The sequence below is a fragment of the Helianthus annuus genome, chromosome 7 (genome assembly GCF_002127325.2).
Source record: "Helianthus annuus cultivar XRQ/B chromosome 7, HanXRQr2.0-SUNRISE, whole genome shotgun sequence".
Taxonomy (NCBI): domain Eukaryota; kingdom Viridiplantae; phylum Streptophyta; class Magnoliopsida; order Asterales; family Asteraceae; genus Helianthus; species Helianthus annuus.
The window spans coordinates 93,736,405-93,808,493 of record NC_035439.2 but is presented as its reverse complement, the minus strand read 5'-3'; the positions used below and the strand labels follow the sequence as shown (position 1 = coordinate 93,808,493).

The following is a 72,089-nucleotide window of genomic DNA, read 5'->3' as shown; positions in this document are numbered from 1 at the left end:
TATATATACCCCAACACAGGTTGTCTGTCCGAAGGATCATGTAGACTGATCGAAGGATCAGATTTACTACTCGAAAGATGATCTGTCGATCATACAACTATCGAAGGATCCACATATACCTCGAAGGATGGCATATCCTTCGAGGTTCAACTGCATCCATCGAATGTTATCTTTCGAGCTCATCGAAGGATATAAACAATCCTTCGATGACATCCTTCGACACAACAACCTTATAAACCATGTGTTAACTGTTTGGCCAAGTCAAACCAGGAGGATGGTTGACTTGGTCAAACTTACAAGACAAACATAGGACATCGTTATATCGTGACGAAATACAGACAAAGTACAGACATAAGTGCACCAACAGTGGGCTCATTGAGTTTGTTTTTTTATGTGAAGAGGAAGGAGAATGAAATGGTATGTTGTTTTTCTTCTCTAAATGAATTTATATTTTGAGTAAATTTCACTTTTTGTCCTTTATGTATTATCTGAATTTTGAAACGTGCCATTTTAAAGTTTTAATTTCAGTTTATGTCCTTAAATCACATGTTTTATATCACTTTAAATCCTTTACACCAAACTGAGTTAAATTACTCAGTTAGGTTTATTTAAGGCAAGGGCAAAATGGTATTTTATAAATAAATGCATCAGATCCCCTTATCTTCTTCAATTTATAAGAAACCTGAAGGGGTATGGTCCCAGATCTCGCGTCAGCATCGACCGCGAGTGACCATTACCCTTATCAAAATCCCCACTAGCTAACAACCTACTTATGTCTGTGCGGGAACGCATCGACACAGTGGTTTATCCAATATGTCCAGTGATGGAGGAGCACTTACCTGGAATATGAGAACGGTATAGCGATGCGGCTGGCACCGCATCTGGTGTATGAAAACGGAAGTATTCACAGCGATGCGGCCTGGCACCACATCCAGTGAACACTTCTATCAATATAGAGAAGCTGGATAACAGCAGCAGTCTCCACAGACGACGATGCGGCATGGCACCGCATCTCGCGTATTTCTTGATCAAAGAGTAAGACGCGGGAACGTCTACAGTTACTGCAAACAGCGATGTGGCTTGCACCGCACCCTGTCTACTCATCAAGTGGGACTGACACCACAGAGCAAGTAGCACCAATGGCAGCCGCCTGTCAGGACTACGTAAGCAGCAGACTGACGTGGCGTCGCCTCCCCGGCCGACATGTCTGACACACCTGCAAAGGTGCAGCATGCCGTCAGTCTATCCATCCACCTCCTCCTTCACTCCTCGGCTATAAATACCAACCCCAAACCAGGTTTGAGGTATCTCTTGACAATTCTCTCACTACTACTACTATCATACTTTGCTTCCCAAGCAGACTACTGATTCTCACACCGGAGAGTGGTAACAAGGAGCACCCCCCACCCCATCCTCCTTGTTACGAGTCACGGTTTGTTTCCTTGTGCAGGAGATCGACCCACCGATGATCCAGCCAGCGATCCTCGAGAGGAAGGGATTAACCCTTCTTGACGAGACCAGTGAGTTAACCCTGCCCGGTTAACCATTGTTTCATCAAAACCCTAGCACACAACCCAAATCCCCTGCCTTATCCCCTTCAAGTCTGACAGCCGGACTCGATTCTCCGGCGATGTCCGGCGCCGATCTCTGGCCGGCCACACACTCACCCAACCCCTCATTCATATCAAACCCTAACCTCTCATCTCCTCTTCCCTAAATCACATACATAGCACACCGATCTTTAGAGAGAAAGTCACATGAAAGAGAGTGGCAGAGAGAGAAAGTCGCGTGAGAGAGAAAGAGAGACGGATGGCCGGCCACCACCATGAACGACGGAGTCTTGGTGGTTAGCGGCGGCGACTTGGTACTATTTTGGCTGTGATGTGACCTCGGGTGTGGCTGGAGTGGTGGCAGCGACATGACCTGGCGGCAATAGTGGTTCGAGCAACGACAATGGCAGATCTGGTGATGGTGAGAGTATGAACGAACTTTGACGACTAACTTTGGCAACTCACGAACTCCGGTAAGCCTCTATGAAACTCCTGTGGTAGATCTAGGTTTGGATACTTCGATTTCTTAGATTCGTAACGTTTGAGGTGGTTATGGTGGCATTCACAGGTGGCAGTGGTGGTTACCGGTGGCGGAGATGATCTCCAACCACCGACAGAGTGGGTTATTGGTGTTAGTTGTTTTAGGGTAGGAAAGAGTGGCAGAGAGGGAAAGTCGCGTGAGAGAGAGAGATAGATGGCCGGCTACCACCATGAACGACGGAGCCTCGGTGGTTAGTGGCGGCGAATTGGTACTATTTTGGCTGTGATGTGACCTCGGGTGTGGCTGGAGTGGTGGCAGCGACATGGAGGCTCAGCCGTTACCTGACGGCAACAGTGGTTCGAGCAACGACAATAGCATATCTGGTGACGGTGAGAGTATGAACGAACTTTGACGACTAACTTTGGCAACTCACGAACTCCGGTAAGCCTCTATGAATCTCCTGTGGTAGATCTAGGTTTGGATACTTCGGTTTCTTAGATTCATAATGTTTGAGGTGGTTATGGTGGCATTCACAGGTGGCAGTGGTGGTTACCGATGGCGGAGATGATCTCCAACCACCGACAGAGTGGGTTATTGGTGTTAGTTGTTTTAGGGTAGGAAACTAAGCTTGTAGAGTCAGATAAGTAGTAATATGATTTTCGATGGAGAGTTTATCGTTCCACTTTCAGTTCGGACACGCGGAACGAAGCAGGTAGGAGGAATTTTGATATTTTGTTTGATGAGGTAGTACTGGTTGTGAACATGTTATGTGATGATGATGAGCTTGATGATAATTGTGCATTTATTTAGAGAGAGAATGGGGATCTGATGCATTTATTTATGAAATACCAATAATACCCTTACATTAAAAAACCTGAATAATTTAACTCAGTTTGGTGCAAATGACTTAAAGTGATATAAAACATGTGATTTAAGGACATAAAATAAAATTAAAATTTTTAAAGGGCACGTTTCAAAATTCAAGATAATACATAAAGGACAAATTGATGAAATTTACTCTTATATTTTTGTCTTGGTTTTGAAAGCTATCTATTTCCTTAGGTTTATTTTTATTCTACGATTTCTTATTGATCATACATATAGACTCAGAATATAGTCTAGCGGTGGAACAACCAAAGTGGTAATTATGACAGGTTATCAAACAGATGAGTTGATTTGGGTTAAAAGAATTGCTCATGGTATGAACCCATTTTGATAGTATTATTTCTAAAACAAAGGCCCATGTTGATCGGAGTCCGTTTTGACTGCAATCGCAATTGAAGAATATTTATAATATAATTATTATACAAAATAAATTTATTTTATATATTTAGATAACAAGAACTAGTTTAAAATGTCAGAATTAATAGTTTGATTTTAATTCACGGAAAAAGTTATGTATAATTCTTAGTTTGCTTAGTGTAACACAAATGTGGCTGTAGTTTAGTGGTAAGAATTCCACGTTGTGGCCGTGGAGACCTGGGCTCGAATCCCAGCAGCCACATATTTTTTGATAATTTCTACATCTCTCACGAACTTTTGAATATTTACAGTTAGGTATACATTGTTGGAACAATCTTTTTTACATTATTTTTTTCGGACAGTGATGTTTTATTTTTGATAATTTCTACATCTCTCACGAACTTTTGAATATTTACAGTTAGGTATACATTGTTGGAACAATCTTTTTTACATTATTTTTTTCGGACAGTGATGTTTTATTTATCTAAACGTGTTGTAATGATCTTGTTTTATTTACAACGAGTTCAACTTGTAATTATATTTTACTTTTTATTATAATTTTAAATAAGCGGGGTTGTATTTTTACATTGTTTTACAAAGGCTGATTTACCTCTAGTTGAGGAGTTGCCCGTAAAACCCCTCAAATTTATCTCCGAAGTGCAAATATGTTTTTGTTCTCCCCGTTTTATGTATATGATACCCTGAGCAAATATTAGGATACCCTTAGAGTACTTGAGAGAAGATTAGCATGAAACTAAACTGGAATTTCCATGTCGTGGGCAAGTAGCAGCCATGGGCTGTGTAAAAATATGAAGAAGATGAGGTAGCGGCTCTCTGAAAAACATGAAGAAGAAGAAAACCTAAAGGACACTGGGCTTTTTTTAAGAACTATAAAGCCCATTTATTTAAGGCTCCTTCTATACACACACTTCTATAATCTTAGAGTTAATTGTCAAAATCGTCCCTGAGGTTTGGGCACCTTTGCCATTCGTCCAAAATGACCTTTTTGTACCATTTTGCCCCCCCCCCCCCCCCCCCCCCGTTTGGCATTTTTTGTCATTTTCATCCAAATGACTAACTTAGTTAAAAAACACTGTTTAATGAGGGGTATGTTTGAAATTTTACATTTATAAATAGGGGTATTTTGGTCTTTTGGCTTTATCATTTTATATATTATATAAAAATGTATATCTGATTATTTATTTCCATTTATATATTATAGTTAAACCAGAAAAATCTGATCATCATGCTTTGTATAAATGTTCATCATCGCAGACAGTACTTCTCCACCCAATTATCTCCGACAACTACCACCGCCATCGCAAACAGTACTTCTCCACCCAACTTATCTCTGACGACTCTGCAGGGGTCATCATACTGTCCGGGTTGGGTCAGTTGTTCTGTTCGGGTGTGGATCTGACTTCTGGTAAAGATGTGTTCAAGGGAGACGTGAAGGAGGTAGAAACTGACCTAATTGCTCAGATGGAGCGGTGTTACGTTTGCTTCAGTTTCATTTATCATGCTGATTTTGTTTTAGAAACCTTAGAATTCATTTTAGTTGAGTCGAGTATGGCTCAATGCATTTTGGATTTGTTCAAGAATTGAGCCAAATCAAGGATATGTCAACAGTTTGTTTACGGGAAATTGAAGAAAAATTGAATTGTTGTTATTTTGTTGAATGAATTTTGATAGAACTGGGTGGGGTTTCAGATCCGACAATGGTGGTTATGGCTGGTGTGGTAGGGTTTCAAATTTGGCAATGGTGGTAATGGTTAGTGAGGTGGTGGTGGTGGTGGTGGAGGTGCATGTGTAGGTAGGGTGACTAGGGATGAAGGTGTAACAACCTCGCAAATTTCCATTCCTAAAAGGCACACTAAGAAACACTAATTGAAACCCCCAAGTAGTACGCTGCAACCCAAAATTTGAAAAACAGATGAAACCAGCAACAGGGCCCCCTAAAACTCAAGGGGCGGGGATCCCCTAATTCATTTTACCTCACAAAAACCATTGATAATAACCCGTGTTACTAACAGTCCTCCTTGGATGCTCCTACACTCATAAGCAATTCAGTTAGAGAGTGGAATCCAAGCCATCGTAGTCTTGGGTTGTCTCATTTTAACAAAATAAGAAACCTCTCGATATGCCAAATCTTTTCCCAAATTAATTTCTTTTACAACCATTGGTTTAACTTGCCAAACCTGTGTTGGTTTAAAAATTTTGTTTGTAAAAGATTTAAAGTTTGAAATAATTTTATGTTTAAGACCCAGAGGGAAAGATTGAGGTTTTGATGCGTTGGTCCTTTTCATCTTTGAATCCTGTGAAACCGACTTTGCCATGGGGAGCCCCGATCTTATCTGTTAAGAAGAAAGACGGGTCAATGCGAATGTGCATTGATTACCATGAACTAAATAATGTCACGATTAAAAATCGGTACCCATTACCGAGAATTGATGACTTATTTGATCAGTTGCAAGGAGCTCGATTTTTCTCTAAAATCGATTTACGATCAGGATATCATCAATTAAAGGTACAGGAAGAGGACATTCCTAAGACCGCTTTCAGAACAAGGTATAGCCATTATGAATTTACTGTCATGCCATTTGGTTTAACCAATGCCCCCGCCGCATTTATGGACATGATGAACCGAATATGTAAGCCATATTTGGATAAATTCATAATTGTCTTTATAGATGATATTCTCATTTACTCTAAGAGCAAAGAAGAACATGCAAGGCATCTGCACGCACTTCTAAGTCTATTAAGAAAAGAAAGCTTTATGAAAAGTTTTCGAAGTGTGAATTTTGGTTAGAAGAAGTGCAATTTCTTGGCATTTAGTCAATCATGAATGAATTCATGTGGATCGTACAAAGATTGAGGCAATTACCAAATGGAAAACCCCTGAATCACCAACCGAGGTTAGAAGTTTCTTAGGATTGGCCGGTTATTACAGGAAATTTATCCGAGATTTTTCTAGAATAGTCATTCCCTTAACTAAGCTAACCTGTAGATCTGTTAAGTTTGAATGGGGACCAAAACAAGAAGAAGCCTTTAGAATTCTTAAGCAAAGATTAACCAACACACCCATAATAGCGTTACCAGAAGGAACTGAAGACCTTGTAGTCTATTGTGAAGCTTCTAAGTTAGGTTATGGATGTGTGTTGATGCAACGTCAGAAGGTTATAGCCTATGCATCTAGACAACTTAAGAATCATGAAAAGAATTATTCAACCCATGATTTGGAATTAGAAGCCATAATTTTTGCCCTTAAGATTTGGAGACATTACCTTTACGGTAGTAAGTTTACCATTTTCACCGATCACAAGAGTTTAAGGTATGTTTTCGGGCAAAAGGAGTTAAACATGAGACAGAGACGCTGGATGGAAATTCTTAATGGTTACGATTGTAATATCCAGTATCATGCAGGAAAGGCTAACGTAGTAGCCGATGCTTTAAGTCGAAAGTATCATGAAAAGCCAAAAATAGTGCGTTCTCTTAAATTAAATTTACAAGTAGATTTAAATGACCAAATTAGAGGAGCCCAGGAATCAGTAATCAAGGATGATACTGAGAAGTTGAAAGGAATGATTAAGGAATTAGAACAAGGAACAGATGGAATATGGAGATTTCATAAGAAAAGGATATGGATACCCAAATTAGGAAACCTACGCCACCGTATATTAGAAGAAGCCCATAAGTCTAAGTATACGATGCATCCAGGAAGTGATAAGATGTATCAAGACTTAAGAAAGAATTTTTGGTGGATAGAAATGAAGAAGGATATAGCAGCTTATGTTTCTAAGTGTTTAACCTGTTCACAAGTGAAAGCTGAACATCAGAAACCCTTAGGTTTGTTGCAGCAGTTAGAAATGCCAGTATGGAAATGGGAATTGATAACAATGGATTTTGTTACCAAACTACCCAAAACAAGAAAATGTAATGATACAATCTGGGTGATTGTAGACAGATTAACCAAGTCAGTTCATTTCCTATCGATGAAGGAAACTCTCAGTATGGAACAGTTAGCTAAGTTATATGTAAATGAAATAGTTTCATTACATGAAATTCCTTTATCAAATGTTTCTATAGAGATAGCCGTTTTACCTCTCATTTTTGGACAAGTTTCCAAAAAGCAATGGGAACCAAGTTAAATCTAAGCACAACTTATCATCCTCAAACGGACGGACAAAGCGAAAGGACAATTCAGACAATGGAAGATATGCTTAGAGCTTGTGTAATTGATTTCGGAGGTAATTGGGACGATCACTTACCATTGATAGAATTTTCTTACAATAACAGCTATCACACAAGTATCAATGCTGCACCATTCGAAGCACTTTATGGACGGAAGTGCCGAAATCCAGTCTGTTGGGCAGAAATTGGAGAAAAACAATTATCTGGACCTGAGATAGTACAAGAAACAACCGACAAGATTGTGGAAGTCAAGGAAAGACTAAAAGCAGCACGTGATCGACAAAAGAGTTATGCTAATAACAGGCGAAAGCCGTTGGAATTTCATGTAGGCGACAAGGTGTTATTGAAAGTTTCTCCTTGGAAAGGAGTAGTCCGATTCATCAAAAGGAGAAAGCTAAGCCCCAGGTATATTGGACCTTTTGATATTATTAGAAAAATAGGACCTGTAGCTTATCAGCTACAACTGCCAGAGGAAATGGCAGGAATACATGATGTATTTCATGTATCTAATCTCAAGAAATGCTTAGCCAATGAATCATTAGTAGTATCTCTTAAGGATATAGAGGTAAATGAAAAGCTTAAGTTTGTAGAAAAGCCTCTACAGAATGAAGACAGAAAAGTCAAGAATCTCAAACACAAGAGATTGGTTCTGGTCAAAGTGAAATGGGACTCCAAGAGAGGACCATAATACACTTGGGAGCTTGAATCAGAGATGCAAAGGAAATATGCACACCTATTCCAGTAGACCTCGAGGATGAGTTCTAAACAAGGTGGGGAGGATATAACAACCCTCCCAAATTATTTCTGACACCTCTAATATGTTTAGAATATCCCTACACGTCTTAAAATACACCCCGTATACAAAACCAGGCCCTAAATACCTTATATAATTAAAAAATTAAATTAAAACAAAATCCTGGTGTCGCTCGTTGGCCGCGACAGCTTGAAGCTAGGGCGCACCCGGTGCCGCCACGTTGCACGACACCCGGATAGCCTACACGTGTGACTAATCAAAGCTAGAGCCTAGACCCCTTATGTCGTGGGCCGCATAAGACCACCCCTGAGCTTACGCGGGGCGCGAGAGACTAGCGGATCAAAACTATAAATAGAGGCCATCATCTTTCATTTCCGATCGCTCACAACTTTCTTTCTCTCTCAATTTCTCTATAGTAGGCACTATACCCGGGCATAATACCCCCTAATTAACGAAGTTCTGCCTCGTTGTAAGTATCATAACCCTCGGTTACGTATTAGATACGCTGCCCGATTGATCTAGGATTCCGTAACGGCTGTCGAGGTTCTGCCCGACGTAGTCGTTGGAGTTCTGTCTCGGGGAGGGTATTACTAATGTAAATATTGGGTTATTATACTAACGCGTGTGCATTGTGTAATTAATAGATAATCACCAGGAAATCACAAATGAAAACCCTAAGATAACAATGTGAGTAATCTCCTTTTTGCAAACTGTTTTTACAAAACCTCAAATAATTTATATTATATTAAACAGTGATTGAGTATTTGTATTCTACAATTATCGTCGGTATGTTGGGGTTTTGTATACAAAATTTGTTACTACACTGTGAGTAGTAACATGACCACAAGTCGGGTTGACAGTACCGTGGGTGGTAATTAAAGTATAAAATAAACAAATGTAATTGTGTGACCGCCCTCAATGCTGTAAACGGTTTTACCTATCTTGATTAAATTGGGATTCACTCACCAGTATTTCCCACTGACAAAATGTTTTAAACGCGTTTTAGGTAACAAAATGTGAAAGGCAAATAGAAGCCAGCTGGACAGCACTGAAGGTTTGGAAAAGTGGCTATAAAAGTTACCTAAATAAAGAGATGTTTTATTTAAATAAAATAGGGTTTATCCCTATAAAAATGTGTGTACTGGAAACTTGGGAATTTCCCATGTATTTAATATTATAAAAGTGTGGTATTTTACTCTGATAAAATATTTCCTAACTACGGTCCTGATGTAAATTCCGCTGCCAAACTGATAAACACCGATACCACTAAAACTAGCCGTGGCCGCCCGTTCCCAGGTAGACAGGGGACGGGGGTTGCGACATACGCATGCCCTAACTCTCAGTTCAAAAATCACATCCCCTGTTCTATGATCTGAAACCTTTATTACTTCCCTCTGACTCCAATCGAATCAAAGCTTGGTCATGTTCCTGCATCCTCTGTTCTACGGTCTGAATCAAAGCTTCGTTGTGGTTTTGCATCCTCTGTTCTACGGTCATTGTTCGAGTTATCATTTTTGATGAAAATTTTCAAAATCAAAGATGAATTTAAACAAAATTCGATAAAATTTACCGAACAATGGCCAATTTGAACATAAACGAAGAGAAAATTGAAACGAATTGGACGAAATTGATCAATCTCAGGCTAATTGAAACGAACACTAATCACGCATGTTGTATCAACAAATTACACATGTTATTTTTTGTCACATACTGGTCTTAAGGGCTATTATATTTTACACTTTCTATATATATATATATATATATATATATATATATATATATATATATATATATATATATATATATATATATGGAGAGGATCATGACAAAACTATATATAAATGAGAAAACTAGAAAACTAACTAAAATCCACTAAAAAGGAGGGGGAGGGAGACTTTTAATGAAGGAGGTGGGACTTTTAATGAAGGAGGGGTAAAATTGGAAAAAAATATATAACTTTTCAAACATTTCCCATTTCTCCATACGTTATCATTTTAAAACAAAAATGGCACCATAAGATCACAAATTTTCTTATCTTTCATTCAAGTATATTCGAGCATATTTTTTATGACATAAAAAAAGATTTATGGTGTCGTCTTGTTTTCAACACTATTATTATAGTAGTGCACATGTGTAATATAACATGTACTACAATTGCATTACATGCTTAAAATTAGCTTCTTGAGTCTAGTTTAGCTTTTAGGGTTAGTTTTTTTGGAGGTTTAGGATTAGGATTAGGTTTTTGGGGGTGTGTGTGTGTGGGGGGGGGGGTTAGGTTTTTGGGGGGGGGGGGGGGGTGGGGTGGGGGGTTTAGGTTTTTTTCGGGTTTATGTTTAGGGTTTAGTTTTAAGTTTTTGGGGGGTGGGGGGTTTAGGTTTTTGGGGGGTGGGGGGGGTTAGGCTTTTTGTGGGATGGTGAATTTAGGTTTTTAGGGGGGGGGTGGGGTGGGGGGTTTAGGTTTTTTTCGGGTTTATGTTTAGGGTTTAGTTTTAGGTTTTTGGGGGGTGGGGGGGGGGGCGGGTAGGCTTTTGGTGGGAGGGTGAATTTAGGTTTTTGGGGGGTGGGGGTGGGGGGGGGGGGGTTTAGGTTTTTGGGGGGTGTCGGTGGGGGGTGGGTTAAGTGGTTTAGGCTTTCCGTATTAGTGCACATGTGCAGTACAACAAAAATTTTTTTTTTTTTGAAATTTTTTTCCATACATAAAAAGTAGCGATTTTTCATTAAAAAATTGTAAAAAAAAAATTTGGTATTTTTTTAAGGTTTTTTTAGTTAGTTTTTTGGTTTTCTCATTTAAACTAGTTTTCTCATGATCCATCCCCTATATATATATATATATATATATATATATATATATGGGGATGGGTTAAAATGAGAGCTACTACGAGTTGTGAGAACCGTGAGAACTTTTTGATCCCGCGCGAGTTGGGCCAAATTTTTTTGCACAAACGTAGATGAAAACATTATAAACACATCTGTAAAAAAAGTAAAAAAAAATTGTCAAGTCGTTAGTTTTGACCGATGCAAGTTTTTTTACGCCCTGATAAAAAAATAGTTATCAAATGTAAAATTTTACAACAACGCGTAAAAAAAACTTGCATCAGTCAAAACTAACGCCTCGACAATTTTTTTTACTTTTTTTTTACAGGTGTATTTATAATGTTTTCATCTACGTTTGTGCAAAAAAAAAAAATTTGGCCCAACTCGCGCGGGATCAGTAAGTTCTCACGGTTCTCACAACTCGTGGTGGTTTTCATACGCCAAAAATCACAGTTCTCACGGGATCAGGAGAAAATGCCCTAAATTGTGAGAACGGTGAGAACACATCCCGGCCCAACACGTGGCGCACGATATAATTAGGGCGGAAGGGCTTTTTGGTCATTTTATCTTCCGCTTTTCCAATTCCGCTTTTCACAATACTGCTTCTTTTTTGGCGTTTAAGATTTTTTGACGTTAACCAAATTTCAATAATTACCTGGCGTTTTAATGGTCTCATTGTATTAATCTTTTTGTTTCAGATAGATAATATTTTTGGCTTTATGGCGTTTCCGAATCGTCGGCCATTGGAACCCCAAGAGGCCAGAATATCTCTCTGAATGGCTTCATCTATACTAAGTATGGCCAGGACTTTTTTAGGATGATGGCCTATTGTTTGTTCTTAGATTTCAATGGCGTTTTTAGACAAGATGGACCATTTTTCTATTATTGTTTATATATTTTTGGCGTTTTACAAGCGGAAAATTATATTACAACCACAGGGGAAAAAATAGCAGCGAAAAAAATAAATTAAAAATCCTAATCGGATCTCTATTCACAATCTTCACTGTCATCAGTCTCTATCTTCTTTAATACTACAAGAACTATCACCAAATATATGGCGTTTTTATGTAAAATTTAACAAACCCATCGGTCTGATTATTTTGTTTGTTTGTTTGTTGAAGTGGCTTTTGTTGATGTTGGGGGACATAGATCGATGTCGTGTGGGTGGGTTTTTCGCTTTGCTCTTCATCTTTATAATCCTCCCACTCTTCAGTGTCATTGATCTCTTCTCCTCATCCAAACCTTCTTCAAGAACAAAGAAAACAAAATGACATATGACTGTCATCAACATCTTTTTCTTGAAGATTTGTCCATCTCATGCAGCAAAATCTTTACTGAGTTACTCCCCTCACCTAACAATCCATTCAGTGAAACTTCACGCAGAACAATACTGAATATGCAATAAAGCATGTTAGCCATCTTTGATTTTTTTTTTTTTTTAAATTTTGACGTTTTACAGTGAGTGGTATTTTAGGAACATTGGCGTTTGTTTTTTTGGTGTGATCAAATGGAAGTTGCTGAGAGATATCATTTTATAGGATGTCTTTGGCGGGTAGTTTAGGCGGAGTATTATTATAATAAAGTATTCGTCGTTTCAGTTTACTATTTGTAATTACTGTTTTTGATAAGCTTTATCTCTGAAGTCTGTAACACGTCCCATCTTTCAAGTTTGGCGTTTTATTTTTTAATATAATAAATGTTGTTTTGTACCTTGTATTTTATACTTTTTTTTTTTGAGATTTTTATAATACTTGTCCAAAGTAATTTTATTATAGTTTGGGAGTTTTTGGGGCGTTTTATGGCATGATGACGTTTTCACAAGTATTTGTTTGTGTGGCGTTTTTATTATATATGGCGTTGTTATATATAACAATCAACTGAAAAAGAAAATAAAAAAAATATATAAACAATTGATCTTCCAAATCTTCACTGTCACCAGTCTCTTTCTTCTGTTGAAACATTTTAACTGGCTCTTTCGACTTTTGTATGATTCATTTTGTTTTTTTGTTTTTGAAGTAGCTTTTTTGTCGTTGTTTGGAAGCACAAATGACATGAGTTTTTTGTTTGAAGTTCATCTTTATCTTCAATCTCTTCATGCCATTATAATATTCATCAAGAACAAAGCACAGAAAATGACATAAGTCTGACATCAGCCTCTTTTTCTTGAAGATTTGTCCATCTCATGAAACAAAATGTTATTGAGTTACACCCCCTCAGCTAAGAATGCATTCTACGAACTTCGCGTAGAACAATATTGAATATACAAGAAACGATGTTTGCCATTTTGGCGTTTTACTGAGTAAATAGTGTATCTAAAAGAAACGTCGATTTGGAATCTTTGATGTGTGAGTTTTTTTTGCGTTTTCTAAGATGATTGGTATATAGTAAAATATGGCGTTTTTGAGTTTGGTGTGTTTGATGTTTTGGGTTTTTTGGCGTTTCTAAGATGAATGGTATATAGTAGTAAATATGGTGTTTTGGGTTTGGTGTGTTTAATGGAACGTCTGAGATGTTGTATATATAGGATGTTTTTGGCGGGATTTTATTATAATAAATGTAGTAATTAAGTCCCGTCGTTTCAGTTACTGTTTGTTCAGCTTTATCATTTAAAAACGAATTTTGGCGTTTTATATCTAATGACGTTTAGATTAGGATGATGTGTGTGATGCGTGTTAGTGTATATATGTTTTTAGATATATATTTAAGCCCTTTTTACACTTTTAGCCAAGTTTTAAATTTATAAAACACGATATTTACTAACACTAAACACACATATGGGCAAGTGCACCCATCGTGGACGTAGTATAGTGTTGGTAAGATACCGAGGTCGTCCAAGGACACAAGAGCTTTTAATACCGGTTTATCCTCAACGTCTAATCAAATCAAAAAGGTTAGAAAAATGTTTTAAACTAAGAAAAATAAAAACTAACTAAAATGCTGAAAATAAAATAAAAATAAAAACAGATAGACAAGATGAATCACTTGGATCCGACACGTGTATTAGTATAACTTTTGATTATTTTCGCACTTTTGCACTTGTTTAAGAGATTATCTTAGTTATTGTAGTAGGCCCATCTTTTGAAGGCGACGTTACCCTCAACCCAGTAGTTTGAGTCAGCAAGGATACAATCCTAAAGGGTCGGATTATTGAAAGATAATGAATTAAGTTATTAATGCAAATTGTGGTAGGCCCCGCTTTTGGCGGTGACGTTACCCTCGGCTAAGTAGTCTGAGTCAGCAGGGATACAGTCCTAAATAGCCGGGTTATAGTATTAATAGTAGTTAACTTATGAGGGGGTCAAAGAGTTTGGATCCCCCGCCATCCAATACCTATGGGCATTGAAGGAGATCCTACTAAATTTGACCCAGGTCCCAAGCAGGACCTCTAAACGCTGAACAAGGGCAAGACCCTTACCAAACCGTTCCCTTAACCCCCGACCAGGTAGCCAACATACCTCCATATAGACCATGGAGATATGAATGGTGAAAATCTTTTATTTTATATAGACAGTAAAATAACGCCAAGACACCATGGACAAACGATAAGGAAAGATCACCTTCAACATAAGTAACTAGTTATTAAAGTCATTAATACAAAACCAAATAAAAAGTGCAAAAGATTAAAAATAAAAAGTATTATACTAAACACTTGTCTTCACCAAGTGATGTAAGAGACTTAGGCAAACATGGCCTTGATTGTCAAGAACTCTTACGATCAATCTTGGATCCCGAGACGACTCACACACTCTATGATGGACAATGGATGATGGTGGTGGATGATGGTGTTATGGTGGTGGTGGGTGGTGGATGAAGTGTGAGAGAGGTGGTGTGCCAAGGGATGAGAGAGAATGAAGCCAAGCTCCTCTATTTATAGGCTGAACAGAAGGCTGGACACGGCCCCGTGTCCGCTGGACACGGCCCCGTGCCCGCCTGACACTCTCTCTCCTCATTAATTGTAATTGCGAATTACAATTAATGCGCCTGCTGTACTTTCACCACGCCCCCGTGCTCGCTGGACACGGCCCCGTGGTGGGCAATGGAAGCTTCTACTGGTTTGTCTTTTCTGCTGCTTCCTGGGCACGCCCCCGTGTTCGCTGGACACGGGGCGTGTTCAGACTCTGTTTCCTTCTTTTTGCCTTGGGAGGTGCCGTTGAGGGTCCGGGCAGTCCACTTTTGTTCCTTTTCTTGTATTTATGGTAGAATTAGTGGTCTTTTTGCTTCTTTTGTGATTTTGAGCTCATTTCATCCTGAAAATACAAAAGGAAGACAAAAACACTCTTTTTCCAACATTAGTACTTAAAAAGGGTTAGTTTTATGCCTTAATTGATGTGTTTTACATGTTGCATTTTACACACATCAGTGTGCTATTTGGGTTAAGGCGGGATTTTAATGGCTTTTTATTCATGAGTTTGGCGTTTTGTGTAGAGAAGTCAAAAGACTTTTTTTTACCCTGAATGAAGCGCGCCACACTAATAAAAGTGATGTTATTTACGAAAACGCCACCGTGTCATCTAGTCCATAGATTGTTTTGATCTGACGATCCATAACCGTTCTCTCCGTTCTCACACTTTTCACTGTTTTCACTAAATCCTTACCCTATATATATATAGGGTATAGTTATTGTAAAAAGGGTGTGTTTTGTGAGAAGGGTAGGAAGGAATCTACACCCTTTGATCTATAATCTAATGGTTGAGATTATAATGGCAAAATTGTAAATAGTGCTTAACATTCAAATAATTAATTTTCTATATTAAGGGTATAAAGGTAAATTTAATATTTTTAAATTCAAAAACCCACATGCAATGCACATGCAAGTTCCTCTCGTCTTTTTTAAACGTCAATAATTTTTTATACATAATTTTTTTTTTCAAAATAAATTACACCATAATAACGAGTGTTTTTTTGTCTTTAATATGCGTACCATATTGCTATACTTATATAGAGAAAAAATTTACGTTTCGATTGTATGTTTTAGTCCATGGTGTTTTGTCTATGTTGTTTTAATTGTATAGTGATTCAAGGTGTTGTGTTTTATAGAAAAACACCATGAACGTATTGCGAATACCATTTACATTCAATTTTGTTTTCTATGATATTTTATTTTACAAGACACCATAATCTGTTTTGAATTCCTAAAATAAAACACCATAGAAAACAAGACTGAAAGATTGAATTTAAATGATATTTGCAATGTTATGGTGTTTTATATACGTTCATGGTGCTTTACTGTAAAACACAACGCCTTGAATTATTATACAATTAAAACAACATAGAGAAAACACCATGGACTAAAACATCCGACTGAAACGTAATTTTTTTTATATAAGTATAGCAATATGGTGCTTATATTAAAGATAAAAACACTCGTTATTATGGTTTATTTTTTTAAAAGTTACGTATAAAAAGTTATTGACGTTTAAAAACGGCGGGGGAAACTTGCATGTGCAGTGCATGTGAGTTTTTGAATTTTATCTTTAATTAAATTTTTTATTAAATTACTTATTTGCCCCTATCCTAGTAAATTAAATAATGTTCTTTTTTATCCTTCTCATAAATTTATCTTTTTTACATGATCATAAACCTATATATATATATATGTATTGAGACAAAGAATGTCAATATTATTACTATACTTATTAATTTAGATGGACTAGTACTACTTTGTTATAAAATATAGTTTGTTTAATTTTCAATCTTACATTTTATACTTTTAATCATATACGTTTTTATGTTATAACTTTTCATTTAATTTGATTTTTGTTTGATAAATTACTTTTCTTAACTTTAATAAAATTAAATAGGCAGACGAGTTTATTTTCTTTTTGTTACAAAACAGAACTCCATTTATAATAATTTTAGCTTACATAAACTATAACGATTACTGGTATGACGTAACAAATTAAAATTTCCGTCCATTGCATCTCACGAAGGAATCTCACTTGCTCTTAAAAAGACTACAATTTTATCTAAATATTAATAAAAGACTCAATATAATGTCACATGGCATTTTCTTACATAATCTCTCATTTTTTATCATCTAATGTCACATCGCATTCTCTCCCACAATATTTTATTTTTATTTATATCTTATTTAATAGATTAATAAAATTTAATCAAATTCATCTCCCTCAATTTAAATTTTAAAAATTAAATTATCTATATCTTTTATCCTTTCTATTATTATCGAAATTATTTTTTAGAAAATTAATTATCTTTGTATTTTATCCTTTTTTATAAGTATCGAAATTATATTCCATGATATTGATTAATGTTCGTTTGTTTTTTATTACAATTATCTTTTCCATTTAAGAAGTGTTGTATTTCTTTTGGACATAACTTTATTATATACTATTTTCCTATTTTTAGCATAGCAGTACACGGTTAAAATTTTTATAGGTTTTCATATCTGTTTACATCTTATCAATACAAAATAAATAATACACATTTACACCGTAACAAAATTTACATACAAGTTTTCTATTCTTTTAGAAAAACAAATCTTAATTTTAATACACGATTTTAAAGAATGTAAAGTTTCAACATCATATTATCCCTAAAAAATTGTCTCTAATCAAAATTGATTTTTTTTTGTTTTCTAAATCATGTTAATATCAGATAAGGACAATATTGCTTCTTTTAAAATCGTTACTTTAATATCCGCTCCTACTTCAAATAAATTTTAATTTATAATTTATAATTTATAATGATAATGATGTTTTTCTATTAAAACTTACTAAAAAACAATTAAATTCTATTATATTTATAATAGTAATAAGAGTAAATTGCTTTTTGAGTCCCGGTATTTTAGTAGTTTTAACCACTTGAGTCTAAAATCAAAAAGTTTAATGTCCTGAGACCCTAGCCAATTATTTTATAACGTTTTGAGTCAAATTTTGTTCATTTTATAACGGTTTGAGTCCAGTTTGTTAAAAAAATTGTACTCAAAATGTTAAAATTTGGACTCAAATGTTATAAAAAGTACGTCTAGGGACTTAGGGCGTTAAACATTTTGATTTTTGACTCAAATATTTAAAAAAAACAAAGGACTCAAATAGTAATTTACTCTAGTAATAATAATGATAACATTGAATTAAGTTGCCGAAAATGCAGAATCTACGGATTCTTAAGTATTATGATAGATAACATGATATGTTTGAAACAAACTTTGAGTTACTATGGAGAATAAGCAAATGAAAACCCAAATATGAGTTTAAATATTTTTCTTATTTAACTATATTACATGATTTAACAGTTTAATCTATTTATTAAAAAAGATTTATGTTTATCAATATAGCTAGAGAGTTTATTAATATAGCCTAACAACTTTTTAAATTCTACATGAGACAAGATAGGTTAATTTGTATTTTAAAATAAGGAAAAATAAACTTATGTGTTATAAAAATATGTTTTGGATGTAAAAATAATTACAAACATTCCTAAAGAATTGATGATTAAACACTTTAGAAGCAGATTGGGTATTAATTGCTATGAGCAAAAGATTGTAAGTTTTTGAGATAATTATCATGTACATCTACCTATCTAATTGTGTTATACAAATAAACAATTTTCATTATTGATGGAGAGTGTGAAACATGGGTGCTAAAGTGCTTATCTTACGTGATTTAGTTCCTTTTACGTGATTATATGCTTGGAATATGTTTATTGCGAGTGTTTGTGTTATTGCAGGTAAAACGCGTAATTCGGTGAAGTTAAAGTGTTTAAAGATGAAGCGGAACATGTGAGATTGATAAATGCAGCAAACGGAAGTCTTCTGTTGTGTTTCGGGCCGAAATGTAGGTGTTAAAGTCAAGAAACAAAGAACATTGAAGTTCAAGGGGCTATATGGTATAATTAATGGGAAGATCAATGTAGTAGCTATGCAAGAAAAAGGTAAGAGAAAGAAGTCTAGGGGGTGCAAGTGTTAAGATGTGAAACTTGGTATGTGAGTAAAACAGGAGTTGAGAACTCGTCGTGGGTTACGGTTTGTTAACCGTAACTTACGGTTGATAGAGTATGAATAAGAATGTTTCCAGCAGATTGCATATGGGGTTTACGGTTGACTCTTGTGACTTACGGTTGACAAGAAATAATATTATATGTTGAACCCTAACTTACGGTTCGATAATCGTAAGCTACGATGCGAATCACAGGGGTGCGTGTGTTTGTTTGAGGATTATTAAAGGGTGAAAACCCTAATTTCAGAAGATACTTCTTTTCTTCCGAATGTTGGCAGAAAAAGTGATAGCTTTTAGCTCTCAACTCACCACAACATCATCATCATTCCTCATCGATTACCGAATCATCATGCAATCCACTCTCTATCACGCTTTTGAAGATTGTTCGTGCTTCATGAGCGGCTAAACCTCCTGTGATCATCTCCGGGACTAGGGTTGTGTTTGAAACATTGGGTTTACGTATATTTATGACTTGTTGGATTGAGATTTGATTAATCATTCGGTTAGTCTTTCTTATTGTCGCTTATTTCGATTAAACGATTGTTTGATTATCGTAAACATTTATGTTCATCAATTATTTGGTTTTTGTCATCAACAATTGGGATTAAATTCTAAGTTGTCATTGTTCTTAAACCTTTAATCATTGAGCTTGTTTATGTTTATGAAATCTAGGATTGATAATTAATTGGATTACTATTCATTTGCTTCAATCTTTCGGTTTCGATCGTGGATCATTGCAATCAAATATATTATCTATTAGTTATTTATCAAAACAAGTATTTGGCAAATCATGTCTATATGATTTCCAATTGGTAGTAATTAAGTTACCCGATTTTTTACATAACCTGAAACCCGGAGACTGGTCCCTTTTCTTAAAAGTGTTTACAACTACATTAATTACATTTGTTTTCATAATCATTCTCATAATTTGTAAAAAGCAATTAGTTTAGAAATAGATAATCATCACAAGCAATGAGCTTTTACACTTTCCACTGATTCCCCATGGATTCGACACCCTACTTGCCCTATACTAGTAAAAGGTGAATAGGACACTTTTAACTATATTTTTGACCGACCTTACGACATCGATCAATTATTCAAATCATGTAATACATGGGACTGTAATCTAGTGGATTATGATCAAATACAAATGCTCTTAAAAATAAGAAGTGTACAAATGCTCCTAAAAATAAACTCACTACAAAAAAAAAAAAAAAAAAAAAAAACTCAACACCCACGACCACCCAAAAACCTAAACCTCCCACCCCCACCCATCACCCACAAAAAAAGGAAAAAAAATTGCCGAGAGGGGGGCGGGGGTGGTTGGGGGTTTAGGTTTTTGGGTGGTGGGGATGGAAAAACCTATATTTTTTTTGTTTGTTTTTTTTTTTTGGTTGGGGGGGGGGTTGGTAATGTATAGGTTTTTTCTTTTTTTTTTTTCCTTTTTTTTGCAGGGGGGGGGGGTTAGGTTTTTGGGTGGTGGTGGGGTGGGATGGGGGTGAGTGTTTAGGTTTTGGGCAGGGCCGGCCCTAGAGGCGGGCAGGGAAGACCACCGGCCAGAGCCCGTGATTTCGTAGGGCACGTATTTTTTTTAAAAAGATCCGATATTATATATGTAAAAAAATTAATAGGGTGTAGCCAAACAAATACTAACATAACATAGACCCACTTACAAAAAAAAAAAATGGTTTAGATTAGTTAGCCCATTAGGATTAGATTAGTGAGCCCAATACCCAAATGATTTAAAAAACTAATAAAAAACAATTAGTCCATGTTGGGCGGCAACTAGTGCCCTGTGGATATTGAAATGCTGTATAGCAGGAGAGTGTTTTGTCAACTGCATTGTTTATCGAATGCTATATTTTTGTCAATAGTTCACGGTTGTATGAAAAACTAGTTTAAATTATTTATTTCGTTAAGGCCTGGGGGCACGTTTTTTGAGCTTAAACAGGGTACAGGAATTCTTAGGGCCGGCCTTGGGTTTGGGTAGTGATGTAGTGAGTTTAGGTTTTAGGTTTTTGGATACTTGTTACTCTATAATGTCTTGTTAAACTTCCTATTTTTTTTTTTTTTGAGATTTTATAGAATAACTTAACCCACCCAAAAGATTACCGGTAATCTAGTTTGGTAAATAAAATCTCAAAAGATTATTTAATCCATAAAAGCACAAAAATCCAAAACCTTATCGAGAAAACCAACTCCACAATCTCGGCCGACATATCTTTACACATGTCGACCTACTTGTGTGGATTTTATAAGAACCTTCGAAAGCTAACGTGGCACGTGATATGATACGATCTCGCACGTGTACGGTTGTCTCCATGCCATGCATTTTCCATCCTCCACGTACATCATTCCGTTAATTCCGTTAACACCCCCATCCCCTCCCTATAAAACCCCCTTCAACCCCATCTCATTTCTCATCACCAACTGCAATTATCCGTTACACACTTGTAAATCATCACTTGTATTTCAAAACCGAAGAAAAAATGGCGCAATACGGAGGAGAACAGTACCGGAAGGAGGAGGGCCACCACACCGGCGAGCATGGTCACAATTACAACACCACCGGCTATGATCAGGTTGGAGGTGTGGGAGCCAACGTCCACTCCACTGCCACTGGTCAGAACATCGGTGGTACCGGAACCGGCATGGGGATGGGAGGTGGTCATGGCTATGAAGAAGGGAAGCATGGTGGTGCCGGTGGGGGTATCCTCCACCGGACCGGAAGTGGTAGTTCTAGCTCTGTAAGTAAAGAAAATTAAGTCTTTCTAATTTTTAATTTATAGGTTATTATTGTCGGTCGTGGATCCAGGAAATTCTTTTAGGGGTTCCTTTTGCTAGATTTTCAATAATTTTCACTGGGGTTCAACCCAGGAACCCTCTGAATCCGTCACTGATTATAGTGATGATAATTTTGTGTCACTAGTGAAACCGGAATCTTTTTGGCTAGTTCATCATAACATCATAAGATTTTGTTTTATACAAAGGGTTGATCGATCCAACCCGTGAAACAAGACCCTATTTTATATAAAAAAAATCCAACAAATTTTGGTGACAGTCTCAGCGGCCCATCTTAACCCATGGTTCCGGCCCTGTTCGGCTCAACCTTAACGCTATATCTGAAATACTTAACGGTTGTTGTGATTAATTGTGCAGTCGGAGGATGATGGAATGGGAGGAAGAAGGAAGAAGAAAGGTGTGGTGGAGAAGATCAAGGAGAAGCTGCCTGGCGGTGATCACGGCGGCCACGAGCACAATACTTCAGCCACCGGGCATGAATACAGTACTTCAGCCAGCGTAGGTGGCGGTGGTGGCGGCTATGGACATGAAGGTGCAGGTGAAGAACATGAGAAGAAAGGACTGATGGAGAAGATAAAGGAGAAGTTGCCGGGTGGTCACTAGTGATCATTCCATGATGAAGATAAAATATATATATAGATATAAAGTTGTATCATCGTGTATGTTATGCATGATGTTATAATAATCTGCTTTTGTGTTTGGTTGTGTGATACGCAAAGGCAGGGTTTGACAGTTACTTTTGTATGTTTGGGGCGTGGTTTGTGTTATATACATGTGTCTCTTTTATGCTTTTATATTATTTAAGGATTTTAGAAAATAGTAATAGTAATATTAATAATAATAAAGTAAGGTTTAAAGAGCTAAAGGTAAAAGCATGTTATATGCTTTCAGTGACGGCCATGGAATTTTTTTTTGAGGTGCGGAAAAGTTCTAAGGATTTTAGACTTATAGTTACATAAAAAAAATTGGCTCATAGCGGGTCGAATCGAGTAGAAAAACATAAATAACTATCATAAGTCATAACTAATTCTATAATAGTAAACTAGTATTTTTTTTTTTCAAAGTTTAAACAATCCTTACTTCCCTATATCTCGGTTTTTCCTAATTATAAGATAAAACAAAAAAAAAACATCAACAAACATAGCTTGATCGGTTAATCATGAAATCCCGACGAAATCAGCCTGGTGATGGCCGGAATTTGGAACGTTGGTGGATGTATGAGCGCCGTTGGGAGGGCAGTGGGCAGGATGGGTGTTTGGTGATGGGGGGATTGTTGCCGCTCCACCAAATCATCTTTATTTTATTTAATTTCAATTTCTTTTAGGTTTAATTAGGCTTGGGTTAATAACATTGGACTTGGGATTGGGTTGGTAATGAACATTTGGCTTAATTTTGTAACTTTAAAGGTTAAATTGGGTTAAATGGTTAACTAATCTATACTATATAATAAAAGAAACTTGATTTTGGACACGTGTCATTCATTGAAGATGTGTACATTTGTAATTTCCTACATTTTCATACTTAATATTATTATTTACCAAATTGACACTTTTTTATTTATTTTACCCTTATCTCATATTTTATGAAAAAAAATCGATTATTCTATCTCTTATTTTCATATTGCATTTTTTTTTTTTTAAATTTAGTTTGTAGAGTTAATTACATAGTTAGTCCTTGTGGTTTGCACAAAGTAACATTCTTAGGTATTAATAGTTTAAAATCACATTCTAGGGTATTAACTTTTCATTTTGTAACGTTTGAAGGTATTAACGTTATTTGTAGGCTTAAAATCACATTCTATTAGTACCTAAATATGTTATTTTGTGCAAACCACAGGGACTAACTATGTTAATATCCAAGAACTTAATACCTCCAAACATTACAAAATGAAAAGTTAATACCCTAGAAGGTGATTTTAAATTATTAGTACTTAAATATGTTATTTTGTGCAAAACAAGAGTACTAACTATGTAATTAACTCTTAGTTTGTACTTATCTTTTCCGTTCAAATGGGATAGAAGTAAAATTATTGGGTTTCACATTTGTAATTAGTTATTTTTTTATTAAGATGCTATCGTTCTATTTGCTCATGTTCAAAATGATCAGAAAAAAAAAACTCAATTATTTTTGTTTCTAGGAAATCATAATCCTTTTATTTGATTCAATCATTCTAGAAGTTTTAAAACTAAAATATAATCTATCATAATCAAATTCACATTTCAAAACCCTCAAAATTCAACCATTCAATAATCACAATTACTCACACGTATAAGCCCATATATAATCTAACCTACTTTTAATAAAGGATTCCAATTAATTCTACGTGAAATTTATAAAGACTTTTTGTTATACACTTAATTTCATATATAATCTAATCTAACTTTTAATAATGTATATATGTTGGGATTGAACCCTAACAGAGGAACAGATAATGTAAAGCCAAAACCGGATCCCATCAGTGGACACTTAATAAGCAGCAGTTTACTCTAATCTCTCCCCTTGACAGTGGTTATCTAAAAGCTGATGGATGTTAAGTGCTGCTCAACTACAACAACTGATAAACCAAACTCTGATGATTATCTAACAACTGCTGAAGACAAACTCTGTTGCTCTATCTACTACTGTATCCTAAGTACTGCTGAAGACTCAAGCACTGCCCTCTCAAAGACTGATCACCTTTGAAGAAAGCACTGAAGACTCAACATCTGTGCTAAGGCTACAACAGTGGAACGTGAAGCAGTAGTTTCCTTATGTTTTGTACTTTAGTGATTATCAGATGTTACATAACAGTAGTTTGTATAGAACAGTATTTATAGTTTGTTAGGTCGTTAGATGTCACTATCATGGTGACGTCAGCTGAAGCATATCAGTAGTTTGGTTTGCCTATAAGTATGACAGTACTCTGTACTGTTACACTTGATCGTTTTGAGTGAGTTTTTCTCCTCAATTCATCCTTTCATCTTGTGCAACCAACTCTGGTGTATCAGGCTGAGGGGGAGTTTAGATTGTAAGCCTGCACTGTAATCTTTTGCTTTTATGTAAATCTTTTGACTCAATGAAAAGCAATTGTTTATCAATCTACACTTTCCTTTGTTTGTGTTTACAAAGTTTGCTACTCATTTCCGCTGCACTTATTCGTTTTATGCAAACAAACACAAACACAGACAGCCTTAGATCCTAACAATTGGTATCAGAGCTTGGACAGTCAAATTCGATCTAACAATCAATTTGACATAACAGTTCAGCTCAAAAGTTATTGATACTAAAGGATTGGTTGTATTCAGTTGAAAAACAGAGTAACGAGTGAATCATGGTCAAAATGGTTATTCAAAAAACTCTGTAAATCAACCAAGATGTCATATGGCACACAAATCTCACACAACAAGTGTTTTCATGCATATGTCACTCATAGTTTTCAGATCTGTAAAATATCTGATAAATTATGGGATCGTTCGATGTTTTCAAAATTGATTTCAGTTGTTGTTTCGATATTTGTGATGTTTTCAATAAAACACTAAAGTATGTACCTCAGTTCAGCAGAACTTGTGTTCATCCAAAACACTAGAATACTGCTGACATAGAAAAGAGGGAAATAAAACTTTAGGCAAAATCTCTCATGTGCTCAAAGGCAAGTTGAGTACCTTCAAAAGGACCAAATCAACTTTGTCAAAAACACATTGAGAAAATAAGATGTCAAGACAGTCCTAATCATAAGTAATGTGAGATCTGTAAAAAAAAAAAACATGCTCATACATGGTCAGATCTCTCAAAACATTGCTTCAAAATGATTTTGGACAAAGTATGTTCAAAATATAATCTCCTAGTGAGTATTTCTGAACATATGAATAAACAGGGTATAAAGGGAAAAGGAAAATGAACAAATCTTAAAGTGTGGCTATCTCAAACTTTTGAAATCAAAAGCAAAAGAGTATAAGCATAAAACACTCTTGAGGTTCAAATTAGATCATCAGTGGTCATTGTGCAGCTGTGTGCATTCATCAATACAGGAATTGTTCTGGTAACAATAGCATCTTCAGTGATGGTGCTTAAAAGGAATTTACAATCAATTGACAAGAAATTGACCCAAACAATGGTCAAAATAACTTGAGAATGATATGATCATGAATTTACTGGAAGATTGTCGGATCCTTTTGATTATTTTCAAAACTTCCTTTGATTTTTGTTAAGGTGTTTTCCTCTAAAATAAAAACCAGATATATTTCATTCCTTTATGAAATATATTTTTGTTCTTTTACTCATTTTTAATAGTAAAAGCTCATCTCTGGTCAGGATGTAATTTCCTTATTTTTGTGTGAAATTACTATCCTTAAATCTGGTCAAAAGGAAATGACATACATACCAAGGTCAGGTTGAGCTCAAGTTAGGTTTTCACTGATCATAAATTGATTGTAAATTGACTTAGACTACTGAGATACTCATGCTCTAGTTCAGATAATTAGACACAAAATGAGCAGCTCATGTAGAAATGTCTTCATCATCTAGGATGCTAAACCATTGTCTAAATAATAGACACTTGGCAAAACCTAGAACAAAAATTCCTGTAAACAACTGCTGGCAATTTAATCTTGATAATTTACATCTAAAATGTATTTTGTTAAGAATAGCATTTCAAATGCTCAAACAGATGTTAGATAAGATACTGTGCTTTCACAAAGCAAAATCAAGTTCTACATCTAAACAAGCAGATGCTAACATTTTTGTCAAGAGTTGAAACACTGCTGCACTATCAGTTGTTGAGACAAAATCTTCATTATTCTACCACTGTTGTATCTAAAATGCTGTTGTGCTTTAACATCTACTCTCTAAAGTCTGTCCACTGCTAAAGTATCAACCTCTGCTCTTCAAAACACTGATGTTTAAAATCATTGTTTCATCCACTGATACATCCACTGTTTCATTTTATTATCGTTGTAACTACTGATACTTGATCCATCAGTAGTTGTTAAAACAACTGTCTTCCATCATTTACCATCTCATCAGATGTTTGACACGTGGTCAGTTTTTAGCCGTCAGATCATTGTAACCGCTCACACACATCAGCATTCACCTTTTTCCTTAATAAAACTCTGCCTTAACACCAAAACAGGGTTTTACTGTCGAATTGAATTCCAAAAGTTCTTTTCTCATAACAGTTTCCCTCTCATAACTCCAAAAATATTTTTCGATCTTCTTCATCAAAAATGACGAAACCAAAATCGAAAACAAAATCAAAACCATCATCTTCCTCCAAAACAGCAGAAGCCACTCAAATGGCCGCTGAAACACCGGAGATCCGCTACAAAGCTCCACACAATTATGTAGGTATACTCACAAAACCTACTAATAACCACACCTTCGACTCCATCCTTGACATCCTTTCTGCATCAAAGTACAAAACTTTGATAACAGCAGAGGCTCCTATTTACCTTGACACCCAGAGAGAGTTTTGGAAAAATGCCACCCTTGAAAAACAAGGAGATATGGAAAAAAATACGAGATAACAACAAAAAATGTCTTCTGAAGATTCTAAACAATTGAAGAACATTGCTATAAAGGAACTATCGTCAACTCGCACGTCGACAGAAATTAGCACTGATGTCAACTCTTCTCACTTGATTCTTGATGTGCAGGGGAAGATTCTTTCAGAAATCAAGAAAAATCAAGACATGTGGGAGAGACTCCTTGAACAACCACCATCGAGCTTCAGAGACGCCGCATTGGAGCACATCAAGGAACGGTCTCGAGCTGATGACTTGGTCTTCTCTTTTCTGAATGATGCTCTGTCTATAGTGAAAGAGAAGATGGAGTTCAGTTCGACAGAACGTGACAAGATCTTTGCTTCAAGTAACTAGGTTTCTCTTAATCATTTTATAGTCTTTTGTTATGTTATGTTAAACAATACCTTTTATTATGTTGTATTCTGCCTATTTTGTATACATATTTGAAACATCTAATGGTTCATTACTTATATATATCACATGACTGAAGTATTATATATCGCATGTTGGTAACAATGCAATATAACATAAATCGCATGTCATAACATGGAAACACAATAAAATCGCATGTACATTACTTATAAACTCATTTATATGAAATCGCATGTTTAGATATTAAAATCGCATGTTAGTATACTAAAAACCCCATGTATATTAAATTGCATGTTTATAGTGTAAAATCGCATGTACAATTAAAACATGGCATGATTCTTTAATCTTCATCATCTGAAACCTCTTCCCAAACATCTTCTTCACTGCCATCATCACTCCCTCCACTATAATCTTCGAACTCATCTTCCTCTTCATCAACTTCGTCTTCGACGTCATTGACTTCGTTGTAACACCCCAAAAATGCGTAATTTAATTATTTTACCTTAATGTTCTAAGTATGTAATGTCATGACCTTAGTTGACTAACTAAGTTAAAAAAATGTGAATGTTAGTATAGAAAGAATGAAAGATTTTGTGCATTAATAAATAACAACTAGAACTTGAAGGGCTAAAGTTGCATATTTGAATGATAATTTATTTATAACAAATAAAACATAAAAACACACAATGTGTGTGTTCTCGAGTCGACCAGAAGAAAGGAAGAACAAGGAAAACCCTAGTTTTCATAAATCAACAAGATTAGGAGAATCAAAGCCAAAACATATGCATGAACCCTAATCTCTAACCATCTAACTGATGTGTGCGAGGTGTTATATATATTAGGTATATATTTAAGCCATTTTTACACTTTTTAGCCAAGTTTTAAATTTATAAAACACGATATTTACTAACACTAAACACACATATGGGCAAGTGCACCCATCGTGGACGTAGTATAGTGTTGGTAAGATACCGAGGTCGTCCAAGGACACAAGAGCTTTTAGTACCGGTTTATCCTCAACGTCTAACCAAATCAAAATGTTAGAAAAAGGTTTTAAACTAAGAAAATAAAACTAACTAAAATGCTGAAAAATAAAATAAAAATAAAAACAGATAGACAAGATGAATCACTTGGATCCGACTCGTGTGTGGTGTAACCTTTGATTATTTTCGCACTTTTGCACTTGTTTAAGGGATTATCTTAGTTATTGTAGTAGGCCCCTCTTTTGAAGGCGACGTTACCCTCAACCCAGTAGTTTGAGTCAGCAAGGATACAATCCTAAAGGGTCGGATTATTGAAAGATAATTAGTTAAGTTATTAATGCATAATGTGGTAGGCCCCTCTTTTGAAGGCGACGTTACCCTCGGCTAAGTAGTCTGAGTCAGCAGGGATACAGTCCTAAATAGCCGGGTTAAAGTTTTAATAGTAGTTTAACTTATGAGGGGATCAAAGAGTTTGGACCCCCGCCATCCAATACCTTTGGGTATTGAAGGAGGTCCTACTAAATTTGACCTAGGTCCTTTGCAGGATCTATACGCTGAACAATGGCAAGAATCTTACCAAACCGTTCCCTTAACCCCCGACCAGGTAGCCAACATACCTCCATATAGACCGTGGAGATATGAATGGTGAAAATCTTTTATTTTATATAGACAGTAAAATAATGCCAAGACACCATGGACAAACGATAAGGAAGAATCACCTTCAACATAAGAAACTAGTAATTAAAGTTATTAATACAAAACCAATTAAAAAGTGCAAAAGATTAAAAATAAAGAGTATTACACTAAACACTTGTCTTCACCAAGTGATGTAAGAGACTTAGGCAAACATGGCCTTTGATTGTCAAGAACTCTTACGATCAATCTTGGATCCCGAGACGACTCACACACTCTATGATGGACAATGGATGATGGTGGTGGATGATGGTGTTGTGATGGTGGTGGGTGAGGGGTGAAGTGTGAGAGAGGTGGTGAGCCAAGGGATGAGTTGCAAGAGCTCCAAACACTCCTATTTATAGGCTGAACAGAAGGTCGGACACGGCCCCGTGTCCGCTGGGCACGACCCCGTGTCCATCTGACACTCTCTCTCTTCATTAATTGTAATTCGCAATTACAATAAATGCGCCTGCAGGAAGTTGACCACGCCCCCGTGTCCGCTGGGCACGGCCCCGTGGTGGGCAGTAGAAGCTTCTATGGGTTTGTCTTTTCTGCTGGCACTTGGGCACGGCCCCGTGCTCACTGAGCACGGGGCGTGTTCAGTCTTCTGTCTTCTTTGTTTTGCTTGGGAAGATGCTGTCGGGGGTCGGGCATATCACTTTTGTTCCTTTTCTTGTATTTATGTTAGATTTTGCTGTCTTTTTGCTTCTTTTGTTATTTTGAGCTCATTTAATCCTGAAAATACAAAAGGAAGACAAAAGCACACTTTTTCCAACATTAGTACTAAAAAGGGTTAGTTTTAAGCCACAATTGATGTAATTTATATGTTTCATTTTGTGCACATCAAATACCCCCACACTTGAATCTTTGCTTGTCCTCAAGCAAAACTCTTTATAATGTGGCTTTATTCACTCCCAAATGGAATGGGTAGAAGAGAAGGTTTTTGGGCTTGTCATAGAGTGTTGGGGATTCCATGATTATTTAGGTTCTATTTTTATTTATTTACAATCCTATTCATCATGATTTATTAAAAACGTTTCATAAGATAAACTATTTATTAGGGCATAACATACCTTTTTAAAATTACATTTATATACAAGTTCACATACCTCACGGGGAAATCACTCAACACTCGGCCGAAGGTGTATTTTTAGTGAATCACTCGAGAGCGGCATGGAACTTACTTCTACCATAAGCTTCCCAAGCAATCAATCCTCATCCTTTTTAACTATATACCTTTGTAAATATCAAGGGGACTTTTTGGGTGAAGGGTTAGGCTTGGGCTAAAGGTGGATGGTTGGGTTAGTGGTTAGAAAAAGGGCGAAAAGCGTAACAAACATCGGTTTCTGAAAGACTTTTTATTTTTCACATTTTTATTTTATTTTGATGAACCAATTTTTCTTCAAACAAAGTTATTTTTGATGAACTTGTTCGTTTGTTTGGTTTCATCAATATATATATATATATATATATATATATATATATATATATATATATATATATATATATATATATATATATATATATATTTAACATAAGTCATAAGAAAACCGAACGTCGTTACTAAAAGAAAAGGGTTAAAAATAAAAAGGTTTAGATGGGTAAAAAGGGTGATTATTTTGGGTTAAGAAATGAAAAGGTTTAGGCTCAAAGGGGTTAACTAGGGGGAGTTTGGGTAGGTGGTAAAAAAAATGAAAAATAATGGTGTAGAATGAAAAAGGGGTTAGTCCTAATGCCTCCATCATTTACTTACTCGGGTTTAAGTTGGTAAGGACCAGGAATGTATTGTTGTGGCAAGTTCTAGAGTCGTACGAACCAAGCAGCTATTCACACAAGAAACGAAAAATGAGCATTTAGTGTAAAGATATATATTTGTATGCTCATTAAAGGCTCAAAACTCACTTTTGTGGGAAAGGGCTTTTTATGTGATCAAGTATATATATAATCAAATTTTAACTAAGTGTGTCATGCCTTTTCCTAATTTTCTTATGTTGGTTCTTTTTATCACGACGCTATCGGTTGTAAACTTGTAAAAATATAACCTTGTTAGAACTTGAATTTCCAACTTAAACTTAGACAAGTAAAAAAATGAATTTTTTTTTTTGAAAAAAAAAAATTTGGGGTGATTAGCGGTTCCAATAGAGTTTTGTGTAAGGCTTGTTATTAGGACTTGCAAAATTCAGTGTGTCCCAAAAATAAGTTTTTAGGTTGTTTGAATGTGTAAAATGGTGTTAAAAGCAAAATTTTATGTTACTGGCATCCTGGACACGGCCCCGTGTCGGGTGGACACGACCCCGTGTTCAACTGCCAGTAACGAAAACTTACAGAAGATGGACACGGGGGCGTGTTGGCTGGGCATGACCCCGTGTCTGGCCAAAAATCTGCAGAAATTAAACAAACAGCAGGTCTGGGAGATGGGCACGGGGGCGTGTCGGCCGGACACGACCCCGTGTGGACAGTCTGCAAGGCTAAAAAAGAAGTTTCCTTCTCCGGTTTTCCTGTCCTGGCTTTAGTAGTACTAATGTTTAGCACTCTAAGCCTCGTTTGTACCTGTTTTATCAGTAAATACCACACCAAACAATACCAAACGTCCTAAATTACCAAGTTAAACATCCAAACCATCAAGTTAAAAATAAAAACAAAAGCAGAAAATAAAAATAAGTTAGGAAAAGTAAATTGTTCAACACTTCGGCACGCAGGCCGGGAATTATTCGATAGAAAGGGAATTTAACCTGTGGGATCACCAACCAACCGCTCCTACTCCTACTCCACCTGCCTAGTCTATGTCTTCATCACTGTCGTTACCTCCTCCCCCATGCCCCGCCATGTACTCCCGGATGCTTCCGATGTCATCTTGGATATCGGTGATGTTTCTTTCAATGGCTCCGACCCGGTGGTATGTGTTGTTGGCGAGGTTGTAGGTGTTCCTGGTACACATAAGGTTTTCCAGCAAAAGATCATGTAAACTCTGAAAGTTAGGAAAACCACCTCCTTGTGAGGAGGACTGGCCCGGTTCACCGTGGGGTTGGTACTGGTAGTGGGGAGGTGGAGCGTGAAGGACTAGCGCCTCTTGCGGGTTCCATGCATGACCTTGCATCCTCTGAAAGCTTACCGACCCGTCTTCCGCCTCATAGATTAGGTTCATGGCGTGACAAATGTGCACATCAACCCATCCTGACCATGGGCTCCTTTCGAAAGACCTAGGTATGCGTGTGAAGTCCTTGAAGAGACGGTACACCCATCCCCCGTAGAAAATAGGGGTTGGTGTATGAGCAAGCCGGTTCAGATGCATGTTTCGGAGTAGGGGGAATGGAACATCGAGGGGTCTTCGGTTGTGAATGCAGTGAAGGACTACCAAATCTCTTAACCCAACAACGCCGTTGCTGTCATGTCTTTGACTAAGAGAGTAAGTGAGGAGCCTATGAATGTAGCGATAAAGCGGATCCCTCAGCTTAGTACTCTTAATGCTGCTCGGATTGTAGAACCCATCACCAATCTGAGCCCATGCGGCTTAGCGTTCATTTTCATCCAACTCTCGCATTCCCCCGGTGTTTTCTTCACTTCCCGAATCCTCCTCCGTATACAGCCCCACTATTGCCCCGAATTGCGCCATAGAGATCGAGTACCTAGTTCCACCACACCGAAATGCAACACCCTCATTGTCGAAAGGGTCACACCTTGAACCGAAAGTGAAGGTACTGTAGAACTCCATAGTGCACTCGTGTACCGATCGAAGTCTAGTGGTTAGGGCAACCCTTAGTGGTCCGGTAACGAGGTTGTTGAACCGGTCAAGTTGGTTCACCATGGCTAAAAGGTCCGTGCATGCTTGCCTTGGGTATTCTTCGGGTCTTGTTTGAAGTGTGTCATATCTGGCTCTAGCATCGAGCTCATTTGCGTTGAATCTTGTGAACTTCTTCGACATCTGAAAGAATACACCAAAAGTTAGCACGAAACAGTGAGATTTTCGAGAGAAACTGCAAACAGTTAGCTGGACATGGCCCCGTGCTCAGTGGGCACGACCCCGTGTCCACGCGTCTGTTACTCAAAAATTGCATTTTTTGACCTAGTCCCGAAAATATGAAAATTTTTGGCCAAGTAGGTGCGGTTTCCCCCGAAAATGAAACCCCAAGTGCCGTTTTTCCCAAAACAAACCGTTTACCCTTTCAATTTCATCTTTTTCGGTTCAAAAACAAGGGTTTGGGGTTTTCATGAGAAATCGGGCAAATCTATCAACAATACAAGTGTATTTACTTCCCATTACACTAATCTAAACTAATACTAACAGATTATTGCAAAAATTTGAGGTTTGATCTGGGTGAACTTCAAGAACCCTAGATTTTTCCCAAATTTTTTATGTTTTAACTACATGCAAGTAACTAATCTAACTGCTAATGATGATAGAATCATACCTTAATGTTGTTAGAATGAGAGGAGACGTTGAAAATCTGCGGAAAATCGCCTGGACCAGAGCGTTTTTCGGGGAAACGGGGCGTGTGTAATGATGTAACTGATATGAAAAGAGGGTTTTATCCCGACAGTTGCGCGGACACGGCCCCGTGTCCAGCGGACACGGCCCCGTGCCTAGCAAAGTTTTTGAATTTTTTTTTAGTGCTCGTGTGAGTGCCCTGCTTTCCCAAAAAAAATAACTTGGTCAAAAGACTTACCGAATTCGATGTTTACCCACTTGTTCGTAACATACCAGGTATGATGTGGATGCATTTATTCCTTTACCGTTTGAAGCGAGATCTCTTCCTCTTCATCCTCAATGGATCCTCGATAGAGTTTCAGCCGCTGGCCATTGACTTTGAATGGAATTCCATTCCGAGATTTAATTTCTACTGCACCGTGAGGAAAAATATGGGTGATGGAAAAAGATCCTGACCACCTAGATTTTAGTTTACTCGGAAATAATCGAAGTCGTGAATTAAACAATAGAACCAGATCTCCTACTCGAAATTCATTAGGTTTAATGTATCTGTCGTGTAAATTTTTTATTCTTTCCTTATAAATTTTCGAGTTAGAGTATGCATAATTCCTTAATTCATCTAATTCATTTATTTGACAAAATCGATTTTTACCTGCAATTTCCAAATCTAAGTTCACATTTTTTATTGCCCAGTAGGCTTTGTGAGCTATTTCTACTGGCAAATGACAACTTTTTCCATAGACGAGCTTATATGGGGTTGTGCCTATAGTGGTTTTATAAGCAGTTCGAAAAGCCCATAAAGCATCATCTAATTTATCGGCCCATTCCTTTTTATTTAAACCTACGGTTTTTTCAAGTATTCGTTTTAAACCTCTATTAGTCACTTCGGCTTGTCCGTTTGTTTGAGGATGATATGCTGTTGAGACCCGGTGATAGACCCCATATCTTGTTAAGATTTTTTCGAGTTGATGGTTAAAAAAATGGGTACCTCTATCACTTATTAATGCTTTAGGTGTTCCAAAACGAGATAATAATTTTTTCAGAAATTTTACCACTACTCTTCCATCATTTGTTGGAAGTGCCTCGGCCTCGGCTCATTTAGATAAGTAATCGACTGCCACAAGTATATATTTGTTTCCTTTTGATGGTGGGAAAGGTCCCATGAAATCGAGTCCCCACACATCAAAAATTTCACAAACGAGAATGCCATTTTGTGGCATTTCGTTTTTGGAAGAAATATTACCTGATCTTTGGCAAGCATCACATGTCTTGATAAGACTTTGCGCATCTTTATAAATGGTCGGCCAATAAAATCCTGAATCAAATACCTTTCCTGCGGTACTAGCGGCACCATGATGTCTTCCATATGGACCTTCATGACAATAGCGGAGAATTCTTCGTGCTTTGCTGCCATGTACGCACCTTCGGATGAGTTGGTCGGCACACATTTTGAAAAGATAAGGGTCTTCCCAAAAGTAATGCTTTACATCAGCAAAAAAATTCTTTCTTTGGTGATGTGGCCATCCTTTGGAGACTACACCGCTAGCTAAGTAGTTAGCATAGTCGGCAAACCATGGTTCTTGTCTACATTCCGCCATTTCCAGGGACTCTGTTGGAAATTTTTCACTGATTTGCTCGTCCCTGGTTGCCTCCAAAGCTGGGTCTTCTAGGCGCGAAAGATGATCTGCTGCTGTGTTTTCTGCCCCTCTTTTGTCTTTGATTTCAATATCAACTTCTTGGAGGAGTAGAATCCACCTGATCAAACGGGGTTTTGCGTCTTGTTTCTTGAAGAGGTATCGGATGGCTGCATGATCTGTATAGACTACAGTTTTAGAAAGAACAAGGTAAGAACGAAATTTATCAAAAGCAAATACCACAGCTAGTAATTCTTTTTCAGTGGTTGTGTAATTCTCTTGTGCATCATTAAGTGTTTTACTAGCATAATAAATCGGGTGGAAATGCTTTTCTTTTCTTTGTCCCAAGACTGCTCCAACGGCAAAGTCACTTGCATCACACATGATTTCGAAAGGTAATTTCCAATCGGGCACTATCATGATAGGTGCATTGACTAGCATTTCCTTGAGGGTTAGAAATGCTTGATTGCAATCCTTGTCAAAGATGAAAGGCGCATCTTTTTCAAGTAATTTCGTTAGAGGTCTTGAAATTTTCGAAAAGTCTTTGATAAACCGTCTATAAAATCCGGCATGCCCTAAGAAACTTCTGATTGCTCTAACGGAGGAGGGGGGAGGTAATCGAGAAATTGTGTCTATTTTTGCTCGATCAACTTCCATTCCTTCGCTCAAGATCTTGTGACCGAGTACTACTCCCTCTGTTACCATGAAATGGCATTTTTCCCAGTTAAGGGCGAGGCTAGTTTCCTCACATCAGGATAGCATTCGTTCGAGGTTATCGAGGCACTGGTCGTATGAATCTCCAAAGATAGAAAAGTCGTCCATGAAGACTTCCATTGTCTTTTCTATCATATCATGGAAAATGGACACCATGTGAAAGTTGTCTTTTCTTGGTCTTCAGGTGCTATTGGAATTTGAAAGTAACCTGAAAAACCATCCAAGAAACAGTAAAATTTATGACCGGATAATCGTTCTAACATTTGATCAATGAAGGGCAAAGGAAAGTGGTCTTTCCTTGTTGCTTCATTTAATCGTCTATAGTCTATGCATACTCTCCATCCTGTGACGGTTCTCGTTGGTATTAATTCATTCTTTTCATTAGTTATTACCGTCATACCTCTCTTCTCTGGGACTACTTGGACTGGACTTACCCATGGACTATCAGAGATAGGATAAAGAGTTTGATGACCTCATTTTTAACCACTTCTTGGATATTTGGATTTACTCTCCTTTGTGGTTGTATTACTGATTTGTAGTCATCGTTCATCAGAATTTTGTGCGTGCACATGGAAGGGCTTATTCCTTTTATATATACAAGCTTCCAAGCGATCGCATTTTTATGTTTTTTCAAAAGTCTAATTAATTTTTCTTTTTCCACACTATTTAATTTAGACGAAATAATTACAGGTGAATTATCATCTTTGTCTAGAAAAGCATATTCCAAACCTTTTGGAAGTTCTTTGAGCTCAAGGGGCGGGTCTTTAGGAGACTCCTTATTTTGGGGCTCATCTAGATCAAGAACTTTAAAGGTTTGTTCTATGGCGACCTCTTCTTCAACAAAGTGGTCAATCTTTTCACTTATATCGGGTGGCTCATCTTCATCTTCAATTAGGGGGTCATTGTTGCCAAAAGGATATTTCATTGAATGCTCAAGATCTATGCTCCTTTTAAATGCCCCTAATTGAAGAGGTAGATTATTAAACTTCCGGTTTTTCAAAGCTTCATGAGTTTTTACAAAAGGTCTTCCTAACACTAGAGCAGCTTCATCGAGGATGACAAAGTCGGTTGGAATAACCATTTGATTTGTTTGAATCAAGACGTCCTCAACTACACCGATTGATTTTATTACTCTCCGATTAGATAGAAAAATGGGTATCTGAAGTGGAGAAAAATCACTAATACTTAATTTTTCGAAAATGTAATTAGGCATTATGTTAACACAAAGATCCTTATCAATGGTGACGTTACTAATAAATGAATTTTGAAAAAAACATGGAACCGGTGTAATGTTTATTTCAAAAGGGTCTTCTTTTATTAGTAAAGTTTGATCATTAGTTAACTTAACACTTACCATTTCTTCAATTTTAGTGTTAGTGTTTAACTCTTTTAAAAACTTAGCATGAGTTGGTACTAAACAATGATTTTCGAAAGAAGGCGACAAGAGATTAATTTCTTCAAAATTAGAATCTTCTTGAATTTTAACGCTATCGGCCTCACCTTTTTCGTTGTTTAGCTCATGTGTCGGTTTTTCACTTATTTGTTCTTCCATTTTTAATTCTTCAACTATCGTTTCCTTATTTAATTCTTCTCTTGCGCGGGACTCCTCTTCCCTTGCACGAGATTCTTTTATACAACGTTCGATAGTCTTAATGTGTTCTAATATCCTATCGGTCACTTCGGTGATAGAGAAAGGATCGGGATCCTCAAAGCTTGAATCCGGTTGTTCGATCCTTGATTCCTCATAGTACTCATATGAAGTAGATGGTTCATACCATTGTTCTTCATTGTAAGTATATGATGGATAAGGGTCGTAATTTTGTTCTTCATAATACTCATATGAGGTGGGTTGTTCACGCCATGGTTCCTCATAATAAGTATATGAAGGTGGTGGCTCATATCTTGACTCCTCAAAGTATGAGTTGTATGAATTGGATGGTTGAAATAAGCTACAATATTGTACCGAGTGCGGGTTTCCACAATTAGTGCAATAGTCTCTCATGTAATCATCCTCCCCATAGGTGTAGTTGTAGCCTCCTGAGTATTGATCCATATGGATCACTCAATAGACCACAACTGAGTCTCGAGACCAGAAAACAGAAAATAAAGATGGAAACAGAGGCTGGACACGGCCCCGTGTTCAGTGGACACGGCCCCGTGTTCAGGGTCTGTATCTCGGCAGTTTAATAAAAGTTACTGGTCTCGTTGAGCACGGGGGCGTGTTCAGTGAGCACGACCCCGTGTTCAGACTCTGTATCTGGGCGTTTAATGAAAAATATGTAGCACGGCCCCATGTTCAGGCTACTGTAAATGCAAACTAAACTAAAATGCAGAAAAATGTGCGCGCATTTTGAAAAAGTTTTGAAAAACTTATTAGGCCATCGATTTTAAGCTTTCTTAAAATCCTTGTGTCTTGGGAAACGGCGCCAAAAACTTGATGTGTGCGAGGTGTTATATATATTAGGTATATATTTTAAGCCCTTTTTAGCCAAGTTTTAAATTTATAAAACACGATATTTACTAACACTAAACACACATATGGGCAAGTGCACCCATCGTGGACGTAGTATAGTGTTGGTAAGATACAGAGGTCGTCCAAGGACACAAGAGCTTTTAGTACCGGTTTATTCTCAACGTCTAACCAAATCAAAATGTTAGAAAAAGGTTTTAAACTAAGAAAATAAAACTAACTAAAATGCTGAAAAGTAAAATAAAAATAAAAACAGATAGACAAGATGAATCACTTGGATCCGACTCGTGTGTGGTGTAACCTTTGATTATTTTCGCACTTTTGCACTTGTTTAAGGGATTATCTTAGTTATTGTAGTAGGCCCCTCTTTTGAAGGCGACGTTACCCTCAACCCAGTAGTTTGAGTCAGCAAGGATACAATCCTAAAGGGTCGGATTATTGAAAGATAATTAATTAAGTTATTAATGCATAATGTGGTAGGCCCCTCTTTTGAAGGCGACGTTACCCTCGGCTAAGTAGTCTGAGTCAGCAGGGATACAGTCCTAAATAGCCGGGTTAAAGTTTTAATAGTAGTTTAACTTATAAGGGGATCAAAGAGTTTGGACCCCCGCCATCCAATACCTTTGGGTATTGAAGGAGGTCCTACTAAATTTAACCCAGGTCCTTTGCAGGATCTATACACTGAACAATGGCAAGACTCTTACCAAACCGTTCCCTTAACCCCCGACCAGGTAGCCAACATACCTCCATATAGACCGTGGAGATATGAATGGTGAAAATCTTTTATTTTATATAGACAGTAAAATAATGCCAAGACACCACGGACAAACAATAAGGAAGAATCACCTTGAACATAAGAAACTAGTAATTAAAGTCATTAATACAAAACCAATTAAAAAGTGCATAAGATTAAAAATAAAGAGTATTACACTAAACACTTTTCTCCACCAAGTGATGTAAGAGACTTAGGCAAACATGGCCTTTGATTGTCAAGAACTCTTACGATCAACCTTGGATCCCGAGACGACTCACACACTCTATGATGGACAATGGATGATGGTGGTAGATGATGGTGTTGTGATGGTGGTGGGTGGTGGGTGAAGTGTGAGAGAGGTGGTGTGCCAAGGGATGAGTTGCAAGAGCTCCAAACACTCCTATTTATAGGCTGAACAGAAGCTCGGACACGGCCCCGTGCCCGCTGGGCACGGCCCCGTGTCCATCTGACACACTCTCTCTTCATTAATTGTAATTCGCAATTACAATAAATGCGCCTACAGGAAGTTGACCACGCCCCCGTGTCCGCTGGGCACGGCCCCGTGGTGGGCAGTAGAAGCTTCTATGGGTTTGTCTTTTCTGCTGGCACTTGGGCACGGCCCCGTGCTCACTGAGCACGGGGCGTGTTCAGTCTTCTGTCTTCTTTGTTTTGCTTGGGAAGATGTTGTCGGGGGGTCGGGCATATCACTTTTGTTCCTTTTCTTGAATTTATGTTAGATTTTGCTGTCTTTTTGCTTCTTTTGTTATTTTGAGCTCATTTAATCCTGAAAATACAAAAGGAAGACAAAAGCACACTTTTTCCAACATTAGTACTAAAAAAGGGTTAGTTTTAAGCCACAATTGATGTAATTTATATGTTGCATTTTATGCACATCACTAACCTTGTTCTTCAAAGTGGTAAGTCAAATTTCATAAGTTGATGAATTTTAGAAAGTGGGTTTCGACCCAATCATGAATCCAAGTAGAAATTCGTGTAATTGTGAGTTAGGATTTCACAATAGAATAAGAATTTTGTTTGAATTTGGCTATTTGAATGATTTGAAACATATACCCATTTGATGTAAAAATTATGATGAAAATGATGATCATGAAGGCAAAATTTGATGTAATGTTGATGTATGTAGTTACATGTATTGAGTATTTGTTGAATGAATTAGATGTAGAATGAAAGACATGTGAGTTTAGTTGAATTTTTATGATCCATGACATGAACTAGTAGGAATAGGCATATGATACTTGTACTATGTGCTTAGTACGTTGTATGCACACCAAGTGTTTGATGAAATGTCTAGGTGAAGTTAGAATGTGAGATTATTAGAAAAGATTTGATGAAACTAAGTTTGTCCAGAAAGTTACAGCCGACTTTAATCGGCTGTAACCGGGTCAAATTATGTAAGAAACTGATGTTTATTGAGTTTGTGATGAACTTCCAGGAAAAACCTTTCAAACCCAACTGGAATTGCATTTTTTCGACGAGAAATGAACGTTTTATGAATTTTTCCGTATCAAAGGTTCAGGCTGAGTTTTCTGGCAGAATTTTCAGCCCATTACGAATGTCATAACTCAATTTAGGAATTGAGTTATGATCTCAAATTTTTACTGTAGGTAGCTTCAGGAGGTTACGAAATTCTCCAACTGGAAATATGTCAATCGGATAATCAAGGATTTTTAAATGAATTTTTCTGTGGGCTGCAGTCAGAAAGTGACGAATCTGATTGCTGCTTAGTAAATGATTTTTTATAAATTTTTGGTAGAGAGTTAGACTCTAAAAATTTAACACAATGATAACCCTCCGAGGGGCACGTCACATAAAAAGATCGTAATTTTTGCAAACTCGTAAGTACAGTAAACAGACGTCCGAAAACAGTCTAATTTCAGTGAATTGAGCTATGCATGCTAGTGAATGAATTGACTAATGAAAGTCCAATGTGGAATATGAATTTGATATGATCGTTAATATATACAATCATATATACTAACAATAATGTGAATGCGATGACATGAAAGTATAGGGATCGTGTCAAGATGGATGGATGCATGGAAGGCTAAAAGGGTAAAAAGGAAGCAATGAAACGGATACGAATGTGGGCGTCTAAGGTAAGTGATTTCTAGAATCACTTCGTATTTAGTTACATGAATATACATATATTTGAATATTGGAGATCAAGGTGGAACGTACAAATAAATGAGAAATGCTAACTTAAGATTCGTTCAAATGGTCGGTATGATGTAAAACCGGTAAAACCTCATTATAGGGATTAATGGGTCAAAACTTTTAATCGAAAGATTTTATGATGGTGAGTATAGGGATGTGGTAATGTTAAGAAAAGGTTTGGATAGAAGGAAAATCAACTAAGATATTAGTTAAATGCGTGTTGGGACGTATCGGGGCCGGTTTAATCGAAAAATATGTGAAACGGATCAAAAGAAATTGCAAATGATGAAACCCATAGGTAAGAATGAATGGTGTGAGTATGAATGTAGGTTGTATGTATAAGACCTATACATATATATTTATGGATGTTCGTGTTTAAGATTTCGTAGTATGTTCATATGGGATATGAAAGGTATATGAGAGTTTGGATATGGATGTATGTATGTATATATATAAAAATATGTATGTATGTATGTGTGTATGTATATATATGAAGTGGGATTGAATGTATACGAAAGAATAGAACATGTGTATATATATATACTTAGTTTTAATACGCTTGAAAGTTAACGTTACTAATCATGTGTCTTGAGAATGAGATGAAAGTGCAGGTACACTAATGTTGACCTTACGAAGATTTGACGTTGGGATGCAAGATTTTACTTAGGAAGTTAATTCGAAAGGATTAGTATGAATAGAATGAATCCGATTTGGTCATCTAATTACATATGTTTAGATTATGAATGATGTCACCAAATATTAATGATGCGTATGTATGTGGTGATTGCAGGTTGAAAGGTTTTAACAACAGTATGAAGTCTAAAAGGTTGAAGATCGTGTTAATGAGCGCGGATTGTACGGGAGGAGTAGTCACATAGCTTGTATTTGTATGATGTTTTCGATACGTCAATTAATAACGAATGATGTCCCTCTTTTATAAGAGTCATTTTAAATGATGTTCAAGAATGTTAGAGCATTGTTGTGAAAGAAATTTTATGGTTCGTATTTCCGCTGCGTCTTTTTGGTTAAAACATGTACGGGTCTTACAAGTTGGTATCAAAGCCCTGGTTTGAGAGAATTAAGTATGAGGATGTAAGTACTTGAACTCAAACCCGTGTGCTCTTGTGACAAGGAATCCGTACAATCCAAGACTCGATCAAGACCCAAAGGTAGAAGATGAATGTAAGTATGTACTTATGTATTTATATAAAGAAGCTAACGGTATTGTATATGCAAGGTAAGCTTAAGTGTTTGAGAAGGATGATCTGAGGATGCGGTTTGAGACGAATACAAAAGCATGTATTAGACGTATGGACCCCCGGTACACAGTATTATTATATATGGGTACCGGTGTTTAAGTAAAAAAAGGGATGAATCATCTTGGGAAGGGTAAATATTAAACGAAAGACAATGATATTGTCTTGGTAAGATTTAAAAAAAATGTTGCACGAACTGAAACATACTTCTTCGGACATAAGGCGGTGATTACATGAAGGCATGAAACTAGTATGTGGATTGCGTGCCTGGCTAGTACGCAAGAAGCATATGACATTCGTGAGAGCGTGATAATCATCGAAGGTATGTCTAGTGGAATGGGGTAGTAGGTGGACGTGTTGGTGAAAGGAGTAGTAAGATTTTCAGGACATTGAGAGTACTATAAAAGAAAGAAAAGCGTGAATGAAAAGTTTGAACCCGTAGTTGATGTACGGGTCAAACTTGTAAGAATGAAAGGCATGAAAGAAAAGCATGAATGAAAAGTTTGACCCCGTAGTTGATGTACGGGTCAAACTTGTAAGAATGAACGACATGAAAGAAAAGCATGAATGAAAAGTTTGAACCCGTAGTTGATGTATGGGTCAAACTTGTAAGAATGAAAGGCATGAATGAAAAGTTTGAACCCGTAGTTGATGTACGGGTCAAACTTGTAAGAATGAAAGGCATGAAAGAAACGCATGAATGATAAGAATGAAGAATGTTTAAATCGTAAGTGAGTACGGATCAAACATGTAAGGATGAATGGTAAGAATGAAAAGGGTATGAGTCCGTAAGTAAGAACGGATCAAACAAGTATGAATGAAACGTTTGAATCCGCGAAATGGATTCAAAACATAAAAACAGTGAAAAGTATGAATGATACGTTTGAATCCGCGAGATGGATTAAAAAAAAAGATGAAATTAACCTACATAAGAATGTGTTGATAGTTTGAACATGATGGAGTCAAACGAGTCATATGAGTAGGTATAAAGTAAATGGCGATAGTATAACAAGAGAATGATCATAATTAGCATGCAAACATAAATTTAATCGAAAGAAAGAATATTAGAAATCAACTCATGAGAGTTGGGGCGAACAACAAGCTATGGCCCAGATGCATGGCTTAAGTATGGATGAGAAAGTAAGGTATTGCAAGAAATGCTAAAACAATGGGATAATATTTTTGTAAGCATGTTTGGTTTGGACGTAAGTCCAACACATACCCCAAAATATGTAAACAATAAGTAATAAATGGCAGTTTGACCTAGAAAAGGTCAAACTGCAAAAGTTGATAAATAATTATTTACAAATTTTGAAAGTATTATGCAAGGAAGGCAATGTGTAATGTAGGATACTCATTAGTAAGGAATTTGCGAAAGTACATAGGCGAATTAACATCAAATATAATGAAAAACCGAAGGGAAATGATATGTTGGAGAACGGTTAAGTATTGACCTGTTATGAACGAGTCGAATAAAGGAAAATAATATGTTAAAGAATGGTCATGTATTGACCCGTTGAGAAGGGGTCAAACGAACTAATATTTTAAAAGAATTTAGAAATGGTTAGCATGATAATAATCGACTCATGAGAGTCGAGATGAATAACGGGCTAAGACCCGGACGAAAGACTTAAGTTATTACATGAAGGAAAATTTTTCCAATGAAAGATAAAACAATGATATGTAAGTATGCCCGAACTGAAGAAAAGTACAAACGCGTACTTCAATAATTAATAAATAAGAAAATTTCAGTTTGACCTTGAAAAGTCAAACTACAAAAATTATGCAACTAGCAAATGAAATATAAGGTACGGTATAGCAAATGAACGGGGAATTCGTGAAAGAATCATGGGTGAGTAAACACCATGTAGAATGCAAATATGAAATGATATGTGCTAACCATTGATGTTACAGATGAGAATGGTAGAAAAACTTGAAGTGATGAATCTAGTATAGTTGGCGGAAGGATGCTCATGAGCGGAAGCTCATCATATGAAGAAAAGGTCAACCCAATTATGGAATGGACTTATGAATGGAATGGACTTATGAAGGAACGGGCCGATCCGGGTCGTGGATCGTCAACTTATGCAACAAAAATCGAGGTTAGTAAAATGTTTAACTTATGACTGATAGGTATGAATTGGTAGATTGAATATGACCTACGAAATGAATGATAGGATAGGTATGGTATGGTATGGTATGGAATGTTTAACTTATAACAATCAACATAAGAAGAAAATTATGTTATTAAAAAGGAAATCTTAAAAGTCTTGAGTGAAAGTTTCGGGTATTGGTTAAACACCCGTACGGTGAACATGCACGACACATTTACTTATGTAGAATAAGTAGTACATAAAGAGAGAGCAAATAGTAATGTGATATGAATGAGATGATTTGAGGCTAACATAACGGTCTGCATGGCATAAGTAACGATAGTAACCGTAGAATGATACTTTATCCTCGTATTAAGTACGAAAAAGTAAGTATGAAGAGGGTAGCCTTGTTATAGTAATAATAAGTCATTGAATGTTTATAGTATATGTATGATGATACGTTGATCCTTCATATGAATATGAAAGTAATTAGAGGGAAAGTTAGTAATGGAATATTGTGGTTCACTCAAGATTAACGAAAATGAAGTAATAACTACCTAGAGGTAAATTTAACCCCAAACAAATGTCAGTAATATGTGTATATACACGGTTTAAATTACCATGTGCCAACGAAAGTACTAGGAAGGAATGCTAATGATAGAATACCGAAGTAGACTCACAATAGGTACTTGTATGGCTACGCTAGAATGAAATATCATGTATGACACATGAGTGAAATGAAAATTAATCGATCCAGCATGATTGGTAAATGTATGAAAATATTATTTTTAATTGGAAGGCATGAACAAGATATATACTTATAGATGTGCGTGAATGCTACTTCTTAAATGAGTCACAAATATTTTTGTGCTGAATTGAGCATCATGAATAAATAGAATGAAAGAGTAAGAGTAGATTTGGTCTAGTAAGTAGGAGAGAGGTTTCGGGGACGAAACCTTCTTTAATGGGGTAGACTTGTAACACCCAAAAAATGCGTAATTTAATTATTTTACCTTAATGTTCCAAGTATGTAATGTCATGACCTTAGTTGACTAACTAAGTTAAAAAAATGTGAATGTTAGTATAGAAAGAATGAAAGATTTTGTGCATTAATAAATAACAACTACAACTTGAAGGGCTAAAGTTGCATATTTGAATGATAATTTATTTATAACAAATAAAACATAAAAACACACAATGTGTGTGTTCTGGAGTCGACCAGAAGAAAGGAAGAACAAGGAAAACCCTAGTTTTCATAAATCATCAAGATTAGGAGAATCAAAGCCAAAACATATGCATGAACCCTAATCTCTAACCATCTAAGCTTGTACTTCAAAGTGGTAAGTCAAATTTCATAAATTGATGAATTTTAGAAAGTGGGTTTCGACCCAATCATGAATCCAAGTAGAAATTCGTGTAATTGTGAGTTAGGATTTCACAATAGAATAAGAATTTTGTTTGAATTTGGCTAAATGAATGATTTGAAGCATATACCCATTTGATGTAAAAAGTATGATGAAAATGATGATCATGAAGGCAAAATTTGATGTAATATTGATGTATGTAGTTACATGTATTGAGTATTTGTTGAATGAATTAGATGTAGAATGAAAGACATGTTAGTTTAGTTGAATTTTTATGATCCATGACATGAACTAGTAGGAATAGGCATATGATACTTGTACTATGTGCTTAGTATGTTGTATGCACGCCAAGTGTTTGATGAAATGTCTAGGTGAAGTTAGAATGTGAGATTATTAGAAAAGATTTGATGAAACTAAATTTGTCCAGAAAGTTACAGCCGACTTTAATCGGCTGTAACCGGGTCAAATTATGTAAGAAACTAATGTTTATTGAGTTTGTGATGAACTTCCGGGAAAAACCTTTCAAACCCAACTGGAATTGCATTTTTTCGACGAGAAATGAACGTTTTATGAATTTTTCCGTATCAAAGGTTCAGGCTGAGTTTTCTGGCAGAATTTGCAGCCCATTACGAATGTCATAACTCAATTTAGGAATTGAGTTATGATCTCAAATTTTTACTGTAGGTAGCTTCAGGAGGTTACGAAATTCTCCAACTGGAAATATGTCAATCGGATAATCAAGGATTTTTAAATGAATTTTTCTGTGGGCTGCAGTCAGAAAGTGACGAATCTGATTGCTGCTTAGTAAATGATTTTTTATAAATTTTTGGTAGAGAGTTAGACTCTAAAAATTTAACACAATGATAAGCCTCCGAGGGGCACATCACATAAAAAGATCGTAATTTTTGCAAACTCGTAAGTACAGTAAACAGACGTCTGAAAACAGTCTAATTTCAGTGAATTGAGCTATGCATGCTAGTGAATGAATTGACTAATGAAAGTCAAATGTGGAATATGAATTTGATATGATCGTTAATATATACAATCATGTATACTAACAATAATGTGAATGCGATGACATGAAAGTATAGGGATCATGTCAAGATGGATGGATGCATGGAAGGCTAAAAGGGTAAAAAGGAAGCAATAAAACGGATACGAATGTGGGCGTCTAAGGTAAGTGATTTCTGGAATCACTTCATATTTAGTTACATGAATATACATATATTTGAATATTGGAGATCAAGGTGGAACGTACAAATAAATGAGAAATGCTAACGTAAGATTCGTTCAAATGGTTGGTATGATGTAAAACTGGTAAAACCTCATTATAGGGGTTAATGGGTCAAAACTTTTAATCGAAAGATTTTATGATGGTGAGTATAGGGATGTGGTAATGTTAAGAGAAGGTTTGGATAGAAGAAAAATCAACTAAGATATTAGTTAAATGCGTGTTGGGACGTATCGGGGCCGGTTTAATCGAAAAATATGTGAAACGGGTCAAAAGAAATTGCAAATGATGAAACCCATAGGTAAGAATGAATGGAGTGAGTATGAATGCAGGTTGTATGTATAAGACCTATACATATATATTTATGGATGTTCGTGTTTAAGATTTCGTAGTATGTTCATATGGGATATGAAAGGTATATGAGAGTTTGGATATGGATGTATGTATGTGTATAAAAATATGTATGTATGTATGTATGTGTGTATGTATATATATGAAGTGGGATTGAATGTATACGAAAGAATAGAACATGCGTGTATATATATATATATATATATACTTAGTTTTAATACGCTTGAAAGTTAACGTTACTAATCATGTGTATTGAGAATGAAATGAAAGTGCAGGTATGCTAATGTTGACCTTACGAAGATTTGACGCTGGAATGCAAGATTTTACTTAGGAAGTTAATTCAAGGATTAGTATGAATATAATGAATCCGATTTGGTCATCTAATTACATATGTTTAGATTCTGAATGATGTCACTAAATATTAATGATGTGCATGTATGTGGTGATTGCAGGTTGAAGGGTTTTAACATCAGTATGAAGTCTAAGAGGTTGAAGATCGAGTCAATGAGCGCGGATTGTACGGGAGGAGTAGTCAAATAGCTTGTATTTGTATGATGTTTTCGATACGTCAATTAATAACGAATGATGTCCCTCTTTTATAAGAGTCATTTTAAATGATGTTCAAGAATGTTAGAGCATTGTTGTGAAAGAAATTTTATGGTTCGTATTTCCCCTGCGTCTTTTTGGTTAAAACGTGTACGGGTCTTACATTCGTGCCTGGGATCTTTTTCAATCTGGACTCCCTTCATCTTCTTTTGTTTTTTACCTTTCAGTACCTCGCAAGTCCAAATATCGTGACCTTTTTTACTGCATACACTACATGTCCTTGTCCTCTTCCCTTTGCGGCTGATCATTTGTTCCTTCTTTGATTTAATCCTTTTATGCGAGCCACGACCTTTGTTTCTTATACCAGTTGGGACGCGGACAGTAGGAGGTGCATTAGTTACTGGTTGTTGATAACCAATCAACTTTGAAAACCAGTCAAACTTTGGATCAAGCGGCTTGGTTATACGACTCAGGTCCACTTTTTCTTTAATCTCCTTCATTTGATCCCTGACTAAAACGAGTTGATCAAGGTCAGTAATCAAATTGCTTACCAGATACTCACCTGTGTATATGATTTCGCGAGCAATCTGTTTAGCCTTGTATTGCTCATCCTTAGCATCGACCTTTACATCAAACGTGGAGTTTAATTCATTCGGAACCACATCTTTTGTCAATCTCTTCATAACATATTTGTTTAGTATTCCTTTAACTCCAAACATCTTGAAAAGAAAGCAGATGTGTTTACATAGCAACCCATACTGTTCAAAACGCAGACAGCTACATTGTGCAGTTACATCTTCTTCAAGTTTCTTGAAACACACCTACATAAACAAAAAACAAAATAAAAATTTAAAATCGCATGTGTATATGAACAAAATCGTATGGGTAAAAAAATGAGTTTAAAAACCCTTCTCCATGAGCCTTAAAGTCTTTCAACGATATCCTTAACTGGTCACCCTCGATTTTGGTGTCCATTGGCATACATTCGCTAATAGTTCTATATATCTATGTCTGCTGATCGAAGAATATAGACCCGGTGTATATCTTAGCAGCATCTGCTTCCAAATTAGTTTTGCTCCAATCATCAGGTTCAGTATATCTTGAAATATGATCATTCTTTTTATGATTGAACCTTTGGACATCCATTGAACCATCAAAATGATTCATAAACTCTACAAGAGTGAGTTGTGAATTAGCCACCTGGCAAAAAAAATGGTTTTCACTCTCTGATCTTGAAGTTGTTCTCATAAGTCCAGACATTGGCTCGTGCTAGTAAAAAGCCGGAATCCACATGGATCTCATCACAAACATATCATCAATCCATTTATTTTGTGTAAGACTGAACTCAATCATTACCAACTTCCACTGTCTCTTAAATACTTCTGGCTCAATCGAATCAGTCCATAATCCGATGGATATCCCGATGGGTTTTCAAAAGGGTTGTACCCAGAAGATCCTGGGTAAGTCGGGATCGGGTTGTCGAAACCCTTTGGTGGCGGTGGTGCATGTGAAACCGGTAGAGGATCGTTCTCCGGCACCACGTGCGAGGGTCCACCCATTTGGGGGTCCTCGAGGATAGGAGGGTAAGAACTTGAACCCTGAGGAGAACTGAATCGAGGTCCTACTCGCACAGAAATTCGAGCATTTCTCCTTCGCCTCGGAGGCTCGAGAGGTGGCTGAGGTGGCTGTTTAGGCGGCTCCTCAACAGGAAGTGGTGGAGGTGAAACTGCTTGAAGCTGGGGTTCAGCCAAAGGAGGTTGAGCTGGAGAGTTATGGTACGAAGGAGTAAAGTACCAATCATAAGTGGCCATCCTTTCTTGAAATGAATCGGGCCCACAGTACGGCGATCCCTGAAATGGGGAACCGCTTGAGATGCTAATTAGGTGGCCCCGTGTTCCGGTTTGCATTTCTGGGTCTGGGTCATCGTCCATCTCCATTTCCGGAGAAAAGTGATCCTTAGGTCCCAAAGGGTTATAGCCCAAAAAGTCGTTGACATAATCATTCGGATTAAACTGTTCCGGGGAGTAGGTAGAATCCGAATGATGGAAGGAATGAGAGTGCAACGAACGGTAAGATTGGTGAGATTCATGGGAGTGATGGGAGTGTTAAGAATGTTGCGAATGTTGGGGCTCGTCTGGAACAGGTGGCCCGAAAGATGGATGGAATGAAGGAGATGAGCTCAACGAGACAGAGTATCTCGCTGGTTCGAAAGAGTGACCCCACTGATTACGGGAGTCAGAACTGGAAAATGACGCAGACGGTGTGCGTCGATGTGAAGGTCCTGCTGCTGGTCCCCCTCGCATGGGACCCTTTCCTTTACCCCTAACTCTTGGCGGCATGATAGCTGATTATTCCTGTCAAAACAAGAAAACCAAAACAAAATAAAATATAAACAGCAAAGGAAAGTTAAGGGTAAATCCTAGGTCATTGGCCTAGACTCGGAAGTCTAAGGATTGTGCTTATTGTGTCATTGAGATTACACACAAAAGGTTAGTGTTTAATTCACTCAATGTTGGCTATGATACCAACCTGTCACACCCCGATATTTCCACGTATTACTGGTGGGCCCGGTGGGGAGTATCGTGACGTAGTTGATATCGTCATTGTCAAACAACACAATTTAATGCACAGCGGAAGGCTTGGTGAATAAACTATTACAAACCATAATGTCTGAGTATCCACGAAAGAATATACAGACTGGAATGTAATAAGATCCACATGCGGATCATAAGTAAAATACAAGAAAAACAAAATAATAGACTTCAGGTATCTATGGATTTGCAAGATCCTCTTAAGACACCTAATAGCTCCAGCCTATTACGAGAGGTATCTGTCAATCTGTCTTTAGAAAATACATCAATTTACACTGGTAAATACAATTAACTGACTCTTTTGAAAACATTTATGAAAATTGATTTAAGTTCACATGGCACAAATCATTTATAACTTGCGACAATTATTTAAAAATAATCTTGTATACAGATTTATATGTTTGTCATACAATTGGGGCCGGTTGGAAGCCGGTCATGATTAACCGACTCACCACTTATAGAACCCACAAAGGAGTTATCCCCAACATGTGGGTTTATATTTTAGCATTTGCATCTTTCAGGTGTATGCCTACACCCCGTGCATAGGTCGTGGCCATTTTCAAATGAAATGAGCCGAGGATATCCAGGACACGGTCGAATTAACACCCAATGTTCATGTTATCAAACAAAACAGATTAAAGCAGGTTATGCAGTTTATTAATCACAATCCGATTTAATGATTTCATACCCGACCAAGTGGTATTATTATAATACCATATCCCAAGCCCCTATAAGGGAACATAAGTTAAAAGTATTTACCTGAGCTAAAGTGAAAGATAACTCAGCAGTATAATCCTAAAGCTTTTTGATGGCACCTTCTACTGGAAGCTATTTAATCTGTATAGAAGGTTTACTAACCAATTAGGATGCTAACAAGGCCTTTAGTTAAGTCAAGGACTTAGACCGGCTAGCTAGAAAGAAACTTTACGGTTCTAAATGCTAGATTAAGTGGGGACCGGAATAGAATGTGGTTTAGATCCGACAAGCTTGGATACTTGTATAATATGGGTAAACTAATCACATTCTGGAAATTGAGGAATTAATGATAAGGTTAGACCCGTTTCGGCTATATTACGTAAACTAGTCACATAAACCGATCCGAACGCATAAATGCGTAACGGGAAACCAAATGAATTATATACAGATCCTAATGGTTATTATTCTTAAAATATGTTAATACATCAGTAGGATGTTAACATATATGCCCAAAAAGTAATTTAAACCAATTTAAGTTCCATAAGGGCATTTTGGTAATTTTAATGCTCATAAAAGAGTTTAATGATTAATCTGAGTTTCAAGTCTGATCTAATCAGTAAAAATATGTATTTTTATAAGTTATAAAAGTAGGGTATAGCATATATGTGAAATTTATCTTTTATAACCAAATTATGTACCGTAGGGGCATTTTGGTAATTTCACATAAGCTTTAAAGGTCAAAATTAGAATTCTGAGTTTAAAACTTTGGCTTAATGTTTAATTACATAAATTAACTTAAAACATCAGTAGGTAATAAGTTTTATGTGCCAAAAATAGTTTTACCTCATACTATGCGCTTAGAACGCGTAAAAGTCGGTTTTAAGCGATTTTCGGGTTAAAATAGGAAATCTGAGTTTTTGATCAGTTTATAAAGTTCAAAATACTTTATTTATCATATAAAATCAGTAGCAAAAAGTTTGGTATCAAAATGTTATGTAAAACTCATTTTATTCAAGAAAAGGGTATAATCGACATTTACCGAAACAAAGCTAGAACCCTATGTTATTCTCAGCTTAAAAATAAATAAAAATCTTCAAAAATCCCAAAATATTATTTTACATAAATGGGTAAAAAGTTTGGTATCGAAATTTGGGTTTAAATAGGCTATATGCTAATTATGTCATTTAATTAATAAAAAGCTTCTTAATTACGATATTGAGCATAACTCCTAATTCAGACCTCAAACTGATGTCAAATTTTTAGGGCAAGCCTAAATATCATTAGAAAAGGTTTTTGTCCACTCACATTGCTAAAAATCTCATTTGTGTGTCAAAAGGGCATTTATGGCATTTTTAAGCATATGAACGATCAAGTGCATATAATTCAAACCACTAAGCACCATGCAATATAACTCCAGAGGGTTATACTACTAAGTAATGTGGTCCTAACAGAAGCTTAAAACATGGGAGAAATAAGCTTGAACGGGTCAGAACTGAAAGTCATAGCAAGAGTCAAGCTTTTGCGACTTTCGGTTATAAAGTGACCTTAGACTGTTAATTGTCGAGTTAGGACTGATAAAACATATTCTAATGTTAATTACCAAGTCATTAGAATGTTAAAATATAATTTAGAACTTCTGTTTTATTAATTTAAATCATTTTCAAGTATTATGTCCAGTTTGATTTTTTGTCAAACTAGTTTGACCCGACAATTAACTAGTCAAACGAGATAATTAGGAGGTGCCCTTTTAAGGGTTAATCACCTACCTTAATATGGTTCTATAACCACTTTCTTTTTGATCAGTGGTTAGACCATATGTGATTAAAACGAAAGTCAAATCTAAATTACGACAAGTTTGACTTTTCGGTAATTAAGCTAATTAAAACGACTAAGCAAGTAATTAAACTCTTACTAATAGTCATTGCTGTCTTTTCTACACTTGGTAATCTTCTCCTACTGATGCAAGCTCCAGAAGTGAGTCCCTTTGTAGTTGTTGCAACTAATGTGCATAAGAACACAAGACTAGTGCCCTTTATATACTAAAATCCAAGCTCCTAGATCATTTGCAGCTGTTAAGGAACATACTAGGATCACTCCAGGTGTCCTAGTTGATTTATAATACCGTTTGAGAGCCCCTAGGATCGATAAAATTGAGGTTAAGTCGGTTTGGAGAAGATAACCCGCACCTGGCAGCTTGTTTCTGAGCTGGGGACTTCTACGGGGCCCGCGTAAGAGTCCTTTAAGGGCTACGCGGCCCGCCTGGAACCGGGAAACAGGTTAAACAAGTTTCTGACTTGGCAGCTTTAGTCCTTGATTGTTTAAAACCCATTTTAACTTCATTTTTGGCAATAAAGGCCCTTGTAGTTGGTTTGTAGAGGCCCAAGGATGTATAAACAAACTTCGTTAGGCTCGGATTCGTTAATTATCACTATAAATGCAAGTTTCGTCAAGTTGACACTTATAGCCCAAAGTCTTGAAAACTTGCTTAACAATCTCGAAACCATGTGAAATTTTTATCACTTATTCTTGAGAGTATATTTGAATATTACGAAGCCTCGGGTTTGTTAAAAGGTCACTCAGATGTCAGAATTAACATGTTGACACGTTTAACCCTTGTAGTTTTATAATCTTCCAATTATTTTTACAAACGGCTTCTTATATCCAATTGATTACTCGTTTAAGGATATATTCTTCACGTAAGGTCATTCAGAGGCTCAACTTTGGCATGTTGACACTTTTAGTCCCTACGCATACATATTTTCACTGTTTGTCAACTATAGTCCTTCAAACTCAATCTTTCACATATTTAGAGTTTAGGACACGTGTCTATACATAATTGGACACGTTTTTACGTGGTGTTACACTTTTTGACGTTGAATAAGCATCGTCAATAAACAATGGCTTATGTCCCTCTTTAGAGCAAACAAAATACTTAGTTTTGATTATACCACCACCGTGAACTTCACCACCTTTGCGGGAAGAAAAACCAACTAACTTAGCATATGTTTGGTAAAACACGTATGCTTGTTCGATAGAACTAAATTGCATTCCAACCACAGGTGTAGCTGATGCTTCAACCTCCAGAATATAAAGCCTTTCATCTATAGAATTAGATAAAAAGAAACAACAACATGTTTTATATATAATGAAAACTGCATGTGATTTATCGGACTCATAACATGCGATTTATTGAAAAATTCCAAACTTTTATCATATGAACATGCGAATTGTTGGACTCATAGCATGCGAAATTGACATTTTGATTGTATCTTTTACACATGCGATTTCTGATATCATAACATGCGAAATCAGCATTTAGGTTTAACTTCGCATGCGAATTGTTAAACACTTTGCATGTATATCAATTATCCTCTAATAACATTGAAAACCTTCCAATCACTTATAATCATACAAAAATCATTAAACGATTACACAAAACATCTGACATTGAACAATTTAAAGATCTGAATTAACAAACTTACTATTGGAACACTCATTTACACCACTTGTATTTGCATTTGCATTCGTAGAATTAGGATTTATAACTTCATCAATCGTAACTCTCTAATAAGCAGACAATTGAACGTGATCACCGACCGATCGAGCATCTTCAAACTCAACGTCTTTATTCCGTCAAGTACTGCTCTGTGGATCCATTGAAAACAACAACCGATTCAAACCCTAACGCACAAAAACGAAACTGCAGTGTATTGTTTTGAGAATTATGAAAATTTGAAACTGATACGAATCATAATTACCGGGATAGGGGTGTAACGAACTTCTCGCGATCTGATTATTGAATGAATAGACTAATTTGCCCTCAGCTAATTGAATGAATTGTCTGATTTAACCTTAGAAGAGGAAAATGAATCAGGGACACGTGTACAACCATGATATCACGTACGTAATGTAGGATTAGGCTATTCGTATTCTACACTTTCTCTCTCTCTCTCTCTCTCTCTATATATATATATATATATATATATTAGGCTCATCCTACATTTCATTAGGTTCATCCCCTTTGCCCCATCCTCACACCTATTGTACATGACGGAGTATCCTTTACGCTGTGTTCCTGGGTTTAATAAAGGAAAGAAAAGGGGAGAAAGAAAGTATAGGGAGGAAAGAAAGTTTATCTTTCCAATTTGGAAAGAAACAAAATTCTTTCATTCTCCAACATCTCCATCTCTTTCTCTCTTTCTTTCTCTCCATAAAAAAAACATGTGGAACACCATCACTCTTTTCTTTCCTTCCAAATCTCTTCTCTTCTCTTGAAGATTAACATGTTGACATGTTTAACCCTAGTAGTTTTATAATCTTCCGATTATTTTCACAAACGGCTTCTTATATCCAATTGATTACTCGTTTAAGGATATATTCTTCACGTAAGGTCATTTAGAGGCTCAAGTTTGGCACGTTGACACTTTTTGTCCCTACGCATACATATTTTCACTGTTTGTCAACTTTAGTCCTTCAAACTCAATCTTTCACATATTTAGAGTTTGGGACACGTGTCTATACATAATTGGACACGTTTTTACGTGGTGTTACATCCTCACCCCCTTAAAAGAAATCTCGACCCCGAGATTTATTGGAATAAGTGAGGGTACTTCTGTCGCATAGTGGACTCGACTTCCCACATAAATTCGGGACCTCTACGGGCATCCCATTTGACCTTTACTATAGGCACATGCTTCCTTCGGAGCTTTTTAACTTGTCGATCCTCGATCGATATAGGTCTTTCAACAAATTTCAAGCTTTCATTGATCTGTACGTCTTTATGAGACATAGCTAGCGATTCATCAGCTAGGCATTTCTTGAGATTACAGATGTGGAACACATTATGAATTCCACTCAGCTCCTCAGGCAAGTTTAGCTTATAAGCTACACTGCCGACACATTCGATAATCTCGAATGGTCCAATATACCTAGGGCTTAACTTGCCCTTCTTAACAAAACGCATCACACCTTTCCATGGTGATACTTTCAATAAGACTTTATCGCCAAATTCAAACTTTAGAGGTTTTCGCCTCTTACCTAGTTTCGTTCTAGACACGCGAAGCAATGGCTCAAAAGATAACGACACAAAACTCTTATCGGCACCAGAATCAAAAAGAACATATGCGGGTTGATTATTAACAAAGAACGTACCGTTAACCACTTCATTGTCCGCTTGCGCCTCTTGTGCATTCATGTTGAAGACTCGACCTCGAGCCTGAGCCTGAGCTGGATTCGCATTCACCAATCTTGGACATTGGTTACGGTAATGTGTCAGATCCCCACAGTTATAACAAGAACCTGGTGGGTAGTGAGGTCGTGCATCTTGACCTGGTTGTTGAGCAAGAGGCTGAGCAACTTGTTGAGCCGGGTTCTGAACTGCCCGATTCTGATTAGCAGGAATGCGGCATGAAGCAGCAAGATGACCAGGTCTTCCACAGTTGGTACATTGACGACACTGGAGGTGTGGCTGATGATGACCGTTACACCTGTTGCACAAAGGTGCATTGCCTAGATAAGGCTTCTTGGCAAGTGGTTGCGCAGGCTGATTTGGTGCAGCTTGAGCCTGTGCAGTAACGGTGTAGTTTTGGGAAGCCTTTCGCTTCCTAGAACCCTTCGAGGAACCAAAATCCTTACCCTTCTTGTTTTTACCTTTCTTTCTATCCTCTTTGTCAGACGCCTGCTTCTTACCTTTCTCGCCCTTTCTGTGCAACTTACCCTTCCGAATCTGCGACTCAGTCAATGTCGCTGCTAACTCGATCGCCTGACGGACTGTGGTAGGGTTACTACCAGTAACGATGTCTTGCACTGAGTCAGGTAGACCATCGATGTACCTTTTGATAGCCTTATCGAGTGGGGTAACCATTGTTGGGCACAACAAACTCAACTCCTCATATCTATCAGTATATGCCCGGTGCTCGCCACTATACTGCTTCAAGTCATCAAACTCCCTTTCCAAGGCTCGCAGTTCATGACGAGGACAAAACTCCCTCATCATAAGAGTCCTAAGTTCAGCCCATGTTTGTGCTAGAGCAACTTCCGCACCACGGTCTCTCATAACCCCGTTCCACCATGTTAGCGCCCTCTTCTGGAACACACTGGAAGCAAACTCGACTTTGCGATTATCAGGACACTGAACGTGACGGAAAGTATTCTCAATGCTCTCGAACCATTGAAGAAGCCCAGTTGCTCCCTCAGAACCACTAAACTTGAGCGGTTTAGCCGAGTTAAAACTTTTGAAATTGCATGGAGCATTGTTGTTGTTGTTAGCTTGGTTCCATTGAGCAATAAGATTTGGGAACGCAGCAGCCATCTGTTGCGCGATGATTTCCGCCAGTTCGGCATTTGGTAGCGGATTTTCACGTCGAGGAGGCATTCTATAAAGAGGAAACATGAGAGGAGACGAGTGAGAAGGTTAGATGAAAAGAATGAGATGAAACAGAAATCGACAAAAGCAAAGATGGTGGTCATTCGTCCGTATCACAAAGCGAACAAACGACGCACAGTGACTAATCAAAGTAAATGGGTCAAAATAATGCATCGCGAAGACATGCTCGCCTATAAGTGAACACTCACCCCAAGAGTTCCCAGGTAAGAGTGACTGGTCCGATTATGTGGATTTGTACAAACACTCTAGCCTTAGACAGAAAACCCAGGGTACAGGCATTCACCCTTCCAGTTTGCACGTGTTCACACTATTTAGAACCCAGAACTTTGACGAGATTTTGAAAACTTGGAAGGTTTTAAGAGATGGATGATTCATTTTGGCTTTGTGCCTTCCATTATGTTTTGTTTTTGGTAATCACCTAAGGATAGGTGAAGTGCATGTTTTAAAATCTAAACACAAGACAACTTGTGTTGGGGTCCTAGAAAGGTTATAGTCTAGGTCAGAGGATTACTAATAACCTAATTCCATATAACCATTGGCTCTGATACCAACTCTTCTGTCACACCCCGACCACGTAAAACAACAAATCGTGGCGGAAACGTCGGGGAGTGTTGTAACAGAATTATTGTTCCACAACCATGGTAATTAAAAGATATGTTTTATTCATCAAGCGAAGAGTTACATAGTCTTAAATTAACTGAAACAAAGAGTTCATCACATAATTAAACTAGTTCCATCTTTATTTTAAGTCTCTAAGGCATAGGTCCGCCCTAGTGTGTCGCGAACATCCTAAGCAACAGCTCCTGAAAACACATGTGAAAATAGGTACGTCAGCATAAAAATGCCTGTGAGATACATAGGTTTTGTGAAAATAGGATTCATGACTTAAGTTTAAGAAAATGTTTAATAAAATTTGTCATGAACCTTGTAAATTGTTCTGTTTCGTAAATCATTTGAAAAGCGATAAGATCAGAAGATGTGTATAAATGAGAGAATAATATATGGTTAAATGAATAACCGAGTAATATGAGTTTGTATAAAATAGACCATTTAGTAAACCAAAGTCTTGAAAAATATGTTGTTGTGTAAAATGTATGAGTCCAAATGTAGTCAAGTAATGTGTAACAAATGTTATGTATGGTAAGTAAAGTGTAGTCACATAAACCAAATGTAAAAATGTACAAAACAAAGTATTTTGAATATATCAAAGAGTTATGTTTTGCAAAGTAAATGCATGTTTTATTGATACAAACATTTATGTGGTAAGTTAACGCATACATTCAAGCCTTGAGACAGACGGATAACCCTAAGTCAAGGTTATCAAAAGAAATGTTTTCGGATTCGGTCATTCCTTACACCCAAACAAACCTAGGATGTCAGGAACGGGATTTGTCAAGTCCTATGGTACCATTACTTACTACCGGGCGGCGTAGCTAATGTTAACGAACGTATTTAAGTCCCGTTTGTACAAACCAAATGTTATACCAAATGTAAGCATGTTATACGAAAACAATGTACTAAGTATGCTAAGTTAACATACAAAGCAGAAAAGTCATGTAAATGAATGTGCTAGCATGCTCAGTCAACATAATGGCAGAAATGTAAGGTAAACAATGTACTAAGTATGCCAAGTAAACATACATAGCAAAACAATGTAATGTAAATCATGTACTATAAGTGTACTAATGAACATAGCAAGTATATGACATGAAAACAGGAAAGCATGAAAATACAAGTAGGCACATGTGTTTCGCCCCAAAATGTTTGAAAATAGTAAAAGAGGGGTCTATGTACTCACTGTAGTGCGTCTTGAATCGAACCTCAAACTCTGTCCGCTACACGACAACCTACAACGTACTAATGTCTATTAGATGAGCGGGCCGTGCCTTGGCTTAGAGTTTAGTATTTTGGGTCACGTTACTTATATTGTTCCGTGTGATAATTATTTGTTAAAATAGTTAATATTTTAACTTAATTATATGTCATGATGAGATATTTGTTCGTTCAATGTTCTAGTAAACTCTTGTCTAGAAAATATTTACTATGTGTTGGATTTTCGGAAAATTTTGTCATGGTCTCCTTTGTAAATGGAGATGTCCATGCTTAATAGCATATCATTTTCTTTTACATATATCCCGTAGATCGTTCTCAAATAACCAAACCGACATTTAGACATACAAAGCATTACTTACTTTATTTCAGCTTCATTACCCAAAACTGGACTGTTTTCGAGGATTTTTATAAAATAGTTAACCTTTTCCAAAATTTCTCAAATTTTTACAGAATCTCATATATGATCCAAATTTTATTGTGTAAAAATATCGGGGTCCAGTTCGTTACCAATATTTTATAGAAATTCATTTACCCGACTGCAATCAGATTTGCTACTTTCTGATCGCAGTTTACGGAATAATTCACTAAAAATTATTTGTAAGTCCGATCGACGAAATTCTAGTTGGAAGATCATCGTGACAACGGTGACCATCTACTGTAAAAATTCCATGAGTTGATTCTACTCAGGTTTTAAGTTATGACTCCGAACACAACACACTTTTTCTGCAGTAAAAACACAGCTTGAGCTGCTGTTCAAAAACAGTCCCTTAAAAATAGTAAACGGTCTCGAAAAGTTACGATTCCAGTGCCATTTGTTTGGTTATTCCAGAATGCATATTTTAGGCTTCAGAAAATCAGTTTTTCGATTTAAAACGGTCCAGTTACAGCCTGTTGAAGTTGGCTGGAAATTCAAATCAGCTTGCTGTTTGCAACGTAAAAGTTACTAAAAACGCATCAACAAATATCCTAAACATGGCTTATCGATGATTTAATGTTCAAACTTCAATCATGCTTTAACCAACCCTAAACCAACCAGATTTCAACTTCATACAAACTTTTTATGTAGGGTTTTTATGCAGAATTTCATGTTCATCTTTTTAGTGTTCATTTTCTTGTGTTACTTGATTATCATCATAACAACGAACAAGATGAAACAATGGTGTGAAGGGAGTTACTACTAGCACAAAGCTAGGGTAGAAATTCTAGTGCGAAGATGATGGAAAGCTTGAATCACTAGAGAACACCTTAGGATCACCTTTGAATCTTCACACCACTTGAAGGTTGCTAGAAATAGGACTTGAAGGTGATGAACAAAGCTTTGAAGGTTTGAAGGAGATGAAGTTAGAGAGAGAGAGGGATGGGGACGGTTGGGAGAGGGAGGAGAGAGAGAGGATGGAGTGTTGTGGTAAGTGTTGTGATCTTGGTGAGATTTTATAAGAGATTTTGGAAGAGACATGCATGAACACTTGGCCAATGAGAAATAGAGGGAATATTTTCATAATCTTGCCAAAATATTTAGTGGGCCAACATAATGATGACCGAAATTTAAAGGGGGGAGGGTGTCCATGTGCAACTTTTTATATAAATATGCTATATGTAGGCTAAAACGGGTGTTTAACTGGATATCGGGTATTTTATCTAGCGTTTAAACCCCGGTTCATGGCGTTCTAAATTATTTTTATTATTCTACAAAAATAAACCTGCCAAAATATTGCTGGAATAAATTTCAGTTGCCAAGACTGGCTGCGTTGTCAGCGTTTTGCAGTAGAAGCACTGTGTCGCGCAGAAACACGCGGCACGCGCTTAAACTTGAAAAATTAGCGTTTTTAGGCGTTTTAATTTATTTTTCAACACGGACCTGATTAAAATAAAATTTTTAATCATAACAGAATATTTTTGGGATTTAAATATTATCCGGGCGGTCACCAACGTTAGTTTCGCAGTTTTGTCGTAAATAGTCCTTTAGTTCAAATAAACATGTTTTTGCCATACCGAATCCTTCGAAACTTATTTCTAAGTTATGTAAAGGATATTTATGGTATGTTTGGCTTACGTCACAGTTGCGGAATATACGTTGCGTTAAACTGATTGCGTTTATGCACCAGTTTTTGCGTATAACCCTCCAGAAAGCTTGAAATCGGAATCGAATCAAATTGTAAAGTCATCAAACATAAATACACACATAATAACATCAAAGCACATTGTTTTATTGATAATCAACATTGTTTTACATTATACAATGCTTACAGAACACAGTTGTCACAATAGACACCGGTACGCCATGAAGAGATACAATCTTATCTACGTACAACTAGGCTAATTTGTCGGAGCTATGAGTCTCCTTGATGGGTAAGAAATGTGCTGACTTAGACAGTCTATCGACTATCACCCATATGGTATCATTTCCATGCCTTGTTTTAGGTAACTTGGTTATAAAATCCATAATTACCATTTCCCACTTCTAGGTGGGAAGTTCTGGCTGTTGTAGCAGACCTGATGGCTTTTGATGTTCAGCTTTAATCGCACAGGTCAGGCACTTAGCTACATGTGTGGCAATAGACTTCTTCAAACCTATCCACCAATAACTAACCTTCAAATCCTGATACATCTTGTCACCTCCAGGGTGAACTGAATATTTGGAGTTGTGTGCTTCTTGGAGAATTACATCTCGAAGCCCTCCCTGAATAGGAACCTAAATTCTTCCATTCAGTCTAAGGATTCCATCCTTACCAGGTGCTAACTGTTCCACAGTTACACCTAACTTTTCATTTGGAAGGTTAACTTCCAAAACAACATCTTTCTGTGCAGCTAATAGCCTTTCATTCAGACTATTCTTTAGCTCAATGCTCTTGGCATTGACCCTGATTGGTTTAACTCTTTCCTTTCAGCTTAGAGCATCAGCGACCACGTTCGCTTTACCTGGATGGTAGCGTATCTCGCAATCATAGTCATTTAGAGTCTCTATCCAACGACGCTGTCTCATATTGAGCTCTTTTTTATTGAATAAGTGTTGGAGACTTTTGTGATCCGAATAGATTACATATTTAGTTCCATATAAATAATGTCTCCACAACTTTAATGTGAATACAACGGCACCCAATTCTAAATCGTGGGTGGTGTAATTCTTTTCATGCACTTTTAACTGTCGTGAGAGCATTCACATCCAAAGAACTAAATTGTGAGTGTGGGGTTTTTAAAATATAAAGAGTATAAAAAATGGTTGTGAGTGGAGGAGAGAGAAAATGTTACTGTTCATCTGTATATTTGGGGGGACACTGTTCACCCACTATAATTTTTTAATATATATTGAAAGTGGTTGTGAGTGAATGAGAGAGAAAAATGTAATGATAAAGGTATAAAAATATTATTTAATTGAAAAGGAGAGAGAAAAAGTATTTGTTTTTAGTGGAAATATATTGATATAAGAGTTGTTTTTTAGTGGAATGTATGTATAATTTTAGGGGGCTGGATGTGAATGCTCTGATGCATAAGCAATCACCTTGCCACGCTGCGTAAGTACACATCCCATGCCGGTGTGTGAAGCATCACAATATACGACAAACTCTTCAATTCCTTCGGGTAAGGTCAATACCCGAGCATTGCTCAATCTTTTCTTAAGAATCTCAAAGGATTCTTGTTGCTTTGGACCCCAATCAAACTTCACATTCTTGCAGGTCAAAGAAGTTAATGGTGCAGCTATCCTTGAGAAGTTCTCAATAAATCTTCTATAATATCCAGCCAAACCCAGAAAGCTGCGAATTTCTGTTGGCGTCTTCGGTGCTTCCCAATTCATAATGGCTTCTATCTTGGCGGGATCAACTTGGATACCACATTCACTAACAACATGTCCAAGGAATTGGACTTCACGAAGCCAGAACTCGCACTTGGAGAATTTAGCATATAACTTCTCCTGTCGAAGCAATCCTAGGATACATTGAAGGTGCTTCTCGTGATCAACTTGGCTACAAGAATAGATAAGTATGTCGTCTACAAAGACAATGACAAACTTATCTAAGTATGGCTTGCAGACTCTTTTCATGAGATCCATGAATGTTGCTGGTGCATTAGTGAGCCCAAAAGGCATCAGTAAGAACTCGAAATGTCCATGCCTCGTCCTGAATGCTGTCTTAGGCACATCTTCAGTTCTTACCTTAAGTTGATGATACCCAGATCTTAAATCAATCTTCGAGAAATAGCTCGCCCCTTGAAGTTGATCGAATAAATCATCGATCCTGGGCAAAGGATAACGATTCTTGATCGTTACCTTATTCAATTCACGGTATTCAATGCATAAGCGCATTGATCCGTCCTTCTTTTTCACAAACAGTATTGCAGCTCCCCAAGGCGAAGAACTGGGTTGAATAAAACCTTTTTCTAACAAGTCGTCTAGTTGAGTCCTGAGCTCTTTCATTTTCGTAGTGTGCTAGACGATAAGGAGCTCGTGCAATAGGTGCAGATCCTGGTAGAATGTCTATCCTGAACTCTACTTGCCTCTCTGGAGGTAATCCAGGTAACTCGTCAGGGAAAACATCAGGATACTCAGAAATGATCGGAATATCTTCAATCTTAGGCTTCGGATCATTCACAGTCACTTGTGCCATGTAAATGACACATACACTCTTCAAACACTGCGACACCTTGAGAATAGACACATTGCTAGGCAATCCATATTGTGTATCTCCCTGAATAGTGACTGATTCGCCAGAAGGGGTTTTGATAATAACTAGCTTTTTATCACAGGCAATTTGGGCTTAGTTATGCGACAACCAATCCATGCCTAAAACTATATCAAACCCAACCAATTTCATTGGCAAGAGGGATAGCGGGATAGAATGATTCTTAATGGATATAGAACATCCATCAAGAAGAGTGGAAGTTGTTTCTAAGGTACCATCGGCAAGCTCTACCTCATATTTTATGTCTAAAGTCTTAATAGGCAAATTCAATATCTTACAGAACTTATGGTCTACAAAAGACTTATTAGTACCGGAATCAAATAAGACTCTAGCATAGTTATTATTGATGAGGAAGGTACCTGTTATGACGTTCTTGTCGTTCACCGCTTCCCTCGTGTTCATCTGAAAAACTCTTGCATTGTTTTTCTTCGCCTCCTTGGGCTTCTTAGCATTCTTGGGGCAATTGGTTTTGATGTGCCCCTTTTCATTGCAACCATAGCAGGTTGCATCCTTGATATTTCGGTACTCAACAGACTTGTGCCCTTTCTTTTTGCAGATCCCACATGGTTTGGCCTGTGGGTCTTGGTTGCACTTTCCAAAGTGCCTTTTGTGACATATCTTGCACCTGGGCCTATCATTTGCATGCCCCTTTTTGGAACCAGAGTTCCCTTTGCTCTTTTTGTTTGACTGGGGAGACTTGTCTTCCTCTCTTTTCCTCTTCCCTTCATAGGTAACCTTCTTTGCCCTACTCCTCACAACATCCAGAGTGAGGGACAAAGATAGATCCACTGCAGATCTATAAGTGGCTGGCTTAGAGGCCTTAACATTCCCTTTTACTTCAGGGGCCAAGCCACCGATGAAACGCCCAATGCGTTTGGGTTCAGGAGTGACTAAATATGGTACAAGACTTGGCATTGAGTTGAAGCTAGTCACATAGGATCTACAATCCAGATCCTTCATCACTAAGGTGAGGAAATCAGTCTCTATCTGCTCGACTTCGTGCTGAGGACAATAGGTGTCCTTAACCAAATCAACAAACTTGTTCCATGAAAGATTGTACAAAGGAATCTTCCCAATGGCTTGCACTAATGCTTTCCACCAAGTGAGGGCATCGCCCTTGAAGGATTGTGACACAAACTTCACTATATCCTCTTTAGCACATCCGCCGATATCTATCACAGTCTCCATTTCATCCAACCATTTCATGCAATCGATTGCTCCCTTTTCTCCTGTAAAATCCCTCGGTTTACAGGAGACGAAATATTTATAGGTACAACCCTTGGTGTACCTGGGAGTCGGCTCGAGGACAATCTGCCTCTTTGGCTCACTTCCCTGATTAGATGAGTGCTGAGACTCACTTTTCTTATGAGTATAAGATTGAGAATGGGATTTTGAATGACTTTTGGACCGAACATTACTCGGCTCCTTGAATATCTTATCCACTGCTTGAGCAACTGCGGTGTCAATCATTGCTTGCAGTTCAGCATGTGTAATATTTACTCTTGCTTCATTATTGTTTTCTCCACGAGGGTGGCTATTTGCCTCGTCAGATCCAGCCATTTTCGAGTACTAGATCAAACAATAATGATATTTAAGTTATACAGTGATTCATCGCATTGATGATCAGATGGTCATGGTATTATTAAACCATATAGACCATTTTAAATAAATTAATCAAATCATAATTTGCCTAGGCTACAACAAAACCATAATAAGCAATTTATAGGATATAATCCTTTATATTTATTAGACAGAGGATATAAATCACATTTGTCAATGTCATGGAAGACATTTTTATTTAGCACAAGGCTCGTCTCGAAGGACATTTAGATGGCACAAAAGGCCTTGTCACTAGGAGGATTAAAATATAACCAACGATCTCTTGGATCATTGATCTTTTAAGGGTTGAACATAGTTCATCGCCTTTTTGACAAGAAGTTTATAAATAAAACTATCATTGTCATTATTACACCTTTGCTTATAAGCATACATCTCTAATGGATATTTTGGTGTATACATCATATTGATGTTTATTTGCCGTGACCCGCATTGATCATATAGGCTATATATAAGTGACTTGGAAAAACCCAAGTACATTTGGAAGCTTATGTGGTTTCTCGTACCGCACAGCTAGGAATGTTAACATGTTTTCAGATGTTAACGGAGATTTCTTGTCTTAAAAAGGTTGTACCATCATAGCCAATTAATATTTTGGCTAGGTTATACCTCTAAGAATTTCTTTAGCAGATCAACTAAAACTGAAATGATATAACATAATGATGTAATAAAATACATATTTAAAAATCAAAGATGAACTTCATTAAACCATAAAACTAATACAAACATGCCCTAAACGGGACTTGCAACAACACAATGCCCACGCAGGGGCTACTGAAATAGGAAATAAGTCCACGCAGGGACTTGATACAGAAAATAAAATAATGTCCTCGCAGGGACTTGATTAAAAGACAATACAAGAGAATTAAACAACTTCCTACTTCTTCTTGCCTTTAATAAGGCTTGCAAGGCCCTTGAGGAAGGTATTATGCTTCTTTTTTGTTTCACTTGCTTCTTGCTCAACCCTGTCTAGCCTTTGCAGTATTTCTTCAGTTTGCACCTGTAGGGGAGGAGGAGGCTGCTGATAAGGCAGGTATTGATAACCATGCACCGGGTATCCAGTTGGATAAACTGGAGGGTAAGAAGAAGGGTAAAGACGATGGTATTGTGCAGCTGTAAGGTACGGATCCTGAGTTCCATAATCCGATGGATATCCCGATGGGTTTTCAAAAGGGTTGTACCCAGAAGATCCTGGGTAAGTCGGGATCGGGTTGTCGAAACCCATTGGTGGCGGTGGTGCATGTGAAACAGGCGGAGGATCGTTCTCTAGCACCGCGTGCGAGGGTCCACCCATTTGGGGGTCCTCGAGGATAGGAGGGTAAGAACTTGAACCCTGAGGAGAACTGAATCGAGGTCCTACTCGCACAGAAATTCGAGCATTTCTCCTTCGCCTCGGAGGCACGGGAGGTGGCTGTTGAGGCGGCTCCTCAACAGGAAGTGGTGGAGGTGAAACTGCTTGAAGCTGGGGTTCAACCAAAGGAGGTTGAGCTGGAGAGTTATGGTACGAAGGAGTAAAGTACCAATCATAAGTGGCCATCCTTTCTTGAAATGAATCGGGCCCACGGTACGGCGATCCCTGAAATGGGGAACCGCTTGTATTCCCTTTATTTATTTCCTAACACTTTGAATTTTAGCGTCAGCAGAACACTTCTGTTGCTGAATCAGTGGCTTAGCTCTGATACCACCTTCTGTCACAACCCCCGACCCCTATCCCGGGAGCGGGCGGCCGTGATCCAGTTTCGGTGGTATCCTGTTATTGTCTAATTTGGCAGCGGAATTTTTCATCAGGACCGTAGTTAGGAAATATTTTATCAGAGTAAAATACCACATTTCCATATCATTTAAACACATGGGTAAAACCCAAGTTTTTAATACACACATTCTCGTAGGGATATACCCTATTTTATTGAATAAAAACATCTATTTTATTCTTAGGTAACTTTATTGCCACTTTTCCAAGCCTTCAGTGCTGTCCAGCTGGCTTCTATTTAGCTTTCACATTTTGTTACCTGAAACGCGTTTTAAAAATATTTTGTCAGTGGGAAATACTGGTGAGTGAATCCCAGTTTAATAAAGTTCTAAAAATCATTTTACAGTATTGAGGGCGATCTCGCAATTACATTTGTTTCCAAGTTATAACAATTGACATCCATGGTACTGTCATACTCAACTTGTGGAAATGTTACTCCTTGACCAGGTGGTAACAAATTTTGTATACAAAACCCCAACATACTCATGATAATTGTATTCTTACAAATACTCAATAACTGCTTAGTATATATTTAATTAAGTGAGGTTTTGTAAAAACAGTTAACAAAAAGAGGATTACTCACATTGCTGTCTTAGATTATCCGTAAGGGTTTCCTGATGACAATCTATAAATTACACAAATGCACGCGTATTAGTATAATAACCCAATTTAACATTAGTAATACCCTCCCCGAGACGGCATTCCAACGACTACGTCGGGCAGAACCACGACAGCCGTTACGGAACCCTAGATCAATCGGGCAGAGTATCTCATACGTCTCCAGGGGTTATGATACTTACATCGTAGCAGAACCTCGCTATTTAGGGGGTATAATACCCGAGTATAATGCCTACTATCAGAAATTTGAGATTTGAGAATGAAAATGAACGAGTAGACTGAAGATCCGAGGCCTCCTTTATATAGGGCCTGATCTTGACCTTGTCGCGGCCCGCGTAAAACAAGACCAGGGCTTACGCGGCCCGCGTAGTAGCCCGGGTAGGTTTTAGGTGATCCGGGTCATCGCCTAGGTTTAACACGAGTCGGACACGTGGCCTCACTGGAGCTCGCTTGGTCCTTAAGTTGACGCAGCCCGCGTAGGTGTAGCCAAAGGGCTACGCTGCCCGCGAGCGCACCAAATTTCATTTTTAATTATTTTTAATAATATTCAAGGTATTCGGGGCCCGTTTTCACGTATGGGGTGTATTTTATGAGATATTGGGATATTTTAAATATTTTTAGAGTGTCGGAAAATTTATGAGGGTGTCGGTTTACGTTAGGGTTGTTATAACCGGTGGGCCCGGTGGGGAGTATCGTGACGTAGTTGATATCATCATTTTCAAACAACACAATTTAATGCACAACGGAATGCTTGGTGAATAAACTATTACAAACCATAATGTCTGAGTGTCCACGAAAGAATATACAGACTGGAATGTAATAAGATCCACATGCGGATCATAAGTAAAATACAAGAAAAACAAAATAACAGACTTCAGGTATCTATGGATTTGCAAGATCCTCTTAAGACACCTAATAGCTCCAGCCTATTACGAGAGGTACCTGTCAATCAGTCTTTAGAAAATACGTCAGTTTACATTGGTAAATACAATTAACTGACTCTTTTGAAAACATTTATGAAAATTGATTTAAGTGCACATGGCATAAATCATTTATAACTTGGGACAATTATTTAAAAATAATCTTGTATACAGATTTATATGTTTGTCATACAATTGGGGCCGGTTGGAAGCCGGTCATGATTAACCGACTCACCACTTATAGAACCCACAAAGGAGTTATCCCCAACATGTGGATTTATATTTTAGCATTTGCATCTGTCAGGTGTATGCCTACACCCCGTGCATAGGTCGTGGCCATTTTCAAATGAAATGAGCCGAGGATATCCAGGACACGGTCGAATTAACCCCTAATGTTCATGTTATCAAACAAAACAGATTAAAAAGGGTTATGCAATTTATTAATCACAATCCGATTAAATGATTTCATACCCGACCAAGTGGTATTATTATAATACCATATCCCAAGCCCGTATAAGGGAAAATAAGTTAAAAGTATTTACCTGAGCTAAAGTAAAAGATAACTCAGCAGTATAATCCTAAAGCTTTTTGATGGCACCTTCTACTGGAAGCTATTAAATCTGTATAGAAGGTTTATTAACCTATTAGGATGCTAACGGGCCTTTAGTTAAGTCAAGGACTTAGACCGGCTACTTAGAAAGAAACTTTACGGTTCTAAATGCTAGATTAAGCGGGGACCGGAATAGAATGTGGTTTAGACCCGACAAGCTTGGATACTTGTATAATATGAGTAAACTAATCACATTCTGGGAATTGAGGAATTAATGATAAGGTTAGAACCGTTTCGGCTATTTTACGTAAACTAGTCACATAAACCGATCCGAACGCATAAATGCGTAACGGGTAACCAAATGAATTATATACAGGTCCTAATTGTTATTATGCTTAAAATATGTTAATACATCAGTAGGATGTTAACATATATGCCCAAAAAGTAATTTAAACCAATTTAAGTCCCATAAGGGCATTTTGGTAATTTTAATGCTCATAAAAGAGTTTAAATATTAATCTGAGTTTCAGGTCTGATCTAATCAGTAAAAATATGTATTTTTATAAGTTATAACAGTAGAGTATAGCATATATGTGAAATTTATCTTTTATAACCAAACTATGCACCGTAGGGGCATTTTGGTAATTTCACATAAGCTTTAAAGGTCAAAATTAGAATTCTGAGTTTAAAACTTTGGCTTACTGTTTAATTACGTAAATTAACTTAAAACATCAGTAGGTAATAAGTTTTATGTGCCAAAAATAGTTTTAACTCATACTATGCGCTTAGAACGCGTAAAAGTCGGTTTTAAGCGATTTTCGGGTTAAAATAGGAAATCTGAGTTTTTGATCAGTTTATAAAGTTCAAAATACTTTATTTATGATATAAAATCAGTAGCAAAACGTTTGGTATCAAAATGTTATGTAAAACTCATTTTATTCAAGAAAAGGGTATAATAGACATTTACCGAAACAAAGCTAGAACCCTATGTTATGCTCAGCTTAAAAATAAATAAAAATCTTCAAAAATCCCAAAATATTATTTTACATCAATGGGTAAAAAGTTTGGTATCAAAATTTGGGTTTAAATAGGCTATATGCTAATTATACCATTTAATTAATAAAAAGCTTCTTAATTACGATATTGAGCATAACTCCTAATTCAGACCTCAAACTGATGTCAAATTTTTAGGGCAAGTCTAAATATCAGTAGCAAAGGTTTTTTTCCACTCACATTGCTTAAAATCTCATTTGTGTGTCAAAAGGGCATTTTTAAGCATATTAACAATCAAGTGCATATAATTCAAACCACTAAGCACCATGCAATATAACTCCAGAGGGTTATACTATGTGGTCCTAATGGAAGCTTAAAACATGGGAGAAATAAGCTTGAATGGGTCAGAACTGAAAGTCAAAGCAAAAGTCAAGCTTTTGCAAAAGTCAAACATGGGAGAAATAAGCTTGAATGGGTCAGAACTGTCAGTGGGAAATACTGGTGAGTGAATCCCAGTTTAATCAAGTTCTAAAAATCATTTTATAGTATTGAGGGCGATCTCGCAATTACATTTGTTTCCAAGTTATAACAATTAACATCCATGGTACTGTCATACTCAACTTGTGGAAATGTTACTCCTTGACCAGGTGGTAACAAATTTTGTATACAAAACCCCAACATACTCATGATAATTGTATTCTTACAAATACTCAATAACTGCTTAGTATATATTTAATTAAGTGAGGTTTTGTAAAAACAGTTAACAAAAAGAGGATTACTCACATTGCTATCTTAGATTATCCGTAAGGGTTTCCTGATGACAATCTATAAATTACACAAATGCACGCGTGTTAGTATAATAACCCAATTTAACATTAGTAATACCCTCCCCGAGACGGCATTCCAACGACTACGTCGGGCAGAACCACGATAGCCGTTACGGAACCCTAGATCAATCGGGCAGAGTATCTAATACGTCTCCAGGGGTTATGATACTTACATCGTAGCAGAACCTCATTATTTAGGGGGTATAATACCCGAGTATAATGCCTACTATCAGAAATTTGAGATTTGAGAATGAAAATGAATGAGTAGACTGAAGATCCGAGGCCTCCTTTATATAGGGCCT

The 72,089-nt window shown here is 37.0% G+C and overlaps 3 protein-coding genes, 1 long non-coding RNA gene and 1 other non-coding gene across 5 annotated transcripts; 3 read left to right on the top strand and 2 right to left on the bottom strand.

Moving 5' to 3' along the window:
- The first annotated feature begins 3,463 nt into the window (after nt 1-3,463).
- On the top strand, nt 3,464-3,535 carry TRNAH-GUG. Its single transcript has one exon. It is a non-coding gene; the product is annotated as a tRNA-His (tRNA).
- Nucleotides 3,536-21,394: 17,859 nt separating this feature from the next.
- Nucleotides 21,395-22,585, top strand: LOC110867930 (dehydrin Xero 1). Its single transcript, XM_022116988.2, has 2 exons — nt 21,395-21,734; nt 22,147-22,585. Exons 1-2 carry the CDS (start codon nt 21,477-21,479, stop codon nt 22,390-22,392), a joined length of 504 nt encoding a protein of 167 aa, XP_021972680.1. The 5' UTR covers nt 21,395-21,476; the 3' UTR covers nt 22,393-22,585.
- A 23,462-nt stretch (nt 22,586-46,047) lies between these two features.
- Nucleotides 46,048-48,452, top strand: LOC110866264. Its single transcript, XR_002551280.2, has 4 exons — nt 46,048-46,179; nt 47,295-47,379; nt 48,061-48,135; nt 48,238-48,452. It is a non-coding gene; the product is annotated as an uncharacterized LOC110866264 (long non-coding RNA).
- Nucleotides 48,453-49,683: 1,231 nt separating this feature from the next.
- On the bottom strand, nt 49,684-50,268 carry LOC110866578 (leucine-rich repeat extensin-like protein 3). Its single transcript, XM_022115721.1, has one exon. The coding sequence runs from the start codon at nt 50,266-50,268 to the stop codon at nt 49,684-49,686; it is 585 nt and encodes a 194-aa protein (XP_021971413.1).
- A 16,738-nt stretch (nt 50,269-67,006) lies between these two features.
- On the bottom strand, nt 67,007-67,666 carry LOC110866579 (leucine-rich repeat extensin-like protein 3). The gene has a single exon (XM_022115722.1). It carries the CDS (start codon nt 67,664-67,666, stop codon nt 67,007-67,009), a length of 660 nt encoding a protein of 219 aa, XP_021971414.1.
- Nucleotides 67,667-72,089: the final 4,423 nt, after the last annotated feature.

Bases quoted from the DNA above. Each gene is read 5' to 3' on its own strand.
- LOC110866579 (XM_022115722.1), bottom strand. From the start codon at position 67,666: ATGGCCACTTATGATTGGTACTTTACTCCTTCGTACCATAACTCTCCA.
- LOC110866578 (XM_022115721.1), bottom strand. From the start codon at position 50,268: ATGGAGATGGACGATGACCCAGACCCAGAAATGCAAACCGGAACACGG.
- LOC110867930 (XM_022116988.2), top strand. From the start codon at position 21,477: ATGGCGCAATACGGAGGAGAACAGTACCGGAAGGAGGAGGGCCACCAC. The intron at 21,735-22,146 runs GTAAGTAAAGAA...TTAATTGTGCAG, and splicing joins GAAGTGGTAGTTCTAGCTCT to TCGGAGGATGATGGAATGGG.